General features: G+C 41.3%; 1 protein-coding gene across 3 annotated transcripts; it reads left to right on the top strand.

The window, feature by feature from the left end:
- The first annotated feature begins 8,480 nt into the window (after positions 1 to 8,480).
- gnaz (guanine nucleotide binding protein (G protein), alpha z polypeptide) lies at positions 8,481 to 53,990 on the top strand. Of its 3 annotated transcripts, none has more exons than XM_080420496.1 (4): positions 8,481 to 8,751; positions 22,467 to 22,518; positions 37,894 to 39,245; positions 53,639 to 53,990. In XM_080420496.1, exons 3-4 carry the CDS (start codon positions 38,523 to 38,525, stop codon positions 53,981 to 53,983), a joined length of 1,068 nt encoding a protein of 355 aa, XP_080276622.1. In that variant the 5' UTR covers positions 8,481 to 8,751; positions 22,467 to 22,518; positions 37,894 to 38,522; the 3' UTR covers positions 53,984 to 53,990. The 3 variants fall into 3 exon arrangements, with proteins under 3 accessions (XP_080276622.1, XP_080276623.1, XP_080276624.1); XM_080420497.1 differs by lacking the exon at positions 8,481 to 8,751 and adding an exon at positions 15,102 to 15,183; XM_080420498.1 differs by lacking the exons at positions 8,481 to 8,751; positions 22,467 to 22,518 and adding an exon at positions 33,597 to 33,639.
- The last annotated feature ends 11,998 nt before the right edge of the window (positions 53,991 to 65,988 follow it).

Raw genomic sequence — 65,988 nt, 5'->3', positions numbered from 1 at the left:
AACCCCAAACATAACACTAACCCTAATAGGATTGAAGGGAACATAATGATCCTGGGAACATAGGATTACCCCGTAAATGACTTGCGACTGAAAACATTTCAGCGTATTGCCCTTTCCACTTCCTCTGTAAGAGTTGAGCTATGACCTCATATACTCGTGTGTATCTATCGTAGTGGGAGCGAGAGAGGCCGCGAGTAAGTACACATCTGATGTTGCACATTCTGTACACACCCGGGATGCACACTGAATGCTTCGTCTCTCTAGCTGATTCAAAGCACCTGATTACATTTCTGAACTGATTAAATATGAGGCCTGAGTACACTGACAGTATTGTTGGGGATGGGGTGAGAGCATGTCATGTGGTGGTGAAAGGGGGAAACCCTTTTCACACACACACACGCACACACACACACACACACACACACACACACACACACACGCACACACACACGCACGCACGCATGCATGCGCGCACGCACGCATGTACGCACGCACACACACACCATATACACACCAATTGGCAAGTAAAGAATATCAAGGCACCTGCATAAAATTGCAGATCTACCAGGTCACCAGAATCTCTGTATTTCTGAACATTTCTGAGGGACAAAAATGTAATTTGAAATATTTGCCTATAATGACATAAACAAAAATTTAAAAATATTTTTAGGGTATATCATTTGCTTCTGTATTGGGAAATGAGTGTAAAGTACTGAAACAAAGTACTGATGTAATCCTTTATTTGTTTTTGCCTTAAAAACGTTTTTAGTTGTATATATTGCAATTATAATGTGTGGTTGTTACAAAATCCGAAGGGCACACCTGGACTTGTCTTACGGCACACCAGTGTGTCTCGGCACACCAGTGTGTCTCGGCACACCGTTTGAGAACCACTGGTATATGCTGTTCTCTGAACTGCTGTTATGACTGGACGTGCTCTTTTACAAAAAAATCTGTAGACAACTAGCATGTGAGACCAATCACCTTCCCACTTCTGTTTGCTGTGTTGTGTAGGAAACTAGTAGGCACACTTAGACATCTGTAGTGTGATGATGATTACCTCTCCACTCAAATGATAAACTGGAATGAAAGGACCCAGTTTGATCAGGTGCTGTTGTTCAGGGAGCAGTGCAAAGCAAGTTTCTACTAGGACGTTAAAAGGTGTTCATCAAGCAGAAGGCTGTTTGACAAATAAAACTGTGTTTCAGCAAGAGGTTTAGTATGTTTGGATTTCCTTCATGAGCCTTTAACAATTAAGACCTGAGGCTGATTCTACAAATGCCTTCTAAATCAGTAGTTGTCACACTTTCAAGATTTTTCCAAAAATAGCAGATGCACAAGTTCGCAGCACGGCACAAAGTGATGCACTGTGAGCTTGTATATCTGCTATTTTTGAGTAGCCAACGCTAAAATCTGAAATGACACAGATGCTTTCCCAGTTTTAATGGGTTAAGGGAGGCTAGGTGTCCTGTTCATGTCATCTTTGTGCCACATACAGTAGCTAACCCTCAAGGTATTGGATGACATGCCTCCCACAAAAGGCAGGTATTATCACTGGCTGTGAAACATTGCACCAAAACAGAAGTGACACAGACTCCAAGGCTGTTGTTAGGGACACCACTGACAGACATAAATGTGACTATACACACATTCCTCAGACATAGAGCCCTAAATGTCCTAATCGTGGTTCGTTGGCAAATAATCTCCTTTCAAACAGAGAATCGTGTTTGGTAGGCTGTGTGGCACTCATTCTAAAGGCAAGTTATCATTATCATATCATGCCATATCATGTTTGAAAGGTTTGGGGGGAAAAGAGGGGGGGAAAAAGAGCCTGATGTCCCACTCCCATACTGTAGCTGCGGTGCAGGCAGGAACTCTGTAGTTGGGCCTCTCTCTCTTTCTTCTCTCAGGTTGATCCAGGGGGTGAACTCCTGTTTGGAGCTACTACCCCTGGGCTCCAGGGTTCTGTGGGATCCGGGTGTGCTGACACTGTTAGCACGCCTGATATGAGAGCCTGATCAAAGCTTGCCTCGTTCCGCCTGACCGATTTCCACGGGATTAAGGATTAGGGAGACAGGAAGCTGGGAGAGGCACAGAGACAGTCTGAGGGAGAAAAAGGAGAATCAAAAAGGGATGGAGAGGTTTACAGAAGGGTGAAAGGGAGGGAGAAATGGTAAAAGTGAGAGAAGGGTCACATCTAGAGTGTCAGAACATGCCCCAGACAGGTAGAATATAGAGAAAGCTGTCAAATCAGGCATTTCAAAAGAGATGGCTTTGACAACTTGTCAGCATTTCTGTGAATATGTTTCCTTTGTTCTCGGTAGTGAGGATGTGCCTTATCTGTACTAGCATCTTCTGGAGGTTTTTTATTGATATGACTCCATCCTCATTCATAATGATGTGAAAGATGTCTGACTGATACCACAGGGGATTATAGCAGGGGATAAGTTTAATTAAAACAACTGGCTTTGATTTTCACACATCAGAAGATGTTCTAACTCAAAGTCTGACCAAAATATGTCTACTGTATGACATCAGATAGACTTGACATTTGAAGGTGATTTGTCATTGACAGCTCTGAGGGCTCAGCAGAAGCATTGACCTGGTTCAGTCCCATGGGTTACTGTATGTATGATGTCTTGTGCTAATTGGCACTTTCTTAATGACAGCAAAGGTCTACTAATTACACCCTGCTGATTGTCAAATCAACTTTGTGTATTAATGGAGTGGTTCTCAACCTAATCAGGCCGTGACCCACCATAATAATTATTATTTGAACTGGGGACCCCCCAAAATAATCATATTTGAACCGGGGACCCCCATCCACGCACTTGGAATGTAGGAGTTGAGGCATTACATTTAGTTTGACTGTGTTCCACGGATACATATTGTGAAAATAGCCGATCTATGAGCAAATGTTGTGGGCAAATGTTTTGCCTCTTTCTTATATTATTTGACAATTTGGCCAGTTTTTCAAGTGGTGGCCATTTTGTGGAGCCACAGATAGAAAGCCCATTAATTTTTCCCACAGAGATTTCTGAAAATATTAATTTAAATTATTTTAAGCCTGGAACCAAGCCATCCAGGCTCCTGGTGAATCATGAAAAAATATATATAATATTTAATTGTATTATACTGTATAAAACTAAATTTTACTGTATTTAGTTTTCAAATATTTTTGAAAACCAAATCAAATATTTTTGGAAATCTCTATGGGAAAAAAATGATGGGATTTCTTTCTGTGCACCACAAAATGGCCGCTAGTGCTATGCCCTATAGAGTAATATTAATAACATAACTAGAAAAAGTGCTCCTCGGAGCACAGATCTCCACCAGGTCAGGTAGGTTATTGTGGGCCAGCAATGTTCGGAATTCGCCAATCAGGATGGAATATGAAAATGATCACTTAACTATAGAGATAATGTGTACGGATTTGCGTGATGTTTGGACAATATTTGTAGGAGTGATATAAAAAAATCGGCCTCCTGGTGGTGCTATAATAGGGCAATGTTAAAAGGGTGGCATTTGTTCCTCATCGTAGTGCTGATGTGCGTGCAAAGTTTCACCACAATCAGATGCTGCGTTCATGATTTGGGCATTTTGTTCAAAACGGACCACTCCTGCAAACTTTAGATGTCAATCTTAGCCAATCAGGATGGAATATGAAAAATCAAACAGATCCGTCTTGATCACATGACTACAGTATAGAGATCATGTGTACCGATTTGCGTGAAATTTAGATAAAATCTGAAGGAGTAATATCGTTTTTTTCTTTTTTTTTGTAAAAAATGAAGGGCAAAGATTTTTCCTTGGCCTCTAGGGAGTGCGCATACAAAGTTTTACACAGAACGGTGCAGTTATAGGTAAAAACACGAATCGGCCTGGTGCACCACCATGAGGCTGATTTGAAAATGTTCAAGTGGCATTTCTTTCTCGGCCTAGTGGGAATGTGCGTGCAAAATTTCACGGAAATCGCACGCTGTGTTCATGATTTGAGGCATTTTGTTCAAAACGGAGCACCCCTGCAAATTTTGAAAGCCAATCTTAGCCAATCAGGATGGAATCTGAAAAATCTGAAAGACACGTTTTGTTTTAATGACATAGAGATACTGTGTATCGATTTGCGTGTTTGGACAAAATTGGTAGGTGTACTGTCAAAAAATGTGTTTTCCAAAGATCGGCCTCCTGGCGGCACTATAACAGGCCCATGTGAAAAGATTTGAGGTATAGGTTCTGCGCTGGCATCCAGGGAGTGTGTGTGCACTGTTTTGCTGCGATCAAGCCAACAGTGCCGGAAATTAGCCGTTCACAGACGGACACACACACACACACGCACGCACGCACACACACACACACACACACACACACACACACACACACACACACACACACACACACACACACACACACACACACACACACACACACACACACACACACACACACACACACACACACACACACACACACACACACACACACACACACACACACACACACACACACATATTGACGGACAGGGTGCAAAACATAGTTGCGGTGTAGCTATAGGCTGAGGAAGTGAGACAAAGTCAGAGGAAATAGGCCTAACAGGTACTTTCCGTTCCTTAGATACAGTGATTTCAAGGTTGCAGTGCATGTGTGTGATTACTGCGATAAGATGTGGGACTGAAAGTAGAGGATTCAAGCAGATATCTCTTTGTCACTGGGTCAGGGAGTGAAAGGCAGATGTGACTTATATCAATTAAATTGAATGCTGCCCTCAGAATGCATTCAAATGACTATAAGTCACATCTGCGAGTGAGAGGCAAGAACAGGCTGTTTAGCAAGGCTGAAGCCTGATTTATACTTCATCGCACGGCGGTGTTGCGTGCCGAGAATAGACAATCTTCAAGCTCACACTGACCCAGTGACAAATTGTGAACTTGTAGATCTGCTTATTTTCAGCGCACAACACCGTCATACGACGGAGCATAAATTAAACAAGAGTTGTAGTTCAAGCTCATAAATGATCTATAGGGTGGTGGGCTTGTGGAGACAGAGAGGGTGTGAGAGAGAGAAGTGATGGGGGATTTGTGTGTGTGTGTGTGTGTGTGTGTGTGTGTGTGTGTGTGTGTGTGTGTGTGTGTGTGTGTGTGTGTGTGTGTGTGTGTGTGTGTGTGTGTGTGTGTGTGTGTGTGTGTGGGGTGGGGGGGGGGCACCTGCCAGTCAGCATGGATTAAAAGGCCTGGCTCGGGAGGGGCAGAGTTGTCCAGCCCCTCCAGATGTGCTGTTGAACTAGCTGGTGATGAATTACATCGCTGTTCAAAGTACAGGAGTGGGTGGCCTTACAATAAACATTGGTCACCACACCCCCAGAAGTCTGATTCTGATTCAGTCTTCTACAGCCTGTCTGTTTATATGTGTGCATGGTAGCCAGGACTCTTTTTGGACACTGGCAGTAATTATAGCTGTAGTATAATGCATGTATGATGCTACTTCAGCCTTATAACTGTTATTGGAGTGTTTTACCTTTGCTGTGGACAAGCAAAACACACTCCCCCCAGAGGGGTTGGGGTGACCCTGGTTAGGGCGCATGGGCTCTAATGCCTGACAGTGATAGAGAGTCCCTGGTTCAATTCCTGGCCGTTCGGACCATTCGCTACATGTCACTGGGTTGGGAGAAATAGTATAACACTAGAAAGTACCGTTTGTGAAGAAACATTGTCGGCTCTCTGTGTGGGTAGTAGGTATGTAGTACTTAAGATTGTTGGGAGTGTTAAAGTAATACTAGGTAACGTTTTCAACAAAACTAAAGTTAAATTGTATATCTTTTGCGAGTGGCAAAAGTTTCACAACACCCCCGGAAGCCTTTTATTTATATATTTTCTATTGAACGTGTACGGGGGGGACTTTCCCGGGAAAATGACGTTCCTGGCCAACGTCATGACGTCGTGGCCGACGTCCTCAGGAACTACCGCAACGGTTTCCTGTTTGGCCAGGAACTACCGCGCTATTAACAAAAAGGAACCTCACGCTGATTTTAAGAGAATGTAGGATTGGAAGATCGAAAAAGAACAGAAAAAGAAAGCACAGCTCATGGTAACTAATGCTCCACTGGCTAAGAGAAACGATCCGTAGATAGTATAAAACAATTAAAAGATCGCTTTTTGAAACGCTTCCGGCTTCCGGTGAAAACGAATGGAATTCTGGGTAATCGAGGACTAGGGAAATTGTATGCAGTGACGGTAGTGACCAGCAGAGGTTGCTAAAAATCGTTATATGTGATTCTGCATTGTACAACTTTAACAGTATTGGTAGTGTTAAGTATGCCACAGAAGTTCTAGAAGATTTTTTTTTTTAAAGCGTTGCCATCATTGACTGATACAGAGTTTTTCATTGACAAGCAGGCCATTCAATCCCACGGTTAAGGCCCAGACATGGTCAAAAATACAAACAGTACAGCACACTCAAAGCTCTGAAATCTATCACAAAGAGATCACTGCACAGTCTGGCTTTTTGTTTAACCAATATAAATATAGGTGATCACCAGTAAAAAACGGATAAAAGCTTTGATCATAATTTTTTTTGAAAATTAATCTAGGAGATCAGATTATGGCAGACAGGGTTTTCTTGACAGCTCAAGAACTGTCTAGAGATGGTGCCACAATGGTCGTGCCCCCATTCCTCAAAGCAGCCAACTGGGCATGATGTTCAGAGGGTCCGTCAGCTCTCAGCATTACATATTCATGTGGGGCGAGCCACTGAACACATCAAAATCTTTATGATTCTGAAAGACACTCTGCCTTACCCTTGAACATTTTGACAGTGCGCTGTGCTGTGCCTTTAACACTTTCATGCTGGCGGCCCTATTTTGGGCATGACATATACGCCAAAATGTTCAGAAATGTAAAACAATTGTCAAGTGTTCTTTTCATATGACAAAGAAGCGGCACTATGTAACCTTTTTTATTCAAATGTAATTTTGTCAAATCTGTATGAGTATGTAGTACAATATAACTTATACAATTGGGGTGGTTGTATTTTGTCTCCCCGTTCTTCTATTGAGACATTTAGATGTCTCAATAGACGAGATGGTGTCAAAGAGATGGTGTCAAAGAAGGTCATGTATCACCTAGACACAGGATCTGACACAAGTTTTGACCTGATGGTCAAGATTCAATGTATCCCCGGAGCAAGCAGGCAGGCTCTATTAGCTCAATGGTAAAAAGAATCAGCATGTGTGCAGGAAACCAGGTTCAAATCCGGGGTAGAAGAGGAACGTTACATAGTGTTACATACCGGTAGCTTTAAGTGGCTTTAAGTAATCCCAGGAGTAATCCCAGATCTAAATTTATTACATGAAATTGTAAATCATGATCACATGATTAACTAAATTCATAACTGTACTGTATATCTGCGTGGCTATTTTCTGTGTCATGTTGCAGAATAGTTGAAAAAGCCTTTAAATTAGTACTGCTGATGATTAATGCTGATGTGTTAGTCATGACAAACACACTGGTGTGCATACACTCTTTTATGAATTCAGGTAGAGCTGGGCAATATAATGATATTATATTGATATGATATACGTTAAGACTATATATGGCATAAGTGTTGCATTACAGAAAGTGATATAATTTTCTGAACAATTCTAGCTGTTTATTATTTGCCCTTTCCCACTTAGATGTATGAATTACTTACTCATCAAAAAATCGTAAATCGTTTTTATTTTGTCCATATCATGCAGAAAAACATTTTGGCACTATTTATATTTAATATTTACATGTCTATGTCAAATTATTTCCCCTTTTTTTTTTACACATACAAACTATTCTTGTCAAATTTGAAGATATCGACTATTATGTCAGTGCCATTATAAATAATATGAAAATACATTTGTTTTCCACCCGGAAGTAATATTTTTGCTGCGGCGACGTCATGATGATAAGTAGCCCCACTGTCACAGAAACAGTTGGCACGGAAACAGCACATTACACCATTATCCAATCCCCCTCCCAGTCCCTGGACGTCATTGCTCTCTGCCCCTCCCACCCTCTCCTTTCCCCTCATGTCCCCTCCTCCTCACTCTCCCTATCATGTTTTTTCTTCAGTCATCAATGAAATGACAACCAGAACCAATGCTACAAGAAACAGATTGGCCCTGTACATTACCGTTCTTACCGATAGTCTCTCTTCATCACCAGTATACATTTGATTATGCCATAGCAGGAAAACACACATAATGTTGTGTGGTCTTGGTGTGGCTACAGTATCAGAGCCCCTTTCCGTTTCTCTCATGATTTAATCCTGGCCGTTTCATTTCCCTGTTCTCTCTACTAGCCCCTGCTGACTCCTCCCTCCATCTCTCTCCCTGCCTCTCACTCTCTGACACACTCAAACACATGCACGCATGCATGCATGCACGCACGAGCGTGCCTCACACACACACACACACACACACACACACACACACACACACACACACACACACACACACACACACGCCCTTCTCCCCCCATCGCTGCAGTGTCTCTCCACTGCCTTGGAGCAAACGAGGGAGGAAATAGAACACAGACAATAATAAGGCAGGCAGGGATAGGGGGGTATTGACAGAGCGGTGTATGTATATGTGAGGCTGATACAATGAGAGGTGGAAGGATGTTGAAACAGCAGCAGGACTAAAAAGGGTGGATTGCACACAGCCTTTCGCTCCCTGCAAGGGTTTAGTCTGCAGTATCCTTCATGAATGGATGCCGGATTGTGAATACGGTAAGTCTGGCTATTTTATTTTCCCTCTCAGCCTACACACGCACGCGCGCGCACACACACACACACACACACACACACACACACACACACACACACACACACACACACACACACACACACACACACACACACACACACACACACACACACACACACACACACACACACACACACACACCTTGTTTTTCAATCACCGAGTGAATGGCCTTCTTTGGACTCCCTTTGTTTTCAGGGGGTGGGGTAGGCAGTTTCTGTGGAAGTGTGTAACACTTTTTTTAAATTATTATTTTCTGAAGAAGCCTATATGTTGTGCTCAGATGGGGAAGGTGATGTTCAGAGATGGCAGGCGGGCAGCTTCTCTACCCCCCCCCCCCTCCTCCACCCTTCTAGCTCTGGGCAGGCAGACAAGCTGCCTTTGCCTGGCGATAACACATCTTCTCCTTGATAACATCCTTGATTCATATAGAATGCATATCGTGGTATGCAATGAGTGTAGGTGAATAATGTATATAGTGCAGGACAACAGGAGGATGCACCGAGTGTGTGTGTGTCTGTGTGTGTCTGTGTGTGTCTGTGTGTGTGTGTGTGTGTGTGTGTGTGTGTGTGTGTGTGTGTGTGTGTGTGTGTGTGTGTGTGTGTGTGTGTGTGCGTGTGCGTGCGTGCGTGCGCGCATGTGTGTGTGTGTGTGTGTGCAGACCAGGCCATAAGCCTACGGACGAAGATGAGAGAGTAAAAGCACTATCACGTTGGATCAGGTGTTCAGTACTGCTGACTGGCTTTTGCCAGACATTGAATGTGAATGTGCGGTGGGAGGTGCACACATCCCGTGGAGCTCGGCTCTGCAGGCACCAGGATGAGCGGACAAATTGTAGCTCTACACTGGCAGAGAGGGGCATTTTAATATTTGCCCCTGCAGTGCACTGCCTACTGCTCGACAGGAAAAATGACATGAAAATTGATTAAGAATCTTCTCCCAGGGCTCATCTGATATATTTTTTCATTAGCTGTGTGTCTATTTATGAATGTGATTCTGCACAGTCAAACAGAGAGAAAGAAAGAGACATGTTCAGTACTCAGTAGCCGAAACAGGATGAGGTTAATTTGTGGCATTACATTTTTTCCACAATTTCTCCTATTATTACTATTATTATTATTATTCCTTGACAGGATTAGAAATGGATGAAGTTGCGTGTGTATTATCTGTGTGTGTGTGTGTGTGTGTGTGTGTGTGTGTGTGTGTGTGTGTGTGTGTGTGTGTGTGTGTGTGTGTGTGTGTGTGTGTGTGTGTGTGTGTGTGTGTGTGTGTGTGTGTGTGTGTGTGTGTGTGTGTGTGTCTGTCTGTGTGTGTACATACATACTGTAGATGTACGTGCGTTATATGCTTGAGAGAGAAAGAGAGGGCGATAGAGTGAGAGACGGAGAGAAGGAGAGAGACGGTACAGGGAGGGGTTGAGGGGCTGTGGGGGTTTAACAGTAGGGAGGCAGATGGGGCAGAGGGGCGGAGGTTCATGCAGCAGAGAGAGAGAAAAAGGGGGATTCGAAAACACAGAGTAATAGAGATAAATGTACAAATATTAGGGTGTCAAACAGAGGTGCAGTTTAGGATTCACAGACACAGAGAGAATGCAGGATTTATGTGTGTGTAGTTCACCCAACAAAATAAAACCAGCTCACATTCAGGCCCTTAGACATCAATAAATCAAAGCAAAAATGGTGGATAAATCCCACAATGCTTTGCTGGAATCTCCTGAGTGCTACTGATAGCAAAATAGATTAGACATATTAGATTGATGCTGTTCCTGAACCCTCCCTATACAGCATACAAAGTCAACTAGCAGTAAGCATGATGTTTTTTTTGCTAGAATAAAACTGAATAAGAATAAAGCATTGCCTGACGCTCACACTTTTTTGTGTTATCCTTTTAGACGTGTGTATGACTGTACTCGTGCTGTTTGCATTTCTGTCTAATAAAGTATTCAATCAATCAATCAAGCACATATTTATGTTTGCTCTAACAGAGTGGTGACAACTTCAATACATATGACTTACAAAATCAAAATCAATTCCTAAGAAATATTCAAATATGTATTTCCTGGAACCTAGGACAGTAACAGGGGGAATACCCAGCAACATAGTATGCTGCTTAGTAACAGAAGGAATGATGTCCTGATAATATCAAAGGGAAACGTTATCTTCTGTACATGCATTTTACTTGGTGTTTCATATTGCACAAATGTGACAAAGATGACAAATAACAGAATATTTAGGTATTGATATAGATAATAAAACAAAGAAACAGAAAGCAAGGCAGATTGATGTTAGATTTCCATTACGATGTGATATTGGGTACAATCAAGTTTAAGGAGTCTGAGGAGTGGCAATGATTAAAGGGAGTAACCCTCGAGAGAGAGCAGAAATTTGAAACTTGGTAATGTCATAACAAGGGAACATGTCCCTCTCTCAAGTTGCTGCCAAGTCAGCTTTTAGATGAGAAATGCAAGACGCCTGCAAGATCATAGGGGGACAATGGTAGCCTACATCACAACAAGTTTTTTGCAGCAATTCCCTGTGTAAGCTCCTAAATGTACACTTGTCTTACAGCAACAGGAGTTATAAGTTGCTGTAATGTTTTTCAGTTATTATACGCCTTCCTACGATCAGCTAGAAAAGATCAGTTACTTTGTTATCCCATATAGGAAACTTGCTTGTGGTCTATAGCACAAGATACATAGTCTACAGAACATATACAGTAACATGACAAATTGATCTGTCAACCACTTCTGGGTCAGTAGGGGACAACAGTGGCATTTATCCCCAAACAAACTGCGTCTAACATGACATTTCATTTATTTAACCTGTGAACGTTCACTGCCAGCCATATTTCAGAGAGAATAGGGCCATACTGTTGCTTTTAGTGACATTTAGTGATTGTCAAATGTTACAGAAATGTAAAAATTCTTGCAACTACACTTTTTATGCTTTCAATGAGGAAAGTGAACAATGTAGTTGGAGTGCTTTAAGCTACAGAAGGGCTGCAAAAGGTTAAATGAATGTAACCGGTTGGTTTCTCTTGTTATTGCCGCTGGTGTGAGTGCAGTGTAATTTATCCTTTGTCGCATGGTGGTATCACTCGCCATAAATAACAGATTTTCAACGAAGTATAAATGATCCTTAAGGGTAATGTGGTTTAACTAAGCTGCCAGAGGCCACTGACAGTCAACTCAATGATGGATGACAGGGAACAGCTTCTCAAATGACGGCTAATCACATCCCCCCATAGTGGGAGTGGGCCCTCACTAAGTTCACACACGCACACACGCACGCACACACACGCTCGCACACACACACACACACACACACACACACACACACACACACACACACACACACACACACACACACACACACACACACACACACACACACACACACACACACACACACACACACATATATATGCCTATAATGACAAATTCATAATAAGAATTAGAGATCCACGATATATATATATATACACAATATACTATATAAAAGGCAAAGTTAGTTGCTTGGTAACCAAAGTTGTTACCAACAAACATATAGACATTCTTGACAAGGCAGCTCAGCATGAATGTCATTACACATCACATTAATGCCTCATAAGGAAGTTTGAACAGAGCATCATTAGCTAATCGTTTTGTTATTGTGAAATGGACCGTTATATCCTGTCAGTTAAGTAACGTTTGAGGACATGAAAACAAGGAGAGCAACGATCCAGCAAACCTATGTGGAGTTTGACCTCCTTGAACCTTTAACCTCTGCGTCCACTCCAGCAGGGCTGACATAGTGGCAGAGAACAACACACTTTGTTTTAGTGGAAGTTAACATCTTTGACCTTCTAGGTGGCGTTATTTATTCGGCATTTGAGCCACGGAACATAGCCTGACTCTAGTCTCGCGTAGCCAGACAACTATTCCACAATCTCCGAATGCTATATAGAGTCTGGAACTACACCTCCCGAAATCCGATTGAGGAAACTGGCATTTCCGTTCACGAAAATATATTTCAAAATATCTTTACATTTTTTTTATTTTTTATTTCCATTTTGCTAAGCAGCAAGCTAAATATACTTAGATGATTTTGATTTATATTCGGATAAATTTGCGCGACTGTAAAGACGAAACAGAAGTGGGGAGGAGGCTTCACATCCGATTGTTAATCATGATCAGAGCTTCCGAGTCGAGAAAATTGTGGGAGGCAACAGTCTGGCCACGCGAAACTAGCCTGACTCAGACTCAAGAAGATTTTGTTATTGTTGGATAAGATTTTGTCCACAATTCCATGCTGTATTGATGTGGTACCATAGGAGAGATAACTGGCAGACTTGATCAAAATAACAATTATTCTACATTCTCTGTAGACTTTTTGTAACTCTTGAGAGAGTAAAATGAAACTTTGGTTTCATTTTGCACTCTCAAGAGTTAAAGATCTATAAGGATCAAATGGACATTTGGTTACCAACTCTCCATCATTTAGCTGGGGACCACCGGTGTAGGTGAATACACTTTGGACTTGAACATTGCATTAATTTGTACTACAGTAAAGTAGGCTACCAGAGGTACGTGTAACTGTAAATCCCCTCTGTAGCCTACTAGAGTAAAGGTATTACTCTGCAGTGATTTAAAGGTTCACTATCACGGTTGGCGACATTATCTCTATATCTTTGTTGTACAGCAGGGCTAATGTTAGCCGCCATAAAATTGAGCAGTCTACTGTAGGTTAATCATTAATGACCAAGTGATATAGTAAAGACATTATAACCCACAGAGTGTGCAAAATGGCCGCCAGGTGAATAGGGTCAATTGCACGTCGTTCAAAACCTCTAAATCTCCAAACCATCTCACTGGCTTCTTCATTGCTACAGTACATTACTATAGTAGTCTATAATAAAATATTTGTATGTGTTTTGGGTCTTTATTCCTGGTCAAGTATTGGGGCCAAAGTGTCAGCCACCGCCGCCACCGGTGCATGGAGAACTAAGAAATTAGTGCTGTCTGTCTAATTTAGGGCGTGGCATGGTGGTACAGACACCAAATCTGGAAACGGATGTCAAGTCGACTGATCCAGTTAATTTTCTATGGAGAGCATCTAATGCGACCACAGGATTTGGTGTGTCTGTGAAGATTAAGTTATCTGTCAGTCTTCCAGAAATATATTAGGCTGTTTCCAGAGCTTTAAATCGCTATTCACTACTTATTTCTCCAATTCATTGTTCACACATGGTAAGGAATCGGCCATTCAGTCTGAATTCCAGGCAATAAATATACAACATTTCAATTAATTTCCGTTGCTGATTCACTCTCTTCCTGTCTATGTGATGTTTTGAACAACATTTAAAACATCTATCTCTAAACCAACTCCCTGGCTTCTTCATTGCTACAGTACATTGCTCTATAATATTAACACAAGGCGTTGCTCTGAATCAGCTGGTTCAGCATTTGTACATGTTTTGGGTCTTTAATCCTTGTCAGATATTCTGCTAGTATCAGGCTCTCAGCCGCTGGTGCATGGAGAACTAAGAAAAGGTGTGCCATTGTTGTTGTTTTTTGTCTGTGTTTATTGAAAATAAATATGCCTAAAAAGAAACAAAAAAAAAAGAATTATCGCTGTCTGTTGGACTGAACTAATTTAGGGCGTGGCATGGTGGTGCAGCCACCAAATCCGGTGACGGATGTCAAGGCGACGGATCCAATTCATTTTCTATGGACAGCCTCCAATGTGACCGCCACATTTGGTGTGTCTGTAAGGATTAAGTTATCTGTCAGTCTTCCATAAATCTACTAGCCTATTTCCAGAACTTTAAATCACTATTCACTACTTATTTTTCATCATTCACTCATTGTTCACAAGAGGTGAACGAATTCAGTCTGAATATCAGGCAATAAATCTACAACACTTTAGAACAATTAATTTCTGTTGCTGATTCACTCTTTCCAGTCTCTGTCTTCCTTTCGCTTGCTCTTTCTTCTGTATCTCTTTCTCTGCTCCCCTCTCACCCCCCCCTCTCTTATTCTCTTCCTACTCCCTCCCTCCTCTCCCCCCCTCTCCCTCTCCCTCTCCCTCTCCCTCTCCCTCTCTCTCTCTCTCTCTCTCTCTCTCTCTCTCTCTCTCTCTCTCTCTCTTTCTTGTAATCGGTGCTGCCAGTCAGACATAGGGACTGACTGTGTTTCTGGGGACTGCATATAAGAGGAGCTTCCTCCCTGCACTCAGGGCAGAGCAGAGGGGACTTAACAGAGCATCTTTGTGTTCCATTCCACACACATAACAGTGGTCATATGACAACAAGGAGGTGGTGGAGGGGGAGGGTGGATGAGGAGGAGGAGGAGGAGGTCTTGCTCAGGACTACCACCGGAGAGAGAGGTGTTGTGTAGTGGCAGAAGACAGTCAGTGAAAGTAAGTGTAAATGTGTGTGTGCGTGTGTGTGTGTGTGTGTGTGTGTGTGTGTGTGTGTGTCTGCTTGTAATCAAGTTGTACGGCTGCCCATGCATGTCACCCCGGTTGTTCTATAGAGGCGTTCCAACAGAAGCCTCCCACCTGTCTCAAAGCAAAATACAAGCTACATGTAACATGCAAAGTGTGAAGAAGAGGGCAGAATTTAACTTCATGTCCAATTTACAATGTAAGCTTTTGGCAGACATTCTTGCAAGATCGGAGTAAATGGCATGATCCCTATAAACAGATGACAGGGTAAACGGCCACATAAGTAGATCCTATTCATATGGCGGTCCACTTGTGATTTGTATTTATGCGTGCCCTGGTGTGTGTTTGGGTCTGTGTGTGTGTGTGTGTGTGTGTGTGTGGGGGGGGGGTGTACCTTTGAATGTTACGATTCTTACATAAAAGGAACAACAGAAACAAAAAGCAAAGAGAAAAAAATGATTTATGGGACAGATCATGTCATTGCAAGATTTAAGCAATTTGGAATGCATGTGGCTGAAAGCTGAAGATCATAACAGTATGATAGCTTGTTCTGAGGCATCTGGGTCTAGTTTTCCCTGCTAAATTGATATTGAGTTATCACTATGTCAACTTTTGCTTTTGTTCTTGGTGGCCCATATACAGTGGTCCAGTACTGCTGCTCCCTTTTGTTGCAATGCACATCAAAGTACTTGTATAAATAATAGTACTGTGTATGTTGTAAAAAATATTATCCTGTAAGGTTATAATTCACATTCAGTGCATAGTAAAATCCTCAGTGTTTATTTATTCATTTGTACACTTTCCGAATTAAATTAACACATTTTTTACTGTGTACAGCATGGTTCTACCTGTCCAAATAATTGATAGTCTATTCCGATATGAGATGTGCCATTTCTTTATATGAGGGCACTTTTCAATTTAGTCTTATTCCACTGAAAATAGGCCTAATGAATAGCTATATATTTGCTCAAGAGGATTCCATCCGTCACTCACATTGGATGATGGTACAGTAGCTTCTGTCATCCATCCTTATACAGTATTTTACACACACTCACGTATATGCTGTTGACAAGTTGGCTACATTACAGCGATACTTTTTAAATTGACGGGGTTTGCAACACTGAAGGCGACGCTTAGTTGAGTTTCAAGTAATTCTACCCCTTGATTAGTGTCTGTGGGATGTCGAACTCACAGTTTCCTTCTGTTGCAGGAAACGTTTATCTTATCTGTCATGACCCAAATGAGTATAATGTTGGTGACACTATTTGAGTATTGATAAGAATGCTTATGACACTACTGAAATTGCATTGAACAGCCAAAAAGAATATGCTGACGGATATCAAAACTATAGTGTGCTCCCTGGAGCACAGATCTCCACCAGCCTGGGTTGTCTACCTAGGGCCTGCAAATTCTGGAAGCCAGTTATAGCCAACTGGAATGCAATCTGAAAAATCTGACTGATACGTCTTGGTCACATGACCCTGGAGATAATATGTAATCAGAATCAACTTTATTGTCACATCACTGGTTTACAGGTGTAAAGAAGTGTGTGAAATTTGTTTTTGCGTAAGCTCCATCATCATCAACAGTGATAATGTGTACCAATTTGCATGTGTTTGGACAACATCTGTAGGAATAGTATCAAAAACTGTATTTTGCAAAAAAACGCGAGGCACCATGAGGCAGATTTAAAACTTGGGGCAGAGGTTCTTCCTGGGCCTACTGGGAGCGTGCATGCAAAGCTTCGCCAATCGGTCCAACAGTGCCGGAGATTAGCTGTTCACAGACACACTGACACACGGATGGACGGATGGATATAGGGGTGAAAACATGTCTCCAGCTTTCGCCCGTCCGGCCTTCGGCTGTCCAGCCTGGCGGAGACAATAAAGAGCTGAAGAAATGAGCTAAAGCTGTGATTGGTAGTTGATGCGTGCAAACACTCAACTGTTGCAGAAACAAACATCCTTGTTTAACAGGCAACATGACAGACACGCAGACAAGCTGACAAGACGTGCAGACAGACAGACATTCATACACTAGAGCCATGACTGTTGGGGCCAATAGCAATCCTGCTCTTGGAGAGTCCTAGACAACAAATTACCAATGTTTTGAACGATATTTTGGCGAAAATGTGCAACATTTTCTAATCAATTAAAAAACCTTAACTTACAAGAAATCAAATAAATAAAAATGAACACAAATCACATATATATAAAAAGATAAGCACATAAACTGAACTTTATTTAATTTAACCAGTAACCACTATTCCAAATTTTTCAAAAAATAGCTGATCTACAAGCACACGTTGCAACTTGTGAGCTTGTAGATCTGCTATTTTTGACATGCACAAAAATAAGGACACCAGGTTGAAAGTGGTTGAAAATGCACGGACGCACACACGCGCGAGTGCGACTCTCTCAATCGACCACCTTGCACCATCTCATCCCTTCACATCAGACGGGATGCCCGTAGCTCTGCCCTATGCACAAACGTGCCATTGTCATCACTGGCTGGCCTTGTGACTCAGTGTGACCCGTTGCATTGGAGCAGGGGGAATGCAGCCATTGAGATGAGGAACACTTAACACAGACGCTTGCTTATCACAAAAAAGCATCGAGCATACTCAGACCTCACCCCCACCAGGCTCTCTTTTGGACAAATGAAGAAAGAAGAACACTGCCTAGCGTTGTTTTCCATAATGAATGACTGGTGTACTGAGGGACATAAACAGGCATCTATCTGCCAGGGACTTTCACATTCAGGGCTGAATATGATGAGAGGGTAACATGAAACGTTGAGCAAACAGTTGTGAGACCCATATTGCTATTTGTATGATTCACTTTACACTAAAATTATTTTAACGCGAGACAGCAAATTCGGCCCATTTACTGTATTACATTTTATGACATTGAATTTAGTTGGAACACTAAAGCCTGATTTGTAGTTTGTTGCTCACCGGTGTTGCGTTCCAGAAATAGAGTGTCTACATGCTCACAACACGTCGCATGTGAGCAGGTAGATCTCATATTTGCCGATATTTTCGGACCTCAATGCCATCATACAGCAAAGCGTAAAATAAGCACAAGTAATGCGTACAGTTGTTTTGTTTATCATCGATATTCACGAGCTAAGGATCGGTCAGACTGACGAGATCAGACAACTGTAATCAATGTCATGACATTCAATGACATTGCTTTGATATTTCAAGGAAACAATGATTAATTTCTCATTTTCATATTTAAAGTAGCGATTGGAAAATCTATGATACAACTGACTATAATTGCCTTTCATGAAATGTTCTTGTTTTGAAGAAAGGAATTATAATTGGTCAGAGAATTCAAAACAAGTTCAATAATGTTTTGCACAAAAATTCCCTCTGAGGTGAAACACATGAAAGAATCCCCTTAAATGACTTCAGGTCTTTCCACAAAATGTAATTGTGAAATTGACTGTGTTCAGGCCCAAGGCCCAAGAGGAGAAATATGCTGGGAATTCTTTGACGCAACTCTGGCGGCTCTCGGCTCAACAGGGAGAGAACTGAAGTGACCGTGGGTACATCCCAGGCGCTTTGATGATAACCATAATAATAAATTACTTCAATCTGATGATTGAATGCAGGGTCGCTGATAGGCTACAACAGCTCTAATTCATTTATCCCCATAGAATCAAATGAGATGGCGGTGCTTCACCTCATGTGACAAGAATCCTGGGTAATCCAGTGGATACAGTGTCAGCTGACACGTCATTGGTGAAGTGAAGGTGTTATCTGCAGGGTTCGATTTGCTGGGGGGGATGGGGGCAAAACCCATTCCTCTTGCCTCTGGTCATTCATTTTTTATGGCCGGTGGGGAGTTTTATCCCTGCTTCAGCACTGAAAGAAATACGTACATGCCTTTCCATTTGGGAAATGTAGTCTAGATTCTATCCCCGGCATCCCTATTTTGGGTAAATTTGTCCTAATGTTTTTTTTCTTCCAGTTTTTAAATTTAAAATAGTTGGGTTTAAGTGGTTAAGAAAATGCCACCCTCTGTTCTTTTTCTCTTTTTTTTACAAATAAAAACTTGTTATCTGACAACCTCCCAGAGTCGTGTGGGAGAGAGATCCCAGACACGCATCTCTGATAGACTCATCTATTTAGACGTGTCCTCAGTGTATAGATATGGTAAACTATTATGGTGTATATGGATATAGTAGTGTAACTGTCTGATAACATGTGCCCAGAGAGGCTCACTACTTCATTTTGTGGCTCTATTTTCGCAGCAATCCTCAAGGACAAGAGGTGACATTCAAAGGAGGCAGACTTTTGAATTGGGAATTGTAGGGAACCAGGTGATAGAAAGTGACGTAAGTGACGTCTTTCAGCAGGCGCAAAATCTTGCATAATGCAATGCCAAGCACTGACTGCTGAAGGCCACACTCAGACTGCGACCTACATCTTATATGTTTCTGACGTAGGATGGGGTGAGCTCGCAGCAATGACTCACTACATGGAAATAGGCCTAAAGCCTCATTTATGCTTCGTCTCACGACATTGTCGCTTGCCGAAGATAACTGATTTACAAGTGAAGAATGCAATGTTGTGCATCACGGTTGTTTTCGCATAAATTAGGCCTTAATCTAGGTGGGAACACTTGATTTATATTGATTCCTCTCGATAGTGCACAGTGACATTTACCAATTCCTTTCTTTCTTGCTTGCAACAATAACGAGCCACACGCAGAGCAATCTTCTGACTCGAATACTGTATATGGCCATTGCTGGAGAGTGACACTGATCTACTATGTGATTGCTGCTGGATGCTATAGAAGACCATTACAGAAGATGCGTTGTGAGCTTGTAGAAAGATCAGCTATTATCGATCGGATAATTAAGCTATTCGTACAACAAAGTATAAGCTTAAGTGGTTAGGTTACATGTGGGTTTATTGATTGAAGTACATAGAAAAGACAGATGGCTTGAGTCAAAATCCAAAGCTGAGGTGTTTATTTGCAAAAGATAAGTAAAACTGTCAAGAAGAAAAAATATATATGGGCATCCATCCATGAATCACTTATTTTCATAAAATGTTTGAAAAAGAAAAATCAAAAAAGTTTATAAACGTTTCTAAATTGTTTAAAAAATAGATTATCTACAATCTCACAACGCATCGTGAGCTTATACGTTTCCTATTTTCGGTAAAGCGATTTGGTGTAGAAGGAAAAAAGTAGGGGATCAAGTATAGACCCCTGGGGTACCCCAGTCAACCAAGTATATAGGGTTTAAGAGGTCAAAGTAGAAAGTGCTGTTAGTGATGTCAGTAATTACACTAATAATGCATTATTCTGTTAAGATGCTTGTCATGTATTATTACTTTAGCCTTCAAAACTGTTAATCAAGGAAACACCTATTAGCAGTTGACACTTACAGTAAAATACACTTTAGATTAGAGTGTACACTTATTCTTACTGAGCATTCTCCCAACCAACTGTAGACTACAGAGAGCATTTATCTCATTTGCACATAAACTATTGGTGGAAGGTTCTGGGACCTGCAATCAGCTCCATTCATATTTTTCGACAGTAATAGGTTTAAAACAAAATGGGCTTAATCATTAAGCCCTTATATTGTGATATGACAAGATATGACATTAAACCTTAATGTCATATCTTGTCATATCACAATATAGCCAAGATTTTATAATAGCCATGAGGTTAAAGTGCATATTGTCATCTTACATTTGCCATTTAAAAAAAAATCGGCTTTAATGAAGTTAAAACCACATTCACTTTTGGGTTGGTCTTTTCAAGGCACCAAAATGATTTGCACTGGTTGCAATTATTTGCAATGGTCTTAGCAGAACTATCCAGTTCTAATATTTAGTCATGAATGTAATGACATCTAGATGTCTTTACTAGTTCTGATGTCATGATCTCATGTCTCATGTCATGTATTTTAGAAAAAGCCTCCTGGACAGGTGTTGAAAACTAGAACTCGTGCTTTATACACTTTAAGCAACGCATCTGGTTCGTCCAAAGTGATTGTGATGTCCATAGGGGTTTCCCCCTACTCATTCTGGTCAAACCTATGGGAAAAATAATTACCAGAATAAAATCTGCAAGGACTTGTGGAGTGATTACCAGCTGGAGGAAAGATACATCACAAAAGTTGCAAATTAGAATTGTTCCTTTAAGCCACTAGCAATACAGAGCGATACAGTTTGTATTTCTTAGTTGGAGCATAAATGTGCTGCTTAGCAATTAGTCAAAACTTTGCTAACTGCTTGGAATTAAATTGGTTGCATGGCAACATTTGCTTAAATTCAATTTTATTCAGAACGCAGACGCATTTGGGGACTTTTAGGGACTCCAGTGTCTACAAAAGCATAATTATTTAAGATAGAGAGGTCTTGTCAGGACAAGTGAGAGAAATTTTCAAGCCTGCCAGTCAGTTTTATACTTGCGGTTAAGGAAAATGGCCAACAACCCTTCTTTTACATTCCCTTGTCTTACCTCCCCCTTTCTTATCTGTACTCATTGCTAGTATTCTCAGTAACAATCCAATAGCATAATGTGAGAATGAGCTTTCATGGGCAGTTAAATCGCTGTGTCACCCTTACACATCATCATATAGTGTGTTCCATGGTCCTTAGCTTAGTACCACTAAAATTGAAACCTTGTGTCTTCAATGCAGTTTTTTATGATCTTTAAAACAGAACATTCCAGTATCTAGTAGTTGATCACACGATATTTGCCTTTTTATTTAACCCATTAAACCCGGAAAAGTGTCATTTTAGATTTTTTTACTTTGGCTATTCAAAAATTGCAGATATACAAGCTCATAGCACGTCACGTGCCGTGCTACGAGCTTGTAGATCTAAAATATTTTTTTAATCGTGAAAACATTCTTGAATATATATATATTTTCAAATTGAACATTTCTTACTCAAATCTTTATGGGGCTCCCTGAAACAAAATATATTTTGGGGTCCTTGACATGAAAAGGTTTGAGCACCACTGAATTATAGCAACATAAGTTTATCAGAAAACTGTTATTATTTAGAAGACATTTTGTAGAATCAACCTGTCCTTTTCCTGTGATCCATGTACACTTTCAGTTGCAGTTACTTGTCCCATCTGTACCCAAATATAGAGTGCATTACAGTACTTTGACTTTCATATAGTAATCACATTGTTGCAACAATATGTCACATCTCTAAAATAATATATATATTTCACTTTGGAAAATAACAACTTTATCTTTTCTTTTTCTTTTTACAGAAAGTGTGCAGTTGGAAAACCCTTGCTATTGCAGCTGACAAGGGCCAACAGTGTAAGTATAACTTAATAATGATATTATTTTATTTCTTCCAAAAACAGCTTTTGAGGAATTTCTGCTTTTTTGATAGCACTTTGGAAATAACAAGGAGATGTTGTGACACAGGACTTGGGTCAACTCATGTTGTTGAGAAAATGTTAATGCTTGTTAATGTTAATGCTTATGCGGAACACACATTAACAGGCCGAATCTATAAATGCACCATAAAATGGAACATTTAAATAATAATAATGAACGTACAACTTGAAGCCAAATCAGTAATATCTCTCTAGCAAACGTTCTGAAACAGAATTTTTACACTAAGGGCACGGTCACACCAAACTATGGCTGCCGGCTGATAAACTCTAGTTTAGGTTGTGCGCAGCCGACAGTTTTTTGCAGCCAGCGCATTCTAAAAGACGGAGTAGCTTGCAGCGAATTCTGTGCCAATAACCAGTGACGCACCTGTCACTCACTTTCGGGACCCTCCCCGTAGCCCGCAGTTGCTCTATCGCAAGCACCATGTCGCTTCCTGACTCTTGGGACGGTCCGCCTTCGACTCACCCGATTGGACAGAGGGGGAAAAGCAGCGTCTGTCTCGAGCATTTATCTGCTTCAAATAGACATGGCGTATAGAACGCATAAACGCAAGGTGTGCGCGACACGCGGAAAGATGCGCAAGACCATCAAACCACGCCGTTACCATTGAAAAGCATTGGCAGAATCCTCATAGGTAGAATTAAAGTGCGGTGTGACCGTGCCCTTACATATGAACCCACAAAATGTAACCACATCCCTGGAACGTCAGTAGGCCTATGTGTAGTCAGTGCCACATCAGGTTGCATAGTGACTCAGTGGTTAGTACTGTTTAAGACACGGCATGAAAGGTGCTGGATTCAAACCCAACTGGTGTTGGGCAGAAACCTCTCACATTTCATGTGTCTTATTTCATTTAATTGTTTTTGTAAATTAACCCATTCAATCCGGGAACGCATCTACAAATGTCTTCTGAATCCTAACAGGTTTCTGAAAAACCTATGTTGCTATATCAGTGGTTCTCAAACTTTTTCATGTCAAGGACCTCCCAAAATGATATGTATTTAGCCTGGATGGCTTGGTTCCAGGCAACATAATTTATATAAATATTTTCGGAAATCTCTATGGGAAGAATAAATGGGGTTTCTATATGTGGCACCACAAAATGGCCGCCACTGCTATGCCCTATAGAGCACCGAAGTCCTGACGTCACTCGTTCATCCCCAGGTTTGCGGAAGTAATTTCTCTATGGAGAATAACATTGGGTCATCTTAGAATCGTCTCATATAAGAATTGTGGTCCAAAAATAAACACCGCGTGTCGGCGTTATTGTCAGGGAGGAGGTTCTGTATAGTTTATGATAGTCAGTCACTTATATTTGATACAGTCTGTTTCTGGCGAAAATGTAACTAATTTGGCGGAAGTAACATTAGCGTTTTCTCACCGTCAGTTGATGCTTCATATCCATAAGAGTCAACCCGCCGTGGTCATTTGTTTATTTTTGGAACACAGTTCTTATTTGACGCGATATTAAATACGTCTATGGGATTCAGAACGGGGGTGGAAAACTGCGAACCAGGTAGACAAACAAAGGATGTGTAAATGACGTCAGACTTCGGCGGTCTATAGCCGAGCTTGTAGATCTGCTATTTTTGCTACTTTTGAATTTGAATCCTGAAAAGTAACAGTTTTGAACATATGAGGTTTTCCAATCCACCCCGACAGCAACAATATGCTCACATCGTGCTCCGTCGTATGACTGTCCCGCGCTGTCCTGCCCTGTCCCCTGCTGACAATAGCCGATCTCCAAGCTCACAACGTGTTGCATCGTGACACGTCGTGAGCTTCTAGATCTGCTATTTTCAGTGCGTGACAGCGTTGTACTATGGAGCATAAATCAGGCTTTAGAGCTGGAGCAGGTACTCAGGCACCAGGGAGTATAGCTGCCCCCAGGCTGTAAAGATGAAATAAAATAAACAAGACAGTGTGCCTAACATCAGTCCTTTATTCAATCTAGAGGTCCTAAAATATTTTCTTGCCTCGTGACGGGCACCACACTTTTAGAGTCTCTGTGGGGTGTGGTTATATATTTGAGATGAATGCTGACTACACTGCAATATGAGCTATTCACCATGAGCATACTTTTGTGTGCAGCTTACCACTCTACTGAAGTACATTTAGCAGGGGATCACATACAGTAACCTACATTAACACTGCTGTACATAATGATGACAATATACATTTGTATGTCTGTCCGCGGCTAATGTAGCAATCAGGGCCGATCAGTGCTACAATTCTTGTGCACGCTGTGTAGGCTAAGGAAGCAAATTAAAATCCCTAAATAAGATTCCCAGGGATGGACAGATACATACATTAATCAGTATGATAAAAATAAGTGATCATATCATTTATAACATAAAGTTTCACCGGAGAAAAAAACTAAAACAACAACAATTACATGCCCCCATGCACCTCACCCTTCATTCCCCAAGGTTATCTAGGATAGTTATATGGCACAATGTCTGCAACAAGTAGAACAAATCTAATGAGAAAAAAATGTAATGATCTAAATAAGTGTCATGCTACCTCGTTTATGCGTTGTGAAATTATGCCAAGAAAGGTCTCCTGCAGGTCTTATGGACAGTTTTTCGTCATATTGTGACGTGTTGTGAGCTCGTAGATTAGCTTTTTTCGGCGAAGAGATTTGGTGTTGAAAAAAAAAGGCTTCAGTGGTTAAAGGTAGGGTAAGTGATTTTCTTTGGTAAAAATAAGTGTTAAATAGCTCTATATTCTGATAGTACTCATTGCTATAGAGTGTTTGTTCAGTAAAAGGAGTCTCCTTGTCTCTCCAGCTCTTTATAAAACAGAAAATGCATTTTCGTTTCAGTTTCAGTTTCATTTCCCATTTTATCCAATCAGGATAGAGAACTCAATCAGGATATAGATTAAACAAGTGAAATTGGAAGTGATGACACTAAGAAATGAGCAGGCAAAATTGGAACTGAAACACTATAAAAATGAAGCTTAAAAATTGGTACTTTCTCCTGACTGGCTGAGATTTTGACACCTACCGAAAATTTTATTTTCTGTTTATTAAAGAGCTGGAGAGACGGGGAGACTCCTGTTACTGAACAAACACTCTATAGCAATGATTACTATCAGAATATAGTGCTTTAACCTTTTAACAAAATACTTTTTGTTTTAACCCAAAAATATCACTTACCCTACCTTTAAGTCTTCCAGCATGGTGATTGAGCATCCGTTCATATCTGTGATACTGCACACAACTGCAGGTTTATTTATAGTCAAAACGAGTCCAAAAGAATGGACCATGTCAAATTTTGGTGTTAGTAGAACAATCTGTAAGCTTCTTTTGGAAATAGTAAGGTAGATGTAGAGTATATGCTTTGTACAATAAGACACGTTTAATGAGTTACCCCTAAAAATGAGTAGTGCGGTTGTCAGAGAAAGTTATCATGTCACATGCATCCTACGGTGTCACGTACACGTGTGTAAGGCCTCATTCATAGTCTGTCTGTTGCATGACCGTGTCACTCACTGTAAATAATGATTTACAGTGAGCGCTTTACAGTGCTTAAGTGTAACAAATAAAATGAAAATCTAGAAATGGGACTTTTTTTGCCTAATTCCTGGCTGAATCAAGCAGCACAAGCCTGGTGACCATTTTTAAGTTCAGTCAGACAACTCTTGGATTGAAATAAATATATTTATTGAGCATAAATATAATATTTATTGAGCATAAATATGTATAAGCATATTTTGGCGTCAAGGCTCTCTCTCAATTCGTTCACTCACTGTAAGCATGAAAATATTATAATAAATAAATATTCAGAAAAACAGATTACAAGGAACGCAAACCCCCCCTAAGGGAACCATATAGAAAAGGTGGATGCTGGGGTGGAAGCAGCAAGATGGCAAAGTAGCGGCAAGCAGAAAGAGTTTAAACACCCCGCCCCAATCAGATGAGATGTGCAGGTGATTGATCACCTGTTCAGGAGTTAGCGCTGCTTTGAGTTGTCTCCTGAATTAGCTCAGCAGGCTTCGCCGCATTTAAGGTTTTACAACTGGAGTTTAATTTTTCCACACAATAATTTTCCCGTCTGCTACTAACAAGTCTCATTGCGAAATTACAGTGCAGAGAAGACCATTCACGCTGCTTCTATATACGTAATGTAAAAATGAGTCGATTCATTTGTAGCAGTGATGCTCAATGCATTCACTATAATCAATGAACTATAATAATTAACTTTAAATTGTTGAAGTTGAATCTTCAACAGTTTCACTTAATTGTCTGGCGCATGCATGGCTTGAGTGCTTTCGTACAGTGCTCATGTGTAATGGTGATGCAAGCAAAGAGAGAATTAGACATAAGGTTTGTCTTGTAAAGTGTAATTGTCCTGTCACGGTCCTATGCCTTCTAAATTGTTATTTCCCTGTTTCATGCCACACCTTAACTGGATCCAGTTCTTGTATGTCCTACAATGTATTGCCAATATGTAGGAATTTGGAGAAATAATGAAGCTAAGCAGGAGAATGATGTATTAAACATTATAACTACTGCTCTCCTTATCTCATGCAGAATATCTGCACCGCCTTTCCTCTAGTGAGCAACATGCTCTGACAAAATGTTAACAGACCGAGCCCAATAGTGTAAACAGCCAAACCCATATTGTCATGGTATTCAATTCCTTGGTGCAAATTGTTTTTCTCACCGTTACATACAGTGTAAGTCTACAATACAGGTGTACTTAGAAATGACCTCAATTACTGATTGCTTTTATTGCACAGACTTGTACACTTAAACCCTCTACACTTAGTAAATTAATCTGTCTCTTTTTTATCCCCTCTAAACAAAATCTCTTCGTCGAAAAGAGCCGATTCACAAGCTCAAAGCGCGTTGCGTTATGATGCATTGTGAGCTTGTAGATCTGCAATTTTTTGCAAATGTTCCTCCTAGGAAAGGGATGCAAGGATTCAAGTGAGTAAAGTCTTAATGACTTATTTACATTGCAGTCCTGGTGGTACTAGGCATTGGTCAGCACAGGAAAGACTGACATCACATGAGTCACATAAATATACAGTAAAAAGGAAGAAAAACCTGATATCATACACATACTGTACATTCAAAGAATGATATTTTCTGACTGCTTCTCAACCACCCCTCGACTGCTCTTTTCAAAACTTTAGCACTAGCAGCGGCTGTTACTTTAATTTTGGATGGCAATGAAAGAATATAAATAGCTATCACATACCGAGTCACGTCCATATCCATTCTTTGTTTAACAAAATTTCAACAGAAGGTGCTCAGAATCAGGACCAGGGTTCATTTGCTATGTTTGATCATATCACAATTTCAAATTAGGGCTTAAGTGGTTAAGAAAATGGCCCCCGTGTTTCTTTTACCAATTGAACCCTGATCAGGACTAATATTCTGGTAATGCCAAGAATAAGGTTTGGCAGTCCTGTCCAGGGAGGGGGGAGACCTCAGCTGGAAGTAACATCATCTTAGCTCATTGAACATGATTAATATCTCAAATATGTGTTTATTAGCAAATGAAATATTCCATGCACTATTTGATGCAAGACTGATATAATTGATAGGTTTCTGCAGCTGCTGAACTGTTGATAACATTCAGTTGACCAACATTTATGCCAGTCTGTTTTCCACAGATTTTTGACACCTGAACAAACTGTGAAAAACGTCTATTGATTATCACCTCACATTCAAACAGACTTTGATCCCCAGTAACCTAATTTTGCCAAGCAGCCATGTGGAAGCCAGTCAATGCAGGGCCCTCCCAAAATTCAATCACTGCCTGCGCCATGGACTAGCTATTAACCACTTTCAACCTGGTATTCCCTATTTTGGGCAAAATAAATACATAAATTGAATAAATCCCCAAATTGTTAAAGAAATTGCAGCTCTTCAAGCTCAAAACGCGGCGCATTGCGGAGCGTTGTGAGCTTGTAGAATTTTGCTACTCATCTCATGACGAAGTACATATAGGGCGTAAGTGGTGAAAAGCAGAAGCAATATGCACACTGTGTAAATAATCCTAAGGCAAACTTCAGTCTCAAAGTAGGGAGAGCTAGTGTGTGTGTGTGTGTGTGTGTGTGTGTGTGTGTGTGTGTGTGTGTGTGTGTGTGTGTGTGTGTGTGTGTGTGTGTGTGTGTGTGTGTGTGTGTGTGTGTGTGTGTGAGAGAGAGAGCGAGGGGGGGGCTCAGCTGGAAGTAACTGTGATTGTTGGAATGTGGCCTAGAGGGTGAGCCAGTTGGTGTGTGTGCGTATGCATGCACTGTATATTAGATTGCTGGGCGGTGGGGGGCTGCATATTGTGGAAAGTGCTCTATTTGCTGGCATGCCCCTTTACATAACAACAACATTCATCAATAAGACAGAGATGCCATTGCGCTTTTTTTGTCAGTAGGCTACTTATATAAGCATCTATTTATTGCACAAAGCTAGGCCTGTTTTATGGTGGGGGTGGGTGGGGATAAATGGTGACAAACTAGGTACAGTAGGTCTGGTCTAACTCATGGCACTGCACGAACAGTAAAAATCATCTGTGTTTATTCATACTCAGAGCATAAGAATTAAGGATTTTATGGTGCAGTGGTCTACAGGCTACTGCATGCAGACCACACCTTGATGTTACAGTATATGCACCCGCTCTAAAGGAAACAAATGGGGCACAAATGTATATTTTATGGGATCCTAACTAATGCTTACTGTAAATGGGCTGTGCAGCTGTTCTCTCTGTGTCACTTTCCCTGGACAAGTGCCAACATCTGGCCGTTTCTTTAATGGCTTCTCTTTAACTGAGCAGTCCATGGTGTTCTTCTTTGGGTGTCACAATACAATATTTTCTTTATAATATTGTTAGCTTTCATGCAAATATGTTTTTGCAAAATTGTTTCCACCTGACAGCAACGATTTCAGACACCCTGCCTGATGCCTGTCCACTGCCTGTTAATCCTGACCCTGAACACCTGCGCCTGATCGCTCTTGAAACACCAAGCCTGCCAACCAAAACATGAGCACACACATCTGCACAGCTCATTTAAAAAAAACGCAAAAATATAGCTAAAACCACCTAGCCTCCTTCATTTCATTAACCACGGAAGCCTGATTTATACTTTGTCTGACAGTATGACAGTCACACACACTGAATAGTGTGCTACAGTTTTGCAGTTCTAAACCCTGGAATGTGTTCACGATGTGTTCCCTCGCCAAATGTCAATGTCAATGTTTTTTTATAAAAAAAATTATCACGTGGTTTTATATTCATGAAGAAAATAAGGTCTGGGGTTAGCATAAGCCTTATTTACAGTATCATGCTTTGTTGTATAACATTAATTACACCCGTTTGTTTATATATCAACCATGAATTTCAAAGCTGTGCTTTTTTAAAGTGTAATTTTGTAGTAGCCATAATATGATTAGATAGATATCTCACATTTGGTGCACAACTATTGAGATATTTTAAGGACATATGAATTGGCCAGCCACAGACCTCCAGCCCAGCCAACCAGAGGCTTTTACCTGAGTCATTCTCTGGCAAAACCCAAACATGCTGAGTCGCGATTCAAACCCTCCAATGCTGGGAGTGATGACATAAGACGATGGGTCTGACCTCGTGAGACTAATAACAGTTTTATGAAGATTATCTGGTTGAACAAAACATGTTAATAAAACGAGCCCTTGTTTGCAACAGCACTTATTTTTATTTATCCAAAGCCAAAACATCTTTGGAATTCTGTGGTGAGGCTTAACCACTGAGATCATACAAGGATTTGATACCGCATACCGTTTGCCTGTATTTGCCTTCACAAATTTGTGGGTAGGGCCTACTGTTTGTTGCACAAACATGACCCCCCCCAACCCCAACCAAATTTGGTACAAATGATGTTGTGAGTCATGTGACAAAGACCATCAACCAGGGTTTTGATAATCTATACTACTGTTTGCCTGTAATTGGCTTTAAAAAAATGTCATCTTACAAAAACATCATACATCATGAACGCAACATCCAGTCATCCCCAAATTGGAATCGCATGTTGAGGGGCCTCTATAGAACGCACCTACACATGCACATTCACTTCTGCCCAGAGGGTCACCACAAATGCGTAAAGTTGTTCCTCATGTTATAAAAAATGCTATTCCCCCCCAGCTTCCCCGTGTCCTGACGGCTGCAACCCACAACTCAGAGGAGCGCATTTTTCTAGTTATGATGATTACATACTGTACCATATGTCTCTTGAGTTAATTGTCTCCGCCAGGCCGAAAGGCATGGCGAGAGAGTATGTTTTACCCCCTGTCCGTCCTTCCGTCCGTCCGTCCGTCCGTGTGTCCGTGTGTCCGTGTGTCCTGTCCGTGTGTTACCAGCTAATCTCGGGCACCGTTGGCCCGGTTGCTGCGAAACTGTGCACACACACTCCCTGGATGCCAATTCAGAACCTCTGAAATTTTTCACATGGGCCTGTTATAGCGCCACCTGGAGGCCGATTTGTGCAAAACCAATTTTTTATATTACTCCTACAGATTTTATCCAAACGTCATGCAAATCGGTACACAGTATCTCTATAGTCATGTGATCAACACGGATCTGTCCGATTTCCCATATTCCAAGGTTGCCTTCCAAAATTTGCAGGATTGGTCCGTTTTGAACAAAATGCCTCAAATGAACGCAGCTTGTGATTTCCGTGAAATTTCACAAACACATTCCCACTAGGCCGAGGAAGAAATGCCACCTGACATTTTTCACATCAGCCTCATGGTGGCGCTATAAAAGGCTGATTTGTGTTTTTAACTATAACTGCACCGATCTGCATGAAACTTTGCACGCATACTCCCTAGAGGCCAAGGAAAAACATCCGCCCTGCATTTTTCACATTTGACTTTTATAGCGCCACCAAGAGGCCGACTTATGTAAAACACATTTTTGGATATTAAGCCTTCACATTTTATCCAAATTTCACACAAATCGGTACACATGATCTCTATAGTCATGTGATCAAGATGGAACTGTTTGATTTTTCATATTTCATCCTGATTGGCTAACAATGACATCTAAAGTTTGCAGAAGTGGCCCGTTTTGAACAAAATGCCACAAATCATGAACGCAGCGTCCGATTGAGGTGACACTTTACAAGCACATTTGCACTAAGTTGAAGAACAAATGCCACCCTTTAACATTGCCCTATTATAGCGCCACCAGGAGGCCGATTATTTTCAAAACTTTTCTTTGTTGTATTACTCCTACAAATGTTGTCCAATCATCATGCAAATCGGTACCCATTATCTCTATAGTCAAGTGATCAAGATGGTTCTGTCCGATTTTTCATATTCCATCCTGATTGGCAAATTCCGAACATTGTTGGCCCACAATAACCTACCTGACCTGGCGGAGACCTGTGCTCCGAGGAGCACTTTTTCTAGTTTGATCTAAATTACTCCTCTTCAGCAGCTACGTTGTTTTCCATGTCGGCGTCAAATAGATGTTATTTCATGTTGTGAGTAATTCTATGCACCTTTCTCTTCATTGACTGTTTTATTGATCTGTCCCCACCCACCTTGTGATCCAATCACTTTGGTATCTGTGTCTCCACTGAAATGAGAGGATGTCAAGTGGCACCCTTCCATACCCTTTTGAAAACTACTGTAAATATCTACATGGTACACTCTTGTCTGTGAATTCTGAGGCTTTACATGACATTATTGACATTATCTGTGTCAATAATGATTTCACAGAATGCACAACCTATGACAGCAGCAGTAAGACTAATTCACGGTTCGTTGTGTGATTGTGTGAGTGTCGCTCACACAATTCCGAATTCCTTCTCAGTCCAATATGACTGACATGGATGAAAGCAAAATAAAATCTCACGACTGAAAATTTGTGATTTGTGAAACAGTGGGCAAGGAGCCCCCCCCCCCATACTAGCGCCGTTTCCTCAGTAAATTATGTAAAATTATGATGTTTATGATGTTTTAGTCATATCGTTTCTGCTTTTCTACATAGTGCCAACCAGGTGAATAAAGCACCTGCTGTTCTACATAGTGCCAACCAGGTGAATAAAGCACAGATTGAGGCGTTAACATTTGCTTTTATATGAAATATCGGAGACTATTAAGATTTTATAGAATATGCTTCCGAACATATTGTTAGTTTAGACACTTCAAATGCTCTAATCTTAACTCATTGAGTGCCAGAATTGGCAGAATTATTTCAGAATGATGTTGTCCCAGTGCCAGAGTTTTTTTCAAAGTAAAGGAAGCGAGATACAGCCTTTTTCAGTTCTAAGTTAAACAAGGAGTGGATGGAGCTGCAAATCTTCAGATGATGATATCTTGGGTTCCGAACATGTTTTTCAAACTTTTTTACTATTTTTTCAAAAACACGTCAAACACGCCATTGGCACGTTGCGCCATAGCGGTAAAAACACGTGAAACACGTTAATGGCAGCCACTCAATGAGTTAAAATAATTACTGAAGTGAAAGTGGCCGATCTACAAGCTCTTGTAGATCGTCTATTTTCGCTGCGCAACATGCTTCCATAGAAGACATGCTGGCTTCTATGGAATCCAAATGACTGAAGTCAGTCGTGGCGACTGAGAACTTTAATCCATGGACTGACCTAAACTTAGAAGCACTTTCATCAACCTCGACTGAAAGAGTCCATTATACAACATTATTGGACTGTGACTTTCATGTGATCATTTCTGATAAAGATCATGATTGTAATTATTTGCAGCATGGTAAATGAATAATGTGAGGTGAGACCGGGGGGTGGGGGGCTAGAGGGAGCATTATTGTACCATGCGCAGACAGAGACGTAAAGGAAAGGCTAGAGAGTGACAGGGCCGGTCTCACCCTGGCTATCACATTACCTCAGCTCTCATGATAAAACAAGAGACTGGCCTCTCTTTATGGCCCCTACGGCTCTCCCTCCACTCACATACTCTTAAAGAGACACTTCTTCTTTTTACAAGAATTAACCGTAACTGCATTCTTCATAACCCACAACACGCTTGGCTTGATGGCTGGGAATGTGGATAGATATGAGATACGAGGAGAGGTAGGCTATATATGCATACACGGTACTTACTTTTTATACTACTTCAACTGCAAGGTATCTTGTGAATTTTGTTGAGCATATTATAGGACACTAATTTCACATTCCTTGCTCTGTCACACTCGTACATGTACAACTGCATGGCACATCACATCTACACATTTCAAGTTTTCAACTAGAATGATGCACTAAAGAGTGTCTTCAGGTACTGTACATGTTCTTCCTCTAGGGGCATTACATTTCTCAGCTTCAAAGGATCCATACCTTGTCTTACCACAAAGCCATATTGTGAATGGTAAATGATAATAATAAAAATAATAGAGATGTTAAAATGTATGAAGTAGCCAAAATATGTTTCTGCTACTGGGTTGATTTATCCTTCAGTTCAGTAATCAGTGACGCTATTACAAAAATGTCCTTCAGCACCCCCCCACACACACACATCGGATTATGCTCAAATATGGACATGCCCAAGCCCAATGTAAGCGCAAATAAGCGTTGCTTGGCAACGGTTGACGTCAGCACAATTTGCAATGCACAAGTGTGGACAGATTATGCCTAAATATGGACATAACCTATAATTAACGCCGATTCCAAATATGGACAGAGGTAGAGAAATGTTTGCACATCGCAGATGAGAGCTGATTTGGGCGTGTCAGCATTATTAGGCAACGGCTTCTGTTGTGTCTGATGTCATATGGCCATATATGGAGATCCTCGACGTCAGTGCAAATCATTGTTAGGCAATGGAGAGCTCGCTCAGCGAGAGAGCGAAAGAGACAGACAGACGACAGACAGACAGAGACCGAGAGAAGGAGAGTTAGAGAGGGAGAGAGAGGTGGGAGGGAGAGAGAGAGAGGTGGGAGAGAGAGAGGGAGAGCCTATTTCACCCATGCAATAACCCGGCCAATGCTGGGTACCAAAACCTGAACATGCTGGTTGGCAATAACGCTGGAAACGCTGGGCAAGCAGCGTGGTGCAAAGCACATTGCTTTCTGTTTGTAGAGTGATATAGTACAGTGTAGAAATACACTGCCTCAGCAATTATCTAAATAGGCGTTGCGTCAAAAACCAGAACTGTATGCTTTGCATATTATTGAATTAAACAGCTAATTGAAATGAGTCTGCACACAATTTAAATATTTTTTCCCCCCCGAATGGTCTCTTGTGTGAGTAATGCGTAATGTAGGCTACTTTACGTTTGTTGTACGACGCACTGAAAATAGCCGATCTACAAGCTCACAATAAGTTGCATCCGTGTCGTGGATTGGATATTAAAATTCAACGCTATACGATAAAGTATAAATGAGGCTTTGACCACTTAAACTCTGTATACTTCGTTGACCGCAGTCCCTCAGGGCTCTATACTCGCTACACTATATCTTTGCAGAAAATGGCCGATCTACAAGCTCACAGCGCGATGCAAATCGGCAATTTTGCTTGGGAGCTTGTAGATCTGCTATTTTCAGAACAGGGACGCTGGGGTTCATGTGGTTAACCGGTTTGGCAGGCTCTGAGAGGGTAGTCAGATGCCTGAAGCCAAGGGGAACAATAGGCTACTCTTCACTCTGTTTGTGTTGTGATGCTCTGTTATGGCTTCGTTCCGCTCTGTTTGTCTTTGCAATCCTTCGAAGAGTGGACCTACTCATGCCCAATTTATGCTCCGGCGTACCATGTGTCGTGCACTAAACAAAGCTGATCTACAAGCTCACAGACAACGCGTCGCTGATGCAACGCGTTGTCTGCTTGTAGATCAGCTGTTTTCAGCGTATACTAGGTATAAATTGAGCTTCACTGACAGCTTTGCATGATTCTTTCTCTCTCTCCCCCTCTCTCTGTGTCTTTTACAGGTCTGGGGAGTATGGTTTTGGCAACAAAAAATAGGCCACAGCATGATTTCACTTTTGTTACTCAGCCAAGAGCATACCGCCTATCCCAATGTGCATCTATTTATCACACAGTCCCACAGGCATATTCGCTGTTCTCAACCTGTCTTTGCTCACAATTTATGCTCTAAAATAGATGACTATTGTACAATATCCAAATCCATGTCACCATAATTCAGCCGTAATTCAGTATTTTGTCATATGCATGGAATAGAAAAGTATAGTTGGTGCCCATACTAAATGCCTGATATGTCAAAACAGACCTAGGAAGGATCCATCAGTTTGTCTTTACGATCACACTGATCTGTAGCACCTCACCTGCAGAACACAAAACTGATGTATGGGCAATGAGAAGAGGCTTTCCAGTGTGAAAGGAGTATGAAAGAGGAGAGTGAGAGGAGAGGCACCTGCTGGCTCAGGCCAGTTATTTTCCACTGTGATAGTAAATAAACATTACACCTGATGTCATTATTTCGCTGCAAACCACTCTAGGTTGAGGGCAGATTAGTGAGGCCAGGTGAGGTGGATTGAGGTGTGAATGGGTTCAGGAAGGCCGAGTGTCACACTTTTTCGAATAGATTTTGCATTCTATTTCCCTTTTCTTTTTTTTTAGAGTAGGCAAACATTTTTTACCCCTTTTTCTCCCCAATTTAGTTGTTAAGCCAATTGATTCCTCCCCACACACATTTCTGTGTTGTCACTGCTGTTGTACCCAGTGAGGAGCCCCCACCGGCTTCCCTTCCCCCAACACGGGCCAATTGTGTTCGCATAGACGCCCGACAAAGCCGGTTGCACCACGGTGTATTCGAACCCACAACCTCCGCGGTGGTGGGCAGGGACTTTACCACTGTGTCAACCGAGCGTTTCCCTTTTCAAATGTTAGATATCTCTGAGTTTGACCTTCAGCTGATCACTGTGGACAGGAAGTGACGCTAAGGGTGATGTCGGCTCTGTGTGAATCACACAAACCCCGCCCAAAAACAGCTTTTGACCACATGGCACTGTAGGAGGCAGAGCTGTCTGGAACAGTGTATCTCAAACCTTTTGATGTCAAAGAACCCCTAATTGATTATGCATTTGCCCGCGAACCTCCGTCTGAAAAGATTTTTGTGCTAGATTTATCAAAATGAGTAAATTTTTCAAAAATAGCAGATCTACATGCTCACAGTGTGTGTGTGTGTGTGTGTGTGTGTGTGTGTGTGTGTGTGTGTGTGTGTGTGTGTGTGTGTGTGTGTGTGTGTGTGTGTGTGTGTGTGTGTGTGTGTGTGTGTGTGTGTGTGTGTGTGTGTGTGTGCGTGGATGAGTGCGTGCATGATTAAATGGATTAAAGTTCTCAGTCGCCACGACTGATTTCGGTGGTTTGGATTCCATAGAAGCCAGCATGTCTTCTATGGAAGCATGTTGCACAGCTAAAATAGCCTATTTTCGGTTACTATTTTAAGATTACTGCATTTGAAGTGGTCAAACTAGCAATATGTTCAAAAGCATCTTCCATAAAACCCTAATGGTATGGGATATTTCATAAGAGCAAAGGTTAAAGCCTCAGTCTGTGATTTCTTCACCTATTTTTGGCTGTATGTAGAACAGCGGAACAATATTACTAAACATCATTTTACATAATTTGTGTCAATTGTGTGTGGGGGGGGGGCCTCCTTTCACACGGTTTCACAAAGCGCACATTAGGACTTGGTCGTAAGATTTTATTTTGCTTTAATTCATGCAACGACTGTGTGCATGTGTGTGTGTGCATGTCTGTATGTTGGCAGGCGTGTGTGCTTGTGAGTTAAATGGAAACATGAAGTGAGATCTGCTGCGGCTGACTGTCTAATATGCCATGGTAACACAGGACTGCGAGAAGGGAAGCGTATAAGCGTCAGGAACAGGAGTAAAGAGGTAGTGGGTACAGTGAAATGGTATCGCAGCAAAATTGTTGTTGGTCTGAGACACACGACACTGGCCGTTTCACTGGGGAGTTTCTAAAGCGAACATTTTTAACTCCAATCTCTGCTTCGGGGGGAACACAATATTTTGAGATGGGGGTTCGTGGCCAAATACATATAATTGAAAGCCTCTACATTTTTGAATAGCCAAAGAAATCTAAAATTACACAGATGCATTCCTGGTCTTAAGATAACTCCATTTAGATTGAAAAAAATACATTGTATTTTAATACATGCAGTTTACTTAAAAATAGCAGTTGATGATGCGGATAAAGTCAATACTGACTTTGAACATGTGTGATATTTGTTAATGTTTTTTTATCAAGGTATTTTTTCTTTCTTCACTTTTTTTTACCTGTGTTTTGACTGAAAAACTGCTCAGATTCTCCCCGAACCACTGCTAATTTCTTTCTCCACTATTCTGTGTGCAGAATTGGACGCCTTCAGTCATCTGAGGGTCATCGTCCCACAGAGGAGCCAGGGGGTCCGGGTAGAGAGTCTCGGCAGTCGTGACAGCCAGACAAAGGGAGAAGCACCACAAGAACCATGTGGGTGGAGTACAAGGGGGTCTCGTTATTCACATCCATCGACCCCAAACACTGTCTTCACTGACACACACTGTCGCCGCCCCACCCCTCCTCCAGGGCACTTCCTCAGGGGGAGTCCCTTGCTATGAACCCACCGCTCCCTTGGCATCAGCAGGCAGTCCAACTTCAGTGCCAGGCTCCACGTTGGCATCCCACCATGTCCTGGTAGAGCCCCGTGCCAAGGCCAGCTCTGAAGCTTGGGTTCTGCCGTCACATGGACTTCCAGACCAGGTTGCGGAACAAGGAGAATGAAAAATTCCTGATTCACGCCTTTTCTGTGGTGGTTTACTTTTTCTGAGAGCAGAGATTAGCAGGTGAACCAGATTGGACTATCTCTGCCCCCGTCAAGCTTCTGCAAGTACAAGGCCGAACACAAGTTCAACTCTACACTCGTATCACTTCTCCTTCCCTCTACGTTGGTATCATTCTTCGCAGCCACGTTTTCCTGTGTGCGCAATCTATCACAGGGCACCATGGGATGCCGCCAGAGCTCAGAAGAGAAGGAAGCCGCGAGGCGCTCGCGGCGGATCGACCGCCACCTGCGCTCGGAGAGTCAGCGGCAGCGGCGCGAGATCAAGCTCCTGTTGCTGGGAACCAGCAACTCGGGCAAGAGCACCATCGTCAAGCAGATGAAGATCATCCACAGCGGAGGCTTCAACCTGGATGCCTGCAAGGAATACAAGCCCCTCATCCTTTACAACGCCATCGACTCCCTCACGCGCATCATCCGGGCCCTGGCCACCCTTAAGATCGACTTCCACAACGCCGATCGCGCCTACGACGCTGTGCAGCTCTTCGCCCTCACAGGCCCAGCCGAGAGCAAGGGGGAGATCACCCTGGAGCTGCAGGGGGTCATGAAACGTCTGTGGGCTGACTCGGGGGTGCAAGAGTGTTTCCAGCGTTCTAACGAGTACCACCTGGAGGACAACACCTCCTACTATCTGAACGACCTGGACCGCATCTCTGCGATCGAGTTCATCCCCACCGTAGAGGACATCCTGCGTTCCCGCGACATGACCACTGGTATTGTGGAGAACAAGTTTACCTTCAAGGAGCTCACTTTCAAGATGGTGGACGTGGGGGGACAACGTTCGGAGAGAAAGAAGTGGATCCACTGTTTCGAGGGCGTGACCGCAATCATTTTCTGTGTCGAGTTAAGTGGCTATGACCTCAAACTCTATGAGGACAACCAAACGGTAAGAGAAGCTAACTTCAAGGGGCCACACACGCACACACACACACACACACACACACGTGTGAACGCATGCACAGATAGACACACTCACACACAAGCACACACGCTTACACATGCACACGCACACATACAATACAGGTTAACATCCTCATTGTTTTCACAGACTGTTGCTGTAATGTCCCCATTAATTGAGATATTCGGGATTTGTGTCTGTTTAGGGGACTATACTATGACGCTCAGTATTAAACACTATTATTCCTGGGCGTCCTGGGCAAGTCATTATAGATACACTCTTCAGTAATCTTCATTTTCAAAAATAGTGACAATAGCAGATCTACAAGCTCACAACGTCTCGTGATGCGATGCGTTGTGAGCTTGTAGATCTGCTATTTTTGGTATTCGTCGTATGACTATGTATACAGTTAGAATAGTAGTAATAGTAGTAGAGAATCTGCCCTCGGCCAGGGGAGATATTGGGCTCACAGTATGCGCTTCAGGCAGGACTACTTGTCAATTAATACATTAAATTAATTAAAATGAGTTTTGGATTGCAGCTTTAATCTGGCTCCTATAGTATGTTATCAATTTCCAAATAGATTTATTGGTGTATTCACGTACATCTAGTAATAACCACATTTTAAGATGGATGCTACAGTATATTTGCTGTCTGTTTTTTTTGTTTTTTGTTCTGCAGTGCTGCTATTTCATGTCAACCCTCTACTCATTCATCCCTCCCTTCTCACATTCCTTCATCCTTCCATCTTCTAACCATTCACACTCCACTCATCTATCTATCTATCTATCTATCTATCTATCTATCTATCTATCTATCTATCTATCGATCTATCTATCTATCTATCTATCTATCCATTGAATACTTTATTAGTCAGAAATATAAACCGCACAATATACTTTCAGACATTAAGGCTAAAACGATAACACAAAAAGTCCTGGGGACTTGTTTCCATTGTGGTCCTATGTATTCAATTCATCAACATAGTATAAAAAAATAACACAATAATATATATCATCAACAAATAAGGATGATATCCATGATATCCATCCATCCATCCATCCATCCATCCATCCTTCCTTCCTTCTATCTAACCTCCCATGCTCCCTCTATACATCCCTCTCATCTACCCATCCATTCATCCTCCTATCTATCCTACCGGGTTGTGACCTTGTAGACTGGGTATTTTTGCCGAGTGACATATGACAGAGTATAAACCAGGCTACAGTGTCCAGTGTGCAGACTGGGACACGTCTTTAGAAATCAGATTTAACCCATTAAACCCGGGAAAGCATCTGTGTCATTTTAGATTTATTTGTCTGTTCAAAAAGCTCATAACCCTAGCCGCTAACCCTAACCCGCGCTAGTAGAGTAGGCGTTAAAATGACCCCAAACAAGGGTTTAAGTGGTAAAACTATTATACTTTGTTGTACAATGGTGGTTGTACCATGGTGACAAACATAACAAGAGTAGCCGATCTACAAGCTCACAACGTATTGTGATTTTTCCCCCCCCCATTAATTGCAATCGAGGTAAAGGTTTGAAATAATGGTGATAGCCATATCACCCATCCCTAGTAGGCGTGTACAGTAAACTGACTCAACTAATACAATGGCAGGCCTGTCTGGGAGATTGGTGAGGCCCTGTGCAGAGCTGGCAGTGCAGGGCCTTTGTCATGATGCGCTACATGCATGCTCGACACGCCTGCATGTATTTATTCCTCTGGTGTGATACATTGTTACAACTGTGCTCAACATGTGTACCTCCATTAGTGTTGTAACCTACAGGTATATTCTACCCTTCACTGCTGTTAAATGATATATAATAGTCAAATACTCACTAGTATTTAGATTAGCTACCAAGTCCAACTATGTTTATTATGATTTCATAAAGCAGTCATACTCCACGCACAATGCAAAACACCATGCACAATGAAGTGTCAAACTCACTTAAGCACCCAAAATTGACATAGACCTATTTACGTAAGCTCACATAATAGGACAAAAGGACTATTCCACCATATATATTCCATGTAGGTCATACCAGGGTGATATGAAATTAGTATGATTGTATCTTATATTAATATTTTATATTAGTATGAATATGATTAAGTGTGTGGACATTTCTAAATGTAGCCTATTAAAAGCTAAATAGAATCTGTGCCTATGGCAAAAGGTCCTGTGCAACAGCTCCAAACGACTTCCCTGCACATTATGCTACTGCCATGGCGCTAAAGTGTTAACAATTAGACAATTGTCATACCCCTACTTATTCCTACTGACACCAAGTACAATATTATTTTTTTAAGTATAGCGTGGGACGATATAAGAACTGTAACCAAGTCCTGTTAAAATAATACATTCTATATCTGGTTGGCCATATAGGATGTGAGCTATTTTCTTGTTTTGGATTGATAGGGATTGCTTGAGAGTAATTTACATAAAGTCAACAGTAGATTAGATCTTTTGGTCTTTCTAGGCACCCAGGGAAGGTTTTTAGGATGAGTCTAATATTCTACCATTCCAACTTCCTTATACCATCCCAACAATAAATAATGCACTGTACACTATGCTGTACACTATTTTTTCTTCCCGTAGTTAAATTAATAAACATTTGTAACCTTAGCCATTTCTGTACACAACATGTTGTACATTGTGATAGTATTACACAAAATGTGTTGTGTTTGTAGGGCAAAAAAATATATAGGAGAAAAATACAGTACAGTGCTAATTGAGTTCACAGGATAAAGTGTGAATATGTACCTGTGAGAATAAGTAGATTCATTGTGAAAGCACTGTATGAGCGAGAGCACAGGTGCAGAAGTGATTTCTTACAGTAGGAAAGGAATGAAAAATAGAGGGAAAAGAGAGTGTTACAGGAGTAGTTTTAATGCTGGCAAGGCTATTTATTTATAGCATTAACAATGTTTTTGCTGTCTACAACATCAAGTAGGTACTTCTGAGTAACACAAATTAATTGTGACTAACCATGGTTGCTGAATCTTTGAAACATATTTATAGTTATTATGATTATTATGATTACTGCTGTCTACAACATCAAGTAGGTACTTCTGAGTAACACAAATTAATTGTGACTAACCATGGTTGCTGAATCTTTGAAACATGTTTATAGTTATTATGATTATTATGATTACTACGATGATAATGATGATGATTATTATTATTATCATTCTCATTATTATATTATTACTATTTTATTATCATTATTATTGTTATTGCTATCGCAATGTCTGAGGTAGCAAAATAATTGTACTCTTATATTACCTACGCAAGATGTAACAATAAATAAACCTTGATCCTTGAGCCTTGAACCTTGACACATACTGTACGTAGACCTAACTGCACACATTGACGGATGTCCAGTCAACGGATCCAATTCATTTTCTATGGAGAGCGGATGGATTGTCTGAGATGAGCAGCCACCCATGGAGAAGGTCCCTAGGCAGCGGAGAGATCATATTTACAGTTCATTAATGCATAGATGGGTGTGTGTGCACGCGCGTGCATGTGCATGTGTGCATATGTGCATGCGTGTGCATTAGCTGTGCTTTCAGCATACCTAGGCCTGGGTGATTGAACAGCATTGTTACATTACAGTACTATATGTTGGGGGTTAAAATGGTAGAAAACACACACTCTATTATTGAGGACAGCAAAGGGCGTAAATAGAGCATACCCATATACAGTGGGTTATGAGACAAGAATACAAATGCAACGCAAGATCAACTTAAAGGAAATCTGCCAAACCGGGTCGAGCCAAGGAGCTGACTTTTGCTCACATCACATTTTACAAACTGAATAGACTCTTTCTGTGCAAAATTATTTTGCACAGGTTTTATTTTAATAGCAACTAAATGTACATTCATGGAGTTAAATATCTTCATTGCATTTCTGAAGCATGATTACATAGCAAAAGACTGTGAAATCGTGCCTGAGAAATAGTGAGGTATCAAAATAATCTATATTCAATTCAATTCAAATCTTTATTAGCGGACTCAGGTCCATAGAGATTGACTTGGTTATTACAGTGCCTGTTCCACTCTTCAATACTTCTAAAAGGACTACAAATATTTTGAGCAGATTCTTTTATGTGTTTTTCCTGCGCCCTTGGACAATAATGTGATGATAAACATTCACAATCATCCCTCATATCAGTTCTGTTGAAACAGAAATTTACACCCTGCAAGTTGAATTCTGTAGAGATATCCTAAGAAAGTGAACGCGTAAAATTATGAAATATTGGACGGACACACCACTCGTCACAATTTGGAGACACTTAAAATTATATTTAAAATTTTGCAACCATCCATCCACTATAGATAACGTGTTGGTTGGAATTTCAAATTACAGAGACCCTGAAGGAATCTGAAAAATGTATTTGGGGGAGATAAATGGTCTCAACGCTTTCTTTCTCTCACAGTATTTTTATGTGGTCTCACAACTCTTTCCTCACGTTCTCTCACAATCTGTATGCATGGCATCACAAAACTAGTGCTCTTGCACACATATTCGCATGTATTCACAATAATTCACTAGTGAATGAACACTGAATCTGTTGTATACGCACACACAGCTTAAGTTATAGCTTGTAGATCTGCTATTTTATTTGTATTTATTTATTTATTTGTGCTTTACACCCCTTTTCTCCCCAATTTAGTCGTTTTTATGCCAATTGATTCCTCCCCACACACACTGCTGTTGTATACTACTGACTCTGACCCTGCCAGTGAGGAGCCCCCACCGGGAGGACGTAGAGCCTTCATCCTACTCCTCCCGCCCAACACTGCCTGCTGACAAGCGCTGCCCCAGCCCTTAGGCGTACCTGCAGTGACAAGTATCACCCTCCCCGCCCTAGCCTGGCATGGCCAGACTAATATCACTGCTTAGACATTAGTCTGGGATCTCTGTGTGGAACCTGCATTTCCAAGGGGCGGATTAACCCATTGAGACCTGAGGCGATTCTTTAAAAGAATCTAAATCTAAAACAGTTTTTGGAAAAATATAAATAAAAAAAAATTCAAGATTTTTCAAAAATAGCAGATCTACAAGCTCATAGCGCGGCACTCGGTGCCGCGCTATGAGCTTGTATATCTGCTATTTTTGAATAGCCAAATAAATCTTAAGTGACACATATGCGTTCCAGGTATTAGTGGGTTAAAAGAAATGCCTATGGTGGCAGATTCGTCTGGTTTCCAGGCTATTCCCCGCCCAGCGTCCCTCCCCCAAACACGGGCCAATTGTATTTGTATAATAGACGGCGACGATCGACAAAGCCGGATACCTCCGCGGTGGTGGGCAGGCACTTTACAGTACCACTGTTTGTCTCTTCACTGTCATAAAGTATCTAAGGGTATAAATGCTCATCTGAGACCAATTTGCATCTTAAAAAATATAACATACGTTTTCATAATAAAGCTGTATCCTGTTCCTGTCCACTGACAGTGTGCACTATTGTTATAATCCCATCCATTACTCACATAGTAGCCTATGTAAGAGACAGAATAATACTGAAAATCACAGTATAACCATTTTTGCCCACCAAACCAAGCCCTGATGCTTCTTCCCCCTGTCCCATCCTTGTCTTCATAATGAATTGGTTGCCTGGGTTACTGTTGCTTAGCAACAGGCCAGTCAAATGCTCCTAATCCTGGGCTGTTGACAGTGAGCTGTGTGGCTAGGGAATGGAGGATGAGAAGGCTGCTTGTACAACAAACACCAGCGTTGGAAAGAACACAAATGCACTGCTGTAGGAGGTGTGTGTGTGTGTGTGTGTGTGTGTGTGTGTGTGTGTGTGTGTGTGTGTGTGTGTGTGTGTGTGTGTGTGTGTGTGTGTGTGTGTGTGTGTGTGTGTGTGTGTGTGTGTGTGTGTGTGTGTGTGTGTGTGTGTGCGCGAGTGCGCGCGCGGCGCGCGTGTGTGTGTGTGTTCGCGTGCGTGTGTGTGCATGCACATGTGTATGTCGTAGCGGTGTAACAGTTAATCAATCTAGTCGATTTAATTGATTATGAAAAATAATCGTTAACCGATTTTAATAAAAATGATTGATTTTGGGTAAAAAATAAATGTATTTTAAGAAATAGCAAAAACAGCCAATCTACAAGCTCACAAAAACACACTTCTCGATTAATGGAAAAAGTCATAGATCGGAGGTTGTAGATCGGCTATTTCCGTTATTTTTGTGGGACCCTGTATACAACAAAGTATAGAATGGGCTTCGGACAATAATCGGTTTAGCTGATTAGTAAGTAAGCCTTGCCGAGCCATGAGGCTGTTTCTGTAGCGTGAGGCAGCTTGACGTACAAGTACACCCCCTGGACATGACGAAATCAATAGAAATCAATCAAAAATTATAAATTTATTTTTGCGTCAATTCATTTATACATAAAATGTGACAAATTATCAAAGAAAACACACTTCTCGGTTATTCGACCAAATCAAAAAAGTTATCGATAGAATAATCGCTAAGAAAATAGTCGATAGTTGCAGCCCTGGTATTGTGTGCTTTTACACGTGCATGTACACTTGTGTGTCTGTATTATTTTGTGGACCTATTATTATGTAGAGCTACATACTGGACGTTTGTATCCACTAGTAGTCTACCCAGTGGAAAATAACTAAGTATATTTAGTCAAGTACTGTACTTAAAGGATGACCATTTTCAACCTATCTTCATATAATTGGTCCTCACTAATGCTCATGGTAAATAGTACCATTTTGAACCAGTCTGTGTCTCATAGGAGGGCTGTGGACACTTCAGAAACCCGCCTACTTAAGCAGGTTTTTGTTTTTTTATTAACGCGAGAACAATGGCTTCCATTATAGAATGCTAACTTTCAAGAATAGAAAGCCTGCAGTTTCTATAAGGGTTTCTGAACTGTCCACAGCCCTCCTCTGAGACAAGACGGGGTACACAGAAATGGTACCATATTATAATAAAAAAAGTTTGATACTTTATACTTCTACTCCACTACATCTCAGAGGCAAATATTGTACTTTTTACTCCACTACAATTATTTGACAGCTTTAGTTACTAGTTACTTTGCAGATTATTTGTATTATTAATATATACATTAAACACTCAAGCCGTATTTTATATTTCAGCTATTTGAAAATAGCCGATCTACAAGCTCACAACGCGTTGCGATGTGATGCGTGGTGAGCTTGTAGATCGCCTGTTTCTTTAAGTTTGAGTTCGAGTACTTTTACTTTGGTACTTCAAGTACATTTTGAAGCCAGTAGCCTACTTCTTCCACCACTGAGTGTAGCTTTCAGTAGCCAAAGAAGAAGCCATGTCGTCTCTGTCGGGCAGAAACCTCATATCATCCAAGAGTGTCACACAAAAGTAGTGAAAGCTCACAGCTTGTACATTGGCTATTTTAAACGATTAATATTTAAAATGATAATTAAAAAAAGAACGGTTTTGGACATACAAGGTTTCTGCCCGAGTGTGACAATGTCTTTAGCTGGCATTATCATTGTGGCTAATGAGGCACTATAGTGCAGACCACAAACTGAGACAGTAATCAATCCTCTTGCGCTACTCTTGTGTTGAAAACGTTAATTGCAAATTAATGAGTTTAAAAGGATCCCTGGCTAATAAGCCTGAATGCATTATAATTGCCCTATGTAACTAAAATTAGAAATTAAAAACACCTTAAATATTTTATTTCTTGTAGAAATAGTACGTCTTTCAGGTACCGCTCCCATCGTAAGTTGATGATGTCATTTGTCCATGTGTGGTCCAGCCTTATGGAATCTAAGGTTAATATGAGCGTCAAAGCAATATTTTAAATACTTTTTATCAGCGCATGCATTCCATAAATTCCATAGGGCTGGACCACACATGGACAAGTGACATCGTCAACTTGCAATGGGAGTTGTGAAAGATTAACTATTGAGTGAAAGATGAACTATTTCTGAAATAAATAAATTATTTATGGTGTTTTTAATTTTTAATTTTAGTTATAGAGGGCAATTATAATGTATTAAGGTATATTAGGCTTATTAGCCAGGGATCCTTTTAAGCGTTTGTGTTTTTATTGTAAACCCTTCAACAGGCCATTTCCTTTCCAGACACACAATAAGCAGTGAATAAACTTACAGAACTGAAAATTGGATATAGCCCTGAGCCCGTTTAATGGCTTTCAGTTCAAACTGGCCGTCACTTCAGAATCAAGTTAGCTTAGGTAGTACATTTCAGAATTTCAATATTCGGGAATTCAGTTACGTTTATCTCTTGGCAAGTACACATCATAACTGGTGAATGAGTTACAACCAAAGCATTACTCATCTGTAATTGAATTAGCTCATTTTGATTTAATGGTCTTTTGAAATTGGTTTCAGAGTAAGCTGCCTGAACTACAATGAGGCCACTGACGCCTGAGTGATACGTGACAAATAATGTGTGACTAATGTTTTTTTTAGGACAAACAAGTTAATGTAGTCAACCAAATGGATGCAACTACATCATGCCACCTATTCAGTATGATAAGCAAATATGATTATCGCATACAGTAGCTGTAAATGATAGTCATGCCTAGCAACCAGAAGCAGTGGTGTGAAATAGAAACTAGATAAGAGTCCCTTACTATCAGAGTTACAGTATACCAGTGTGTATGTGATTCTCAGTGCTAGTCACTTTAACATTAATCTCTCAAGAACAGATTCAGAGCTACGCTACTGAATCTGTCGAGAGCCCCGTTCAGAACGTGTGCGCGTTAGCTTACAAGTGGGCGTGCCTTCAGATCAGGAAGCAGGCCGCGCTTTACCCAATCAAATGTAGTGGGCGGGATTTACTGTCTCTGCGCTCCCTTCCCACTGAAACCAAACCGAAACTCATTTAACAATAGCGTCCTTGGAGCAGACAAAACCACGGACAGATATTCACATTTCAACTTGCTCTTTCACTATAGAAACAAGTGGGCTTATAACCAAAACGATCCATGTTCTCTGGGAGAAGTGGTGTTAGTGTTCCGTGTAGAAATATTGTTAGTGGGAATGAAAACATAAGCGCACCCCCGGAAGTGGAGCGCTGAGGGCAGATCAAAACCCCGGTTTCCTTGCGCACGGGTGCTCCATTCAGCTCGGCCCAGAGCCAAGTGAAAGAGTAAAAAACTGCAGAGGGCGCTGTTTTTCCTTTTTATTTGGCGAAGGGTTCCCAGATTGCTTTAACGTAACCACTTTGACCCTGGCATAACTATTTTGGGTATTTAATTGGAGGCAAAAAGTTTCAAAATTGCAGATCTTCCAAGTTCACAGCATGTTGCGTTGTGATGTGTTGTATGTCTATTTTTGAAAGGCCAAAGTATAAACCATGTGTCCAGAGACAATCTCATAAACTGTTGCTCTGATCAGTAGCGCTGGGGTGGTATGGATTTTTACTTATCGTGGTAATAAATCACTGTTTACCGACGGTATGGCAGTATCTCCCCAAAATTGTTTTTGAATGAAAAAATATAATAATAATAATAATAATCGTGGTTATGAACCACGATTATGCATACCGCGCATAGTATGCATTACACAACCTTGGTATGGCGGTATTGAGGTTATTGCACCCAGCCCTACTTATCAGTGCCTAGGCCAACTTCCATGCATTTCACATTATGTTTTATTTAGCCTTTAATTTGATAATGGAAGTCAATGGGGCTCTGATTGGGCTGAAACCGTGCCCAAATTTGGATTTAGATATATTAAGACGCATCATAGAACAGACGAGTGACGTCACAGGCTGGGCACATGAAGTCGGTGCTATGCCGCTCCCATGTACATGGATGAGAGCAAAATAAAATCTCACGACTGAAAATGTTTGTGTGACCAAGTCCTAATGTGCGATTTGTGAAAACAAAAACACACTAGCACTGTTTCCTAAACAATTAACACAATGTGAATGTGTAAAATTATGATGTTTTTACATTGTTCCTGCTGTTATACATACTGCTAACCAGGTGAAGAAATCACAGATTGAGGCTCTAACCTTTGCTTTTATGTATGAAATATCCGAGACTAATAAGATTGTATGGAAGATGCTTTTGAACATAATTGCCAGTTTGACCACTTAAAATGCTCTAATCTTAAAAAGAAATCCGAAAATAGCCTATCTACAAGCTTGTATTTTCCAAAGGATTTAAATCAATCGTGGCGACTGAGAACTTTAATCCATGCATGTGCAGTAGATGCCGAGATCCACATGACTCCATTTTTATTTTCTCCTTTGTTACCGTATGTGTCTCACTGCGTCGCGACTATACCCAGTGTAGTGCAAAAAGGATGAGGAATAAATTAGAAAGACATTCAATCTGAGATGACAAGTTGAAAGAGAATGGCTGTTCTGACATGGAGGCATTGTTGCAAAGCAGAGGGAAAGGGAAAATATCTCCATTGATGCCATTACAAAGAGTACCTTCTTGTGACGCATGTGGCATTTGAAAAGAAGCTTTAATGAATTGAATTATTGTGGGGGTGGCTCCTCACTTCAGCAACTTGTATTTACTGGAAACAAAGCATTAACGTTGGGCAGAGCCTCTTCATTAATGCTTTGCGCTTAATAAGGCCCGTGTCTGGACAGCGTACAGCGTAAAACCCTGAGTATTCATTTAACTCTCAACTCTCAATTCAACTCACAAATTGAAACAAATGGACCCGTGGGGACAGGATGCTGCTGCAGGGAGACTAGAGGGGAAAACTGCATGTGTGTGCGTGTGCACTGCACACACATGCTTGCTCGCATGGGTGCATAAGTGCCTCAGTGCCTGCGTACTGCATGTGTGTTCGTACCGTATGTGTCAGGACGTGCATGTGTGTGTGTGTGTGTGTGTGTGTGTGTGTGTGTGTGTGTGTGTGTGTGTGTGTGCGCGTGCGCGTGTGCGTGTGCGTGCGCGTGTGTGCGCGTGTGTGTGTGTGTGTGTGTGTGTATCTGTAGGGCCTACATCTGTGTGTTTTGAAGAGAAGGAAGGCAAGGATGTTTTTGCTACATCCTTCTGGGAACTATACTCCCTTCAACCTGGCATCCCTATTTTGGGCATAGTCATTATATAGATGAAAATGTTCACACTTGCAAAAATGGCAGATCTATCGGTTCACAATGCAGATGTGATGCGTTGTAAGCTTGTACATTAGCTATTTTCACTATTCATCAAATGACAAAGTATATCCTGATGAACAAATTAGGATATACTTTAGTTTAGGATATGATATGATATAGAAATATCTCTGTAAGTCTGTCCTCATCCATTTTTCTCACCAGTCAAACTGAAATTGCACATGGGCATTGGCTATTGGCATATCCAGGCAGTGAGAAAAGCCAATTATTAACTTTCCCCAGATTTAAAGGGATAGTTCACCCAAAAAATTACTTATTCTCTATTGATTACTCACCCCATGAAGCCTTGAATTTGTGGAGATTTTTTTGTTTTTGTCGCATTCCTGAGCCAATAATTTGATGACCGGCGGAGACTCTTTGAGTCTTAGGACTCTTAGGAGACTCTTTGAGTCTCCTACCGGTATCTCCACCGGCCATCGGCTTAGGAATGCGACAAAAACAACACAATCTCCATGAATTCAAGGCTCCATGGGGTGAGTAATCGATAGGAAAAAGGTCATTTTGGGGGTGAACTATCCCTTTAAGCTGTTTATTAGCATTCTGGGATCTATAGTCGCACTCACGGTCCCCGCAGGCTATGTAATCATTAGCCACGGTCGGGGTCCCATAGCCTGGATAGATAGTGGGTGGAAATGTGGCTGGACTAGTAGCGCTTAAGTGGACTGTTATGGTAAAAGAGGTGACGTTTTCTGGTGTACATGGTAGCCCGTTATATTCATGTGTACATTTTGTCTATATCTTGTTATGTGGTACGATATTGGCATTACAATGGTTTTTGTTAGAGTTGAAGGGAAGTTTGTAGTCAGGTGCCAATCCGCAGACCTAGACAGGCCATTATCATGGTAAAAAAAAACATTCTTTTTAATGATTTTTAAAAATGCTTTTTAAATTGTTCTGTGTATTTTGTATATTGTATATTCTGTCTGTCAAACACCCAGTTCCTCAAGCGTTATGAGGCTCATCTGCTGTGATTATGGGGGTGGCACACAGTGGGGGTGGCACACAGTGGGGTGGCACACAGTGGGGTGGGGGGGGCCAGGCGGGGGGGTACACAACGGGGTGCGGGCTTTACCTCTCTAATGTTAGTCTTATTGGCCCAGCACCCATTGTCAATTGGTGGAAGTGACCATGTAAAGAAGATGGTGCTGCTGACACCCATAGAAGAGTCAGAGTCACAGTATATATAATTATGGGGGCGTCCAGGTGGCACAGAAGTAAAGATCCTGCCCGGTGCCCAGACTGCGGTTCGATTCCTCCACGGTGCGTTCCAATGTACACAATTGGCCGTGTTCTCGAGTGGGAAGCTAGCAGGGGGGGGGGGGGTTCTCTAGCAACTCCTACAGGTTGGTCAGGGCACCTGTTCAGCATGGGGCAGATTGGCAGAACACAGATCTATATTGGAGGAGAGTATGAGGTTGTCTACACCCTCCCCAGACCAACAGTAGGGGTTGGCAAATTGGCAGGACTATACACATGAGGAATTGGCATAAATAAATTGGGGAGACAATGAAAAAAATATGAAAAAACAAACAAACCAAAAAACAAACAACAGAGGGTAATAAACGGCATTGCTTCCCTGTGAATCTCAGTACTATGACGTCATTTCCTTATTTGGGCAAGGTTTCAGCCCAGTCTGACCTCCATTGACTTCCAGTATGAAATTAAAGTTCTAAAAATAAAAGAATATTCACAATATGTGAAAAATATCATCATGGTTTAATTCATCTCTTGACTTTGGCCAACTGGCAGCATGAACAAGACATTTGGCGCTAATCGGCCCAGTGGTTTGCAAGATTAGCTGCGGACACACAGACAGACAGACAGACAGGCACTCTTCTAGACAGCTCGGCCCCTAGGAGCCACTCCCGTAAATTATGTACGCTATTTATGTGTCATCCTTATCCCGTGTGGAGGCCTACTTATCCCAAAAGGAGAGCTCATCTTTCAATCTGTAAGGGTAACCACCACATGAAAAGGAATGGGAGCTGTTCAGATGTTTTAAATGCCAGCCATAGCTTTCTATACCTGTGGTCATTTAATCATAAAACCCCCAAAAATCTGACAGGTTCGAAGATTACAGTGCTAGCTACGGATGATTGTTTAAACGTCAAAACACACACGTAATCTGTCAAAGCCTTTTTTCACTATTTCCCTTCCTCAGACTCTGACTAGATCTTGTGATTTGCTCAGAGCACGATAGCTTTTTTTCTGTAACCTTTTAAACAGCAGCCCAGTCTTCCGACTGACAACCTCCCAGTCACAAGCTACTGGCTACTCACCACATGCCTGCAGCTTTGTTGAACCCGCCCACTTGCTCCTTCTTTTCTCTTACACATAGTCACACAGACACTGGCACATACAAATACTAGTACTCTTATATTCATTCTCTCTCTCTCTCTCTCTCTCTCTCTCTCTCTCTCTCTCTCTCTCTCTCTCTCTCTCTCTCTCTCTCTCTCTCTCTCTCTGTCTCTCTGTCTCTCTGTCTCTCTCTCTCTCTCCACACACATTTCCTCATGTCTACAAACTTGAAAATAAATGATCTTTACTGCAATGTGAATTAGAAGGTTATGCATAAGGGCTTGAATGACTATTTGCTATTGTCTACAAGACCTATTTGAAAACACGCACGCGTGCACGCACACACACACACACACACACGCGTGCACAAACACACAAGTTGGGAAATGTTAGAGTTTGCCATGTTGTACCTTTGGTGCCATATAGCTAAGACCCAAGGGTTGAGTGAAAGTGCCATCACTGAGCATAAGGTTTGGAGTTGGAGCTTTATTGTACTTGAAAGTCCTGGAAGTCCACATAAACATTGTCCATGGCTACACATGATCATTTCAGACATTTGGAACAGGGAAAGGTTTTCATCCCCTGACGTGAATAATTGTAGTTTAGTACTGTCATACTTTAAATCACATGGTCAAATTGTTATAAGGAAATAGGGCAAGATATGTGTACTGTGTCAGAATGAATTTGGCTAAATGAATCTCAAGACTTTGTTGATACAACAGAGCAGCCATACCTTTGCCAAGTCAAGTGGAGATCTGTGATACTTGACAATGACATTCAAATCTCCTCTGACCCCGCACGGTCTAAAACACCTGATCCAACATGTGAGAACAACATCCAACCGAGCTGTTACAATGCTACTCTACTGTATGTTGTACACTTGTGAAAATGTACTCATAATTTCACTTTCTTTTCTCTTCTTTACATTTGTCCCCCACCATCCCCCCACCTTGGACATCCTCAGAGTCGTATGGCAGAGAGCCTGCGCCTGTTCGACTCCATCTGCAACAACAACTGGTTCACCAACACATCACTCATCCTCTTCCTCAACAAGAAAGATCTACTGGCCGAGAAGATAAAACGCATTCCTCTGACAGTGTGCTTCGCCGACTACAAAGGCCAGAACACCTACGAGGAGGCCGCCGTCTACGTGCAGCGGCAGTTCGAGGACCTCAACCGCAACAAGGAGACCAAGGAGATCTACTCTCACTTCACCTGCGCCACCGACACCAGCAACATCCAGTTTGTGTTTGACGCTGTCACGGACGTGATCATCCAAAACAATCTCAAGTACATTGGCTTGTGCTAGGATCAGACACAGGGTGGGTGGGTGGGTGGGTGGGATTTGGGCGGGGGTGGGGTGGATGGTGGGGTGGGAACTGGCTGCTTGGCAGCACGTGACCCACCGTTGGGCTGGGTAGGCAAAAAGGCATGTCAGTCTGCCAAATCGGTTTATCTCTTCGAAGAGACGCGACAGAGAACTGTGAAGGAAGGGATGACGGTCGAAAGGTGGACTCTAGTGTAGGTTCAACTTTGTCACTTGAAATAACAGAGTTGGTGGTTTAATGGTCAAGATGGGATTTTTACCCAATGTGTTTGCACTGAATATATGAGTATGTAGAGACACACAAACACATGTACACACATCCCTATGTTTGCTCACACACAAGGACCTTGGATTAACTGTCGAGCACTAGTTTGACATGGAAGCACTGGAAATTGAAGACAGTTATCCCTACCTGCCTGCCAAAATTGGAACCGAGTCGTTGTTCTTTTCTGGCAATGTTCAATTACTTTTGTCTCCTTAGGTTATCTAATTTGCCTGAGTAAGTTAATGCTGCTTTTGAAGAAGAGTTTTCAAAAAACAAAAACAAACAAAAAAAAACAAAGCAAAAATCAATGCTCTCTTTTTGAATTTTCACCCTAATAAAGGTAAACAGCAGGTCCACCAGATGAGAAGTAGGGAGAGAGACCATTATTTGGGAAACATTGTCACTAGACATGATGTCACAGGGTTTCTGCCTAAAGGAGAAAACTGCCACAGTCTATGCTTAATTTATACGCCATTGTATGAGGGAGCCAAGCGCTGAAAATAGTCGATCTACAAAGTTAACCATTTGAACCCCAAAGGTTCATAGGTTCTGGGAGGCATATCAGCCAAAAATAGGCGACCTACAAGCTCACAATAACACATTGTGAGCTTGTTTTTTTGCGAAGATATTTGGTGTAGACAGAAAAAAGCAGTCCAAGTACACTTGCAACTCTACTAAGAATAGAGGGTCTAAGAGGTTAAAATGTTGCGATGCAAAGTCTTCTAGAACGTGTGTTTTTATGTTGCACGACTCCTTCTTACGATGGCGTACAAATCAGCCTTCAAGCTGAAGTGAAAAGCTTTTTTCTACACACTGTATCCCTTTTCCCCTGAATGAGTCTAAAGTTGCTCTTTTCACCCCTCTTTATTTTGCCTTGTTTCTTTTTTTTGTGTGTGTTTGGTGTGTTGGTCAAACCTGACATTTAGAGCAGGCCTCTGACTTTCGGTACCAGGAGAGTGTTAACACACAGTAGAATTGATAGTATTCTTTATGATCATTCCAGTTTCCAACAAAACACAACAAAAACAGTGCCAATATAGTGTAAATAAAAAAAAGAAAAAAAGAAAAACAGATCCCATCAATTGTTACCTATTTTGTTTTTTTGTTTTTTATTGACAAAAACATTGAAACATGCATGTTTTTGTTACTTTGGGATATTAATATATTTTCTTTTCTTTTTTTTTGTTAGTTTCAAGTAATATATTCCCAAAAATATATATACAAGTCAAACACTGTGTACGATTGTACAGTTGTTGTCAGAGAGGAATTTATTGAAGAGTTATATATAGATATAATTATGATGGTGACAATGATGTTTCGATGATAATGATGATAATGATGATGATGATAATGATGACAAGCTCATTACAAACCCAGCATGAGAAGGTAAAGTGTGTCAACGGAGGACTAAAGGAAAGGAGTTTAAGACAGCAAAAAAAATATGAATGACAAAAAACTTTCAGTTTAATCCTCCTTGCGTTATCTAAGTGAAATTGTAATACAGTCAGTCAGTATGTCAGATATGTAAATATACTGTAAGGTACACTCTTTGTTCAAAACAAATGATACATGAAGGTTGAGTTGGGATGCACTATAGGAATCCGGAGTGTTACTGTAACTTTTGAAAGTGTAACGGTCCATTTTTACACTCTCAATGTTAAAATAACTTGATTTGACTGTGTTCTGTTAGTGACTGAAAGCAAGAGAAGCAAGAGAGAGAGAGGGAGAGAGAGAGAGAGAGAGAGAGAGAGAGAGAGAGAGAGAGAGAGAGAGAGAGAGGGAGAGGGAGAGAGAGAGGAAAACCCGAATCCGCTCCTCCAATCTTTACTTTTTAGTTCAGACAATGTGCAAACAACTCAGCTAAGGGCTTCAGGCTTGACTTTACTTTATGGGATGTCCACTTCAATGAAAATAAAAATAAAACAATTTAGAAGTAATATTTAAAAAAAGGACAATAACAATAAATAAAACAAATTATGCAAATTTAGTTTGTGGAGAAAATGTCTTTTTGGGTGTTGGTCTAAGTTGTTTGAAAGCGGCTTGTGCAAGTTGTGTGTGTTGAGAAGGGTGGGATGAGAACGTTCATTGACACTAACACTTTCAGAGTTCTCTGCCTCATAATCTCTGTCATTCTTTCATAATTATGCTGCATCAATTGATTTGCAGCTTGGAATGAGGGAATGGAACATGGTGTTCCTAAATCATTACCCCATCTCTGGCTGTCCAAGATCATAATGAAAAGAGTCTGTTCTTGGCCATGCAACACAACCATTGGGGCCAAAGTAATTAGTACACAAACTATGCAATTAAGTTGCCCCTAAAGGAACTCTGCCTGTGCGTGTATGGGGATGACAAACAGTGTAGAATGCCACACATACATTCCACCCCAATTAGAGCATAAACCCTGGATGAACCAACATGTCTGCTGGTGGAATTTGTTAGTCATTCACTATTGGATCTACAGTTTACGCATCCACCGGCGGACAGTTGTGCCAGAGAACCGGCTTTGGTTAAACGTGGGTAGGTCAGTATCTCACCTACTTAGACCAATCAATAGTCTGATTAAACGTGATAATGTCCCATTCAGTGCATTGACAGCATCCGAAACGGATGGCCAGAGGCATTATGTTTTGGTAATGTCCGCCTCCGTCTGTCTGACGGACAGACAGACGGCTGTCTGTCTGTCCGCACATTACAAATTCTGAGCGCCATATCTCAGGAATGCCTCAAGGGATGTTGATGACATTTGGCACAAACAGCCACTTTGACTCAAGGATGAACTGATTTGAAGTAGGTGATCAAAGGTTAAAGGTCAAGATCACTGTCACCTCACAAATCACATTCATTAAAAAAGTAGTTAAAATGTTTTCGTCTGATATTTCAGGAACAGTTTATCAAACCATCAAACCCTATTTGCATAATAATGCATAGGCGCTTTTTTTTTCATGCACAGTATGATTCGGAATGGGTTTCATCATATCAAATTGAGATACACGATGTTCTATTTTGCATAACGTGGTCATGTGAGCCACCATAGAGGTCTAGTGGCTGTAGCAGTGGGGCAGGATTTATACTTACAAAAACAATTCTCAGAATATGTAGTTTTTGTCACGCATAAATAAGCCTTCTCAGAGATATTTGGATCGCATCTAAACATCTGATATATGAGTCATGGGTTCATTTTTGTAAAAACAACACCACTCATTAAGCATGATTTCTAAAAAAAGAAATAGCAGATTTTCAAGCTTGCCACACGTTGTGAGCTTGTAATTCGGCTATTTTCAGCGCACAACAACGTCCTATGATGGAGTATAGGCCTTGAGTGTTGCCTTTTCACATGAAGGATGACTGTTATGAGAATGCAGCACTAAACCTCTTAAGAGTTATTATCCTGAACTTGTCAGAAGCACAGCCTCAGCCTGGGCCACAAGAATTATAGCAGTTTATTTTTCAGATAGATCCAAGAAATACAGTTAAAATACTGCCCAGCTGATGACGGAATGGCGGTATTACTTTGTTGAGTTGAGAAGTATGATTAACAGTGGGCATTTGTTTGAGGAGTAAATATAAATTTGACTGCAGTGAAGTGAAATGATCCCTTGTGACACTGTCATGTGGAGGGAGGCGATGACAACCAGTGGTGTACAGTAACAAAGTACATTTATTTGAGTACTGTATGTAAAAATGTTAAGTATCTGTACTTTACTTGAGTATTTCTATTTTTGGATACTTGACTTTCATTCCACTACATTTCAAAGACAAATATTGTACTTTTGACTCCCCTTCATTTGTAGGAATGGAAAAAGTAAATGTACTTTGTTACTGTCCACCACTGCTTTTACCCCTCTAACACCAGCAATGCTGCTTCATTGATAAAATGAACTATTTACACCTGTTGTTATTCATCTGTAATCAAGGATCCCTCTGTTTCCCAGTTGTTTAATATACAGCAATCACACACGCACACACACACACGCACGCACGCACGCACACGCACACACACACACACACACACACACACACACACACACACACACACACACACACACACACACAGGCATCCTGTTGGCACTCAGGGAAGAGTCTCCAGTGAGAGAGAGAGAGAGACACAGACAGACAGACAGACAGACAGACAGACAGACAGACAGACAGACAGACAGACAGACAGACAGACAGACAGACAGACAGATAGACATATAATGAGTAGTGAAGAGGTTTCCCATCAAGTAAAATGAGTCAACATGAGTTGACGTGTGTTATCTGTGCATTCACATTCTCTCTCTCTCTCTCACAAACACACACACACAAATGACTAAGCTTGATACTTGACTCTTTCCTCTGAAGAAAGTGATGAACTAGAAAAAGTGCTCCTCGGAGCACAGGTCTCCGCCAGGTCAGGTAGGTTATTGTGGTCTCCTGGTGGCGCTATAATAGGCCAAAGTGAAAAGGGTGCCATTTCTTCTTAGGCCTTGCACGGCAATCGGACACTGCATTCATGGTTTGAAGCATTTTGTTCAAAAATGTGTTTTGCTAAATTAGACCTGCTGGTGGCGCTATAACAGGCCCTGTTTTGCTCCTCAACATAGTGTGAATGTGCGTCCAAAGTTTGACCGCAATCGGATGCTGCGTTCATGATTTGCGGCATTTTGTTCAAAACAAGGCACTACTGCAAACTTTAGATGTCAATCTTAGCCAATCAGGATGGAATATGAAAAATCAAACACATCCGTCTTGATCACATGACTGTAGAGATCATGTGTACCGATTTGCGTGACATTTCGAAAAAATCGGAAGGAGTAATATAAAAAAATGTGTTTTACATAAGTCGGCCTCCTGGTGGCGCTATAAAAGGCAGATGTGAAAAATGCAGGGCAAAGGTTTTTCCTTGACCTCTAGGGAGTGCGCTTACAAAGTTTTACACAGATCGGTGCAGTTATAGGTCAAAACACAAATCGGTCTGTTATAGCGCCACCATGAGGCTGATTTGAACATTTTCAAGTGGCATTTCTTCCTCGGCCTAGTGGGAATGTGCGTGTGAAATCTCACGGAAATCGCAAGCTGCGTTCATGATTTGAGGCATTTTGTTGAAAACGGAGCAATCCTGCAAACTTTGGAAGCCAACCTTAGCCAATCAGGATGAAATATGGAAAATTGGACAGATCCGTGTTGATCACATGACTATAGAGATACTGTGTACTGATTTGCGTGATGTTTGGATAAAATCTGTAGGAGTACTGTCAAGAAATGTGTTTTGCAAAAAGCGGCCTCCTGGTGGCGCTATAAAAGGCTAAAAATTTGGGGCAGAGGTTCTGCTCTGGCATCCAGGGAGTGTGTGTGCACAGTTTCGCTGCGATCAAGCCAACGGTGCCGGAGATTAGCTGTACACAAAATGACAGAATGACGGACACACACACGGACACACGGACGGACACACACACACACACACACACGGACGGACGGACAGGGGGCAAAACATACTCTCTCGCCATGCCTTTCGGCCTGGCGGAGACAATTATGATGCTGCGTTCCTCTCTCTCTCTCTCTCTCTCTCTCTCTCTCTCTCTCTCTCTCTCTCTGCTGACCGTGCAGCCAGTGTGCACTGAATTCACAGCAGCAGTGCTATTTGGGAAAGCGGTCAGCTTCAATGCATTGTCTATATGGAGAGGAGCAACCGCCGCCTTCCCCACCGCTGCAGGAGAAGGCGAAGCCAGCAAAAAGCAGAGCATCAGAATTTAGAAAAGTGCAACTTTGCCGCATGCACTGCGGGTAGACAGAGCGCCAGCCAACCAGAAGCGTGCTTTGGTCTTAAATAGGTGTGGACTAGGTAAACTGCACAGAAAACAGTTTACAAAAAGAGAAGGAAACATTGAAATATTATTTGTATCACGAGACAAAATAAAAGTCACATCATGTATATTCTCTTTGTTGATTCATCCCTCTCATCCCATTCTGTATAGACTAGAATGCAAATAACTTTCTTGTGTTCAAAGAGCAATGAATCTATCTGCATCACTTAGGGTCTTAGGGCAAACAAATCAAATGTAGTTTTTGACACCTGTTGAATAGTTTTAAACATTTATCATGATATAGCTAAAGGACAATAAAACACAAAGTTTAATTCTTGATTTAGATGTGTTCACATTAATTACAAAGCCATTCTTCTCCTAAAAAACCCTCAGCAGGAATGGTCAGTCTCAAGGTGCAGGGGCAACATCACACAGACACACACACAAGGTGGGTACTAGCATATATTTGTCTTTTCGATAACAGAGCACAAACATAATTATTGTGTTCATTCAATTATTGTTCACATCATGCTAAATGTTCTGAGTTTTTCTTTAATACTGTACAATTTGTCCCTTGAACTGTTTTGTTCTTTCTTTCTTTTTTCCTGATGTGCAACAAACAGGACATAATTCTAGGCCTATTTTGGAATACAGTAAATCAAAACAACACATACTGCTATTAACCATTAAACACAATAACCAAACAGGTAGCCTAGCTCTACTGCTAACGCTATGGACCAGACCTACAAGCCTATATCTACAGCACCAGTGTTCAACTGAAACAATTAAAGCATGTTGTCTATCAGGCTTAGTTGACAATATGTCACCATAACCAAAAGGCACAGCCTGTGCCAAAACAAACACACAATCCATTGTAGCACATGTGTGTCAGTCAGACCACAGGTAGGATAGACCCCATGGCAGTAGTCAGTCACTATACAGTGGTTGAAGAAACTTCACTCACATATTTTACATAAGTAATAGTAGCAAACCCACAATTAAAAAATACTCTGTTACAAGTAAAGGTCCTGTGTTCCAACTGTTACTTGAGTAAAACTACAAAAAGTATTGGCATCAAAATATACTTAAAGTACCAAAAGTAAAAGTACTCATGCTCACTACAAGCTCACAACAGGTGGCATGGCAACGTGTTGTGAGCTTGTAGATCGGCTATTTTCTTGAGTGGTGTAAATAACTTTTACACCACTGGTCACTGTAGCCTAATCTAGAACCGTGGTTCTCTAAAACCAGTGTCTTAGTCATAACTCTATGGTTTCAGTGGAGAAGATGAAAATGCATTAAATACATAAAAATGAAAACGATATGACAGGAAAAACAAATAGCCTATGATTAGGCCTATAGACAGAAAAAAAGGTGGGGTCCAGGGAGGTACCCTCAGTGTTCTTTGAGGGGGTTCAAATGGACTCGTCTGTCCTTGACATAAATAAGTGTGAGAACCATTGAGCTAATGTAAACAGACAGATACATGGGTGTGTTCATGATTTAGTAGGCTACGGTATAGCGTTCAATTCGCAACATCCAGAGCCAGCGCTGCTTGTTAATTAGTAGGCTAGGCTATCATTGGTAACACCTGTGTTCAACTTATTTTATGTCAATATTGGCTACCGTGAAAAGGGTCTACAATCAAATTATTTAAGCAGCATAGAAAAGTTAAAGTTCAATTTCTTACCTTTTGTCGTCTTCTCCAATAGGCTGTATTAATTTCTTACCTTTGTCCTTGTCTTCTCCAATAGGCCGTATACTTCATCAAGGTTCAACTGTTTCACGACAGGCAAAACAGCTGCTTAATTCGTATGCAGGCTACAACCTATAGCCCAGTGGTTCTCAAAGTGGGGTCCGACCGTCCGGGGATCCCGAGAGGTACTTATGTTCCACTCCCCAGCAAAAATCATTGATAGTTAACTAATTAAACCAAATGGACCCTTGTGGGTCTGTAACTCTCTCTGAGAGTGTACAAATGGAACCAACTGGACTCGTACACTCTCCGTGTTAAAGCAACACTGAGAATTTTGGGGTCCTAGAGTTTTAAAATATCTAATGGGGGGTCCATCCATGGTCTAATGCATATCAAACTTCGTGTCCTTGAAATTAAAAACATTGAGAATCACTGCTAGAGCCACACTGTTCTCTTACAGAGGTCCCTGGCATATATTTTCAAATGGGGGTCTGCAGGCTAATATGTATCAATTTGGGGGTCCTTAATTGGCACGAAAAAGTTTGAGAACCACTGGTCTATAATTCACTCCTAATTTAGATAGCCTACTCCTTGCCTACGCCTTGCCGAAAACAACTATGCATCCACAGGCTTAAACAACGTGTTGCTCGTGCCATGCCTCGAATTGAGTCATTTCTCTTTTCCCTTTTTTCCTCTTCTTTTTTCGCTCAGAAAATGCTGAAATTAAAGAAAACATTTCAAATAAAATTCCTCTCCTCTTCTTCCATTATGTTTTTTTCCTTTCATTTAGTATAAACCGCGTCTATGCACCAAACGACATGACTGAAGTCAGGTTTAGCTTTGGGCTTGTAGCTCTGATGTTTTCAGCGCGCCCTGTCCCGCTCGAGCGTCACATCATTTGAAAATCACCACCACAATCAGCCAGCTTTAATCTGATTGGACAAACCGCATGTGACGTCTGAGATTGCCTAGTGCAATGAAAAGAAAATAATAAATACATTATTTTAAGTCTTTCAGACATGCTGTGCTTGAAGTGCTTCTTTACTATTTTGTATTCATTTATTCAACATTGATTTTATTTTATGCAATGTGAGAGTGCGGTCTAGCCCAGTGGTGCTCAACCTTTTCAGGCCGTGACCCCCCAAAATGTTCATATTTGAACTGGAGACTCCAGTGTTGTTTGACCAGTTTGTATAGTATATATTTTTGCTTACTTTTGATGCAGTAATACACTTTTTCTTTTTTCCCCTTCTTTTTTGAGGTATTAAAAAGGTCTTAAAAGTCCTTAAATTGTCACTTACTGTCATCTGAGGGACCCCACCCCTTAAAATCATGTGGGGACCCACAGGTTGAGAACCATTGGTCTAGCCAACACCAACACAGGACTCCTGAATCGCTGCCCTCCACAATCTTCTATCTAGCATCAGGGTCTGTGGACATTTTTGTCAAATTTCTATTTTTGCCATGGACATACAAATGAGTGGACAATAATATTACCAGAAACACATAAAGAGCTATAGCCTTAAATGACCTTTTACAGGTCTGTAACTCTGAAAGTGCACAAATGGCTACGGGTCCATTTGGTTCCATTTGTGCACTCTCAGAGTTATGGGGGTCCTTGAAAATAAAAAGTTAGAGAACCACCATAGTGGACTCCTAATTTGCCATAGTGTCATAGTAAATCAGTGTCATGCATATTCTGAAGAAAACCTTGAGACTGACATGCAGTAATGTCAAAATGACAACATTTTATTGTTATATGTAAAAAACAAAACATCAAAAATTTGCTTCGGACAAGGCCAATTGCCACGGACACATTTGTCCGTGTACGGACACATTGATGACCCCTGGCTTCTTGCCTTTCCTGGCTTTCCCCTGGGTTGGCCCCCACAGTGTCAGTTTGCTTGCTACTAGTTCCGGGTGCCTGACGCAGTGCCCTGCCAGCCTGTCTGTGACCCGTGGTAGGTCCTCATAGAGAACCACATAGATTTTATGTAATATAGTGTCAGCGCTCAATCTGGTGTAAAAGGGATACATTATTTATATATTTTTTCACTCTCACATCACCATCAACAAATCTGATACGCCCATATATAGGCAGGACCATGGTCACGTCACCATGACTCAGACATAACCCATAAACTAATCCGATACGCCCTTATATAGGCATGTCACTATGACTCAGACATAACCATGTACAAACCTGATATGCCCATATAGGCATATATAGAGATCCGGCCTTCTTGAGCTATAGATCCGACCTGCCCATATGTGGTCACATGCATATATGGGACTGACCGACTTCAAACTTGGCGCACATCGGCAAGGACTCGAGGGAGTGCAGTGCCCGCCCTCGGACAACCACATATCCGAACGACTCGTGCCCGCCACCGAGTCGTTCGGATATGTGGTTGTCCATAACCGACGATCTGACCAATATGTCCATATAGCCATACATGAATATCCAGTTGTCCAGAACTGCCGAACCAACCAATATGCCCATACTGTATATGGGCATGCCAATATACAAGGTATGGCTCCATATATGGGCATAAAAGGGACAAGGACTGACAAATACAGAGATCTCCACATGGGCATAAAATGGTAGACAGACAGATACATTGGGTAGGCGGGCGGGCAGACCACGTCGTCACACTCATGTCAACTTTCACTTGTAGTTGAGTAATATTTTACCGTGAGTATCTATACTTTGGCCACCACCACTGAGTTCTATTAGAAGCCATACTTACCGTAATCTAGCATTCTGGAGCATACAGTAGATACTTCTAGGCAAATCTTCCCTAAATGACTGAATAGTGCTGCCATTGTGCTATTCCCACATTTATTAAATTATACAATTTATTTTGTTAGAATACAATCTTATGATCATACATTATGACGCTTTCACTTCCATGATATTTCATCATGGAAAAGTTTTACTGGCAAGTCTATGTGATGTACACTAAAGGCCGGGCAGTCAATCTCACATCATAAAACAAATCATCATTTGATAGTTACATTTTTTATTTAATTATGCCAAACATAACAACATAAGTCATGAGATATATGAGACATGTTTTTGGACACAAACAGTAGACCTGATGAAAAGATGAATGTTGGAACAGAGACAGGGAGATTTAATTTTGCCTATTATAGCATGAGAATAATATTAGCTAATGTATAAATACTAAGTAGTGTCAACTACTTTTATTTTTGTGGCACTTAACTTTGATTATGAATCTCCCTAACTGAGCAAAGCTTATAACATTTCCATGTAGGCTGCTGTAGGCCTATACATCACTGATCAAGTGTAAAGTGTCGACATTGACAACAATGATGCAATTTCAACTGAAGAAAGTGTGCTTCACACTGTCATGGGGTGAAGTCGCCATTGTAATAGGTCATTGGGGTCCGTTTTTATCACACACTGTGTGTCCTGCCCTGATGGCCACTATGTGGTGGTGAGGACCAGGTTATTGCGTCCCGTGCTGAAAATAGCAGATTGTATAATCTGCTATTTTCAGCACACAACATCGGCACACAAGGACCCTGGCATCTTTCTAAGTGTTCACCTGGGGCAATTTAAAAGCAAGTGGACGAAGGATTCTGGACAAGTAGGAATGGTGTGAGGGAGGGACATGGTCTGTAGGCCCATTCATTTTGGTGTTGGAATCTGAAAGGTTTGGGCACACGTTGCGGGAGGGACATTGCAATTTTCTAATCTGTGTGAAGGAATTAAAGGGATATTTCACTTTCAAACATGTTTGGGGTCATTTTAACATCTACCTAAGCTTTTGTGAATACCCCAGAAAGTTTTAAAGTAGCTTGGTTCAGTATGTAGACATTTGATATTAATTTTATCAGACCCTTCCTATACAAACCCATAACTTCAAACTCCATTTTAACCATGAAGGATTCATCGCAAACACCCGTCCTTGGTTCTGGTGACTGATATTGTCCTTCTAATGCATTAGGGGCAATGTTTTTTCTATAACTTTTTTCCTTTATGTTTTTATGTTTTTATTTTGCAAAAAACGTATACAAAATGAAAAAAAAACTAGAAAAAGTGCTCCTCGGAGCACAAGTCTCCGCCAGGTCAGGTAGGTTATTGTGACCTCCTGGTGGCGCTATAATAGGCCAATGTGAAAAGGGTGGCATTTCTTTTTAGGCCTTTCACGGCAATCGGACACTGCATTCATGATTTGAGGCATTTTGTTCCAAAAATGTGTTTTGTTAAATT

This window comes from Gymnoscopelus braueri (assembly GCF_963280865.1).
Source record: "Gymnoscopelus braueri genome assembly, chromosome: 22".
NCBI classification, from domain to species: domain Eukaryota; kingdom Metazoa; phylum Chordata; class Actinopteri; order Myctophiformes; family Myctophidae; genus Gymnoscopelus; species Gymnoscopelus braueri.
Note: the sequence above shows the minus strand (reverse complement) of the source record. Positions and strands in the feature narration are given on the sequence as shown.

Coding starts and splice junctions, on each gene's coding strand:
- gnaz (XM_080420496.1), top strand. CDS start 38,523: ATGGGATGCCGCCAGAGCTCAGAAGAGAAGGAAGCCGCGAGGCGCTCG. Junction 39,246..53,638: donor TCTATGAGGACAACCAAACG/GTAAGAGAAGCT, acceptor GGACATCCTCAG/AGTCGTATGGCAGAGAGCCT.